This window comes from Camelus bactrianus, chromosome 3 (genome assembly GCF_048773025.1).
Source record: "Camelus bactrianus isolate YW-2024 breed Bactrian camel chromosome 3, ASM4877302v1, whole genome shotgun sequence".
NCBI classification, from domain to species: domain Eukaryota; kingdom Metazoa; phylum Chordata; class Mammalia; order Artiodactyla; family Camelidae; genus Camelus; species Camelus bactrianus.
The window spans coordinates 121,677,924-121,747,840 of NC_133541.1; positions in this window are offsets into that span (position 1 = coordinate 121,677,924).

The following is a 69,917-nucleotide window of genomic DNA, read 5'->3' on the forward strand; positions in this document are numbered from 1 at the left end:
CTAGGAGCCATTCACGTATCTTCACCGAGAGTCCCCTAGTGCGGGCAGCCGGGGAAATGCGGGGAATGGGCTGGAAATGCAGGTAGCATGTAGTGCCACCCCCTGGACAGGGGAGGTATTTAGCGGACTTCCCCCTGCCAGGGCACTCCTGTGACCAGAGGCAGCAGCGAGGAATGCGGCCCCAAACCTCCACCACGCAGTCAGCCGTGTTCCGGAATTCTGAGCGTGGGGAGTTTCCGTCATCTTTCTGCAGCGCCTTGGATCTCCAAGGAGCACTTCGCGTGTCTTCCCCGAGGGTCTCCTAGTGCGGGCTTCAGGGGAAACGCGGGGGATGTGCTGCAAATGCAGGTAGCATGTAGTGCCTCCACCTCGACAGGGGAGGTATTTAGCGGACTTCCCCCTGCCAGGGAAAACCTGTGAAACCAGGTAGCTGTGTGGAGGGCGGCCCCAAACCTCCCCACACAGTCAGCCGTGTTCCGGAATTCTGAGTGTTCGCAGGTTCCGTCTTCTATCTGCTGCGCCTGGGATCTCATATGAGCCATTCACGTGTCTTCCCCGAGTTTCTCATAGTGCGGGTGCCAGGGAAAGGCGGGGGATGGGCTGGAAATTCAGGTAGCTGGTAGTGCGTCCCCCTGGACAGGGGAGGTATTTAGCGGACTTCCCCCTGCCAGGGAACACCTGTGAACCCAGGCAGCTCCGTGGAGGGCGGCACCAAACCTCTCCCACACAGTCAGCCATGTTCCGGAATTCTGAGTATGGGGATGATCCGTCTTCCTTCTGCAGCGCCTGGGATATCCTAGGATCCCTTCGCGCGTCTTCACAGAGAGTCTACTTGTACGGGCTGCCAACATGCGGGGGATGGGCTGGAAATGCAGGTAGCTTGCAGTGCCTCCTCCAGGACAGGGGAGGTATTTAGCGGAATTCACCATGCCAGGGAACACCTGTGACCACACACAGCTGCGTGAAGGGCAGCCTCAAACCTCCCCAACACAGTCAGCCGTTTTCCGGAATTCTGAGTGTGGAGAGGTTCCGTCTTCTGTCTGCAGCGCCTGGGATCTCCTAGGAGCATTTCGCGAGTCTTCCCCGAGAGTCTCCTATTGCGGGCTCCCGGGGAAAGGCGGGGGATGGGCTGGAAATGCAGGTACTATGCAGTTCCACCCCCTGGACAGGGGAGGTATTTAGCGGACTTCCCTCTGCCAGGGAATACCTGTGAAACCATGCAGCTGCGTTTTTGGCGGCCCCAAACCTCCCCCACACAGTCAGCCTTGTTTCGGAATTCTGAGTGTTGGGAAGTTTCGTTCTCTGTCTGCTGCGTTTGGGATCTCCTAGGAGTCCTTCACGCATCTTCCCCGAGAGTCTCATAGTGCGGGCAGCCAGGGAGAAGCGGGGGATGGGCTGGAAATGCAGGTAGCATGTAGTGCCTCCCCCTGGACAGGGGAGGTATTTAGCGGACTTCCCCATGCCAGGGAACTCCTGTGACCACAGTCAGCTACGACGAGGGCGGCCCCAAACCTCCACAACACAGTCAGCCGTGATCCGGAATTCTGAGCGTGGGGAGGATGCGTCTTCTTTCTGCAGTGCCTGGGAACTCCTAGGAGCCATTCGCGTGTCGTCCCCGAGATTCTCCTATTGCGGGCTGCAGGGGAAAGGCGGGGGATATGCTGGAAATGCAGGTAGCATGTAGTGCCTCCCCCTTGACAGGGGAGGTATTTAGCGGACTTCCCCCTGCCAGGGAACACCTCTGACCCCAGGCAGCTGCGTGGAGGCCTGCACCAAAACCCCTCACAGTCAGCCTTGTTCCGGAATTCTAAGCGTGGGGAGGTTCTGTATTCTGTCTGCAGCGCCTGCGATCTCCTAGGAGCCCTTCGCTTGTCTTCCCCGAGTTTCTACTAGTGCGGGTGCCAGGGAAAGGCGGGGGATGGGCTGGAAATGCAGGTAGCATGTAGTGCCACCCCCTGGACAGGGGAGGTATTTAGCGGACTTCCCCCTGCAAGGGAACTCCTGTGACCACAGGCAGCAGCGAGGAGGGCAGCCCCAAACCTCCACCACACAGTCAGCCGTGTTCCGGAATTCTGAGCGTGGGGAGGTTCCGTCATCTGTCTGCAGCGCCTGGGACCTCCTAGGAGCCATTCGCGTGTCTTCCCCGAGAGTCTCCAAGTGCGGGCTGCCGGGGAAAGATGGGGGTTGGGCTGGAAATGCAAGTAGCATATAGTGCCTCCCCCTGGACAGAGGAGGTATTTACCGGACTTCCCCCTTCCACCAAACACCTGCGACCCCAGGCAGCTACGTGGAGGTCGGCCCCAAACCTCCCCCACACAGTCAGATCTGTTCCGTAATTCTGAGAGTGGGAATTTCCGTCTTCTATCTGCAGCACCTGGATTCTCCTAGGAGCATTTCGCATGTCTTCCCCGAGAGTCTCCTAGTGCGGGCAGTAAGGGAAAGGCGGGGGATGGGCTGGAAATGCAGGTAGAATGTACTGCCTCCCCCTGGACAGGGGAGGTATTTAGCGGAATTCCCCCTGACAGGGAACACCAGTGAACCCAGGCAGCTGCGTGGTGGGTGACCCAAACCTCCCACACAAAGTCAGGCGTGTTCCAGATTTCTAAGTGTAGGGAGGTTCCGTCTTCAGTCTGCAGCTCCTGGGATCCCCTAGGATCCCTTCGAATGTCTTCCCCAAGTGTCTCCTAGTGCGGGCTGCCGGTGAAAGGCTGGGGATCGGCTGGACATGCTGGTAGCATGTACTGCCTCCCCCTGGACAGGGGAGGTATTTAGCGGACTTCCCCCTGACAGGGAACACCTGTGACCCCAGGCAGCTGCGTGGTGGGCGGCCCCAAATCTCCCACACACATTCAGCCGTGTTCCGGTATTCTGAGTGTGGGGAGGTTCCGTCTTCGGTCTGCAGCGCCTGGGATCTCCTAGAAGCCATTCGCGTGTCTTCTCCGAGATCTCCTAGTGCGGGCTTCCGGGGAAAGTCGGGGGATAGACTGGAAATGCGGGTAACATGTAGTGCCTCCCCCTGGACAGGGGAGGCATTTAGCGGAATTCCCCCTGCCAGGGAACAGCTGTGACCCAAGGCAGCTGCGTGGAGGGCGGCCCCAAACCTCCAAACACAGTCAGCCGTGTTCCGGATTTCTGAGTGTTGGGACGTTTCGTCTTCTGTCTGCTGCGCTTGGGATATCCTAGGAGCCCTTCACGTATATTCCACGAGAGTATCCAAGTGCGGGCAGCCGGGGAATGGCGGGGGATGGGCTGGAAATGCAGGTAGCAAGTAGTGCCTCCCCATGGACAGGGGAGGTATTTAGCGGACTTTCCCCTGCCAGGGAACACCTGTGTCCCCTGGCAGCTGCGTGGATGTCGGCCCCAAACCACCCCCACACAGTCAGACCTGTTCCGTAATTCTGAGAGTGGGAATTTCCGTCTTCTGTCTGCAGCACCTGGGATCTCCTAGGAGCTTTTCGCATGTCTTCCCCGAGAGTCTCCTAGTGCGGGCAGTTAGGGAAAGGCGGGGGATGGGCTGGAAATGCAGGTAGAATGTACTGCCACCCCCTGGACAGGGGAGGTATTTAGCGGACTTCCCCCTGCCAGGGAACACCTGTGACTCCAAGCAGCTGCGTGGTGGACGGCCCCAAACCACCCCCCAACACACAGACGTGTTCCGGAATTCTGAGCGTGAGGAGGTTCCATCTTATTTCTGCAGCACCTGGGATCTCCTATAGCCATTCGAGTGTCTTCCCCGATAGTTTCCTATTGCGGGCTTCCGTGAAAAGTTGGGGGAAGAACTGGAGATGCATGTAGCATGTAGTGCCTCCCCCTGGACAGGGGAGGTATTTAGCGGACTTCCCCTTGCCAGGGAACACCTGTGAAACCAGGCAGCTTCGTATATGGTGGCCCCAAACCTCCCCCACGCAGTCAGCCTTGTTCCGGAATTCGGAGTTTGGGAAAGTTCCGTCATCTGTCTGCATCGCCTGGGACCTCCTAGGAGCCATTCGCGTGTCTTCCCCGAGAGTCTCCAAATGCAGGCTGCCGGGGAAAGGTGGGGGATGGGCTGGAAATGCAAGTAGCTTGTAGTGCCTCCCCCTGGACAGAGGAGCTATTTAGCGGACTTCCCCCTTTCACCAAACACCTGCGACTCCAGGCAGCTACGTGGAGGTCGGCCCCAAACCTTCCCCACACAGTCAGACTTGTTTCGTAATTCTGAGAGTGGGAATTTCCGTCTTCTGTCTGCAGCACCTGGGATCTCCTAGGAGCATTTCGCATGTCTTCCCCGAGAGTCTCCTAGTGCGGGCAGTAAGGGAAAGGCGGGGGATGGGCTGGAAATGCAGGTAGAATGTACTGCCTCCCCCTGGACAGGGGAGGTATTTAGCGGACTTCCCCCTGACAGGGAACACCAGTGAACCCAGGCAGCTGCGTGGTGGGCGACCCAAACCTCCCACACAAAGTCAGGCGTGTTCCAGAATTCTGAGTGTGGGGAGGTTCCGTCTTCAGTCTGCAGCGCCTGGGATCCCCTAGGAGCCATTCGAATGTCTTCCCAAAGTGTCTCCTAGTGCGGGCTGCCGGTGAAAGGCTGGGGATCGGCTGGACATGCTGGTAGCATGTACTGCCTCCCCCTGGACAGGGGAGGTATTTAGCGGACTTCCCCCTGACAGGGAACACCTGTGACCCCAGGCAGCTGCGTGGTGGGCGACCCCAAATCTCCCACACACATTCAGCCGTGTTCCGGTATTCTGAGTGTGGGGAGGTTCCGTCTTCGGTCTGCAGCGCCTGAAATCTCCTAGAAGCCATTCGCGTGTCTTCCCCGAGATCTAATAGTGCAGGCATCCGGGGAAAGGCGGGGGATAGACTGGAAATGCGGGTAACATGTAGTGCCTCCCCCTGGACAGGGGAGGCATTTAGCCGACTTCCCCCTGCCAGGGAACACCTTTGACCCAAGGCAGCTGCGTGGAGGGCGGCCCCAAATCTCCAAACACAGTCAGCTGTGTTCCGGAATTCTGAGCGGGTGGAGGTTCCGTCATTTGTATGCAGCGCCTGTGATCTCCAAGGAACCATTCGCGTGTCTTTCCCGAGTGTCTCCTAGTGCGGGTGCCGGGGAAAGGCGGGCGATGTGCTGGAAATGCAGGTAGCATGTAGTGATTCCCACTGGAAGGGGGAGGTATTTAGCGGAATTCCCATAGACAGGGAACACCAGTGACCCCAGGCAGCAGCGTGGAGTGCAGCCCGAAACCTCCCACACACAGTCAGCCATGTTCCGGAATTCTGAGTTTTGGGAAGTTTCGTCTTCTGTGTGCTGCGCTTGGGATCTCCTAGGAGCCATTCACGTATCTTCACCGAGAGTCCCCTAGTGCGGGCAGCCGGGGAAATGCGGGGAATGGGCTGGAAATGCAGGTAGCATGTAGTGCCACCCCCTGGACAGGGGAGGTATTTAGCGGACTTCCCCCTGCCAGGGCACTCCTGTGACCAGAGGCAGCAGCGAGGAATGCGGCCCCAAACCTCCACCACGCAGTCAGCCGTGTTCCGGAATTCTGAGCGTGGGGAGTTTCCGTCATCTTTCTGCAGCGCCTTGGATCTCCAAGGAGCACTTCGCGTGTCTTCCCCGAGGGTCTCCTAGTGCGGGCTTCAGGGGAAACGCGGGGGATGTGCTGCAAATGCAGGTAGCATGTAGTGCCTCCACCTCGACAGGGGAGGTATTTAGCGGACTTCCCCCTGCCAGGGAAAACCTGTGAAACCAGGTAGCTGTGTGGAGGGCGGCCCCAAACCTCCCCACACAGTCAGCCGTGTTCCGGAATTCTGAGTGTTCGCAGGTTCCGTCTTCTATCTGCTGCGCCTGGGATCTCATATGAGCCATTCACGTGTCTTCCCCGAGTTTCTCATAGTGCGGGTGCCAGGGAAAGGCGGGGGATGGGCTGGAAATTCAGGTAGCTGGTAGTGCGTCCCCCTGGACAGGGGAGGTATTTAGCGGACTTCCCCCTGCCAGGGAACACCTGTGAACCCAGGCAGCTCCGTGGAGGGCGGCACCAAACCTCTCCCACACAGTCAGCCATGTTCCGGAATTCTGAGTATGGGGATGATCCGTCTTCCTTCTGCAGCGCCTGGGATATCCTAGGATCCCTTCGCGCGTCTTCACAGAGAGTCTACTTGTACGGGCTGCCAACATGCGGGGGATGGGCTGGAAATGCAGGTAGCTTGCAGTGCCTCCCCCAGGACAGGGGATGTATTTAGCGGAATTCACCATGCCAGGGAACACCTGTGACCACACACAGCTGCGTGAAGGGCAGCCTCAAACCTCCCCAACACAGTCAGCCGTTTTCCGGAATTCTGAGTGTGGAGAGGTTCCGTCTTCTGTCTGCAGCGCCTGGGATCTCCTAGGAGCATTTCGCGAGTCTTCCCCGAGAGTCTCCTATTGCGGGCTCCCGGGGAAAGGCGGGGGATGGGCTGGAAATGCAGGTACTATGCAGTTCCACCCCCTGGACAGGGGAGGTATTTAGCGGACTTCCCTCTGCCAGGGAATACCTGTGAAACCATGCAGCTGCGTTTTTGGCGGCCCCAAACCTCCCCCACACAGTCAGCCTTGTTTCGGAATTCTGAGTGTTGGGAAGTTTCGTTCTCTGTCTGCTGCGTTTGGGATCTCCTAGGAGTCCTTCACGCATCTTCCCCGAGAGTCTCATAGTGCGGGCAGCCAGGGAGAAGCGGGGGATGGGCTGGAAATGCAGGTAGCATGTAGTGCCTCCCCCTGGACAGGGGAGGTATTTAGCGGACTTCCCCATGCCAGGGAACTCCTGTGACCACAGTCAGCTACGACGAGGGCGGCCCCAAACCTCCACAACACAGTCAGCCGTGATCCGGAATTCTGAGCGTGGGGAGGATGCGTCTTCTTTCTGCAGTGCCTGGGAACTCCTAGGAGCCATTCGCGTGTCGTCCCCGAGATTCTCCTATTGCGGGCTGCAGGGGAAAGGCGGGGGATATGCTGGAAATGCAGGTAGCATGTAGTGCCTCCCCCTTGACAGGGGAGGTATTTAGCGGACTTCCCCCTGCCAGGGAACACCTCTGACCCCAGGCAGCTGCGTGGAGGCCTGCACCAAAACCCCTCACAGTCAGCCTTGTTCCGGAATTCTAAGCGTGGGGAGGTTCTGTATTCTGTCTGCAGCGCCTGCGATCTCCTAGGAGCCCTTCGCTTGTCTTCCCCGAGTTTCTACTAGTGCGGGTGCCAGGGAAAGGCGGGGGATGGGCTGGAAATGCAGGTAGCATGTAGTGCCACCCCCTGGACAGGGGAGGTATTTAGCGGACTTCCCCCTGCAAGGGAACTCTTGTGACCACAGGCAGCAGCGAGGAGGGCAGCCCCAAACCTCCACCACACAGTCAGCCGTGTTCCGGAATTCTGAGCGTGGGGAGGTTCCGTCATCTGTCTGCAGCGCCTGGGACCTCCTAGGAGCCATTCGCGTGTCTTCCCCGAGAGTCTCCAAGTGCGGGCTGCCGGGGAAAGATGGGGGTTGGGCTGGAAATGCAAGTAGCATATAGTGCCTCCCCCTGGACAGAGGAGGTATTTACCGGACTTCCCCCTTCCACCAAACACCTGCGACCCCAGGCAGCTACGTGGAGGTCGGCCCCAAACCTCCCCCACACAGTCAGATCTGTTCCGTAATTCTGAGAGTGGGAATTTCCGTCTTCTATCTGCAGCACCTGGAATCTCCTAGGAGCATTTCGCATGTCTTCCCCGAGAGTCTCCTAGTGCGGGCAGTAAGGGAAAGGCGGGGGATGGGCTGGAAATGCAGGTAGAATGTACTGCCTCCCCCTGGACAGGGGAGGTATTTAGCGGACTTCCCCCTGACAGGGAACACCAGTGAACCCAGGCAGCTGCGTGGTGGGTGACCCAAACCTCCCACACAAAGTCAGGCGTGTTCCAGATTTCTAAGTGTGGGGAGGTTCCGTCTTCAGTCTGCAGCTCCTGGGATCCCCTAGGATCCCTTCGAATGTCTTCCCCAAGTGTCTCCTAGTGCGGGCTGCCGGTGAAAGGCTGGGGATCGGCTGGACATGCTGGTAGCATGTACTGCCTCCCCCTGGACAGGGGAGGTATTTAGCGGACTTCCCCCTGACAGGGAACACCTGTGACCCCAGGCAGCTGCGTGGTGGGCGGCCCCAAATCTCCCACACACATTCAGCCGTGTTCCGGTATTCTGAGTGTGGGGAGGTTCCGTCTTCGGTCTGCAGCGCCTGGGATCTCCCAGAAGCCATTCGCGTGTCTTCTCCGAGATCTCCTAGTGCGGGCTTCCGGGGAAAGTCGGGGGATAGACTGGAAATGCGGGTAACATGTAGTGCCTCCCCCTGGACAGGGGAGGCATTTAGCGGAATTCCCCCTGCCAGGGAACAGCTGTGACCCAAGGCAGCTGCGTGGAGGGCGGCCCCAAACCTCCAAACACAGTCAGCCGTGTTCCGGATTTCTGAGCGGGTGGAGGTTCCCTCTTCTGTATGCAGCGCCTGTGATCTCCAAAGAACCATTCGCGTGACGTTCCCGAGTGTCTCCTAGTGCGGGTGCCGGGGAATGGCGTGGGATGTGCTGGAAATGCAGGTAGCATGTAGTGCCTCCACCTCGACAGGGGAGGTATTTAGCGGACTTCCCCCTGCCAGGGAAAACCTGTGAAACCAGGTAGCTGTGTGGAGGGCGGCCCCAAACCTCCCCACACAGTCAGCCGTGTTCCGGAATTCTGAGTGTTCGCAGGTTCCGTCTTCTATCTGCTGCGCCTGGGATCTCATATGAGCCATTCACGTGTCTTCCCCGAGTTTCTCATAGTGCGGGTGCCAGGGAAAGGCGGGGGATGGGCTGGAAATTCAGGTAGCTGGTAGTGCGTCCCCCTGGACAGGGGAGGTATTTAGCGGACTTCCCCCTGCCAGGGAACACCTGTGAACCCAGGCAGCTCCGTGGAGGGCGGCACCAAACCTCTCCCACACAGTCAGCCATGTTCCGGAATTCTGAGTATGGGGATGATCCGTCTTCCTTCTGCAGCGCCTGGGATATCCTAGGATCCCTTCGCGCGTCTTCACAGAGAGTCTACTTGTACGGGCTGCCAACATGCGGGGGATGGGCTGGAAATGCAGGTAGCTTGCAGTGCCTCCCCCAGGACAGGGGATGTATTTAGCGGAATTCACCATGCCAGGGAACACCTGTGACCACACACAGCTGCGTGAAGGGCAGCCTCAAACCTCCCCAACACAGTCAGCCGTTTTCCGGAATTCTGAGTGTGGAGAGGTTCCGTCTTCTGTCTGCAGCGCCTGGGATCTCCTAGGAGCATTTCGCGAGTCTTCCCCGAGAGTCTCCTATTGCGGGCTCCCGGGGAAAGGCGGGGGATGGGCTGGAAATGCAGGTACTATGCAGTTCCACCCCCTGGACAGGGGAGGTATTTAGCGGACTTCCCTCTGCCAGGGAATACCTGTGAAACCATGCAGCTGCGTTTTTGGCGGCCCCAAACCTCCCCCACACAGTCAGCCTTGTTTCGGAATTCTGAGTGTTGGGAAGTTTCGTTCTCTGTCTGCTGCGTTTGGGATCTCCTAGGAGTCCTTCACGCATCTTCCCCGAGAGTCTCATAGTGCGGGCAGCCAGGGAGAAGCGGGGGATGGGCTGGAAATGCAGGTAGCATGTAGTGCCTCCCCCTGGACAGGGGAGGTATTTAGCGGACTTCCCCATGCCAGGGAACTCCTGTGACCACAGTCAGCTACGACGAGGGCGGCCCCAAACCTCCACAACACAGTCAGCCGTGATCCGGAATTCTGAGCGTGGGGAGGATGCGTCTTCTTTCTGCAGTGCCTGGGAACTCCTAGGAGCCATTCGCGTGTCGTCCCCGAGATTCTCCTATTGCGGGCTGCAGGGGAAAGGCGGGGGATATGCTGGAAATGCAGGTAGCATGTAGTGCCTCCCCCTTGACAGGGGAGGTATTTAGCGGACTTCCCCCTGCCAGGGAACACCTCTGACCCCAGGCAGCTGCGTGGAGGCCTGCACCAAAACCCCTCACAGTCAGCCTTGTTCCGGAATTCTAAGCGTGGGGAGGTTCTGTATTCTGTCTGCAGCGCCTGCGATCTCCTAGGAGCCCTTCGCTTGTCTTCCCCGAGTTTCTACTAGTGCGGGTGCCAGGGAAAGGCGGGGGATGGGCTGGAAATGCAGGTAGCATGTAGTGCCACCCCCTGGACAGGGGAGGTATTTAGCGGACTTCCCCCTGCAAGGGAACTCCTGTGACCACAGGCAGCAGCGAGGAGGGCAGCCCCAAACCTCCACCACACAGTCAGCCGTGTTCCGGAATTCTGAGCGTGGGGAGGTTCCGTCATCTGTCTGCAGCGCCTGGGACCTCCTAGGAGCCATTCGCGTGTCTTCCCCGAGAGTCTCCAAGTGCGGGCTGCCGGGGAAAGATGGGGGTTGGGCTGGAAATGCAAGTAGCATATAGTGCCTCCCCCTGGACAGAGGAGGTATTTACCGGACTTCCCCCTTCCACCAAACACCTGCGACCCCAGGCAGCTACGTGGAGGTCGGCCCCAAGCCTCCCCCACACAGTCAGATCTGTTCCGTAATTCTGAGAGTGGGAATTTCCGTCTTCTATCTGCAGCACCTGGAATCTCCTAGGAGCATTTCGCATGTCTTCCCCGAGAGTCTCCTAGTGCGGGCAGTAAGGGAAAGGCGGGGGATGGGCTGGAAATGCAGGTAGAATGTACTGCCTCCCCCTGGACAGGGGAGGTATTTAGCGGACTTCCCCCTGACAGGGAACACCAGTGAACCCAGGCAGCTGCGTGGTGGGTGACCCAAACCTCCCACACAAAGTCAGGCGTGTTCCAGATTTCTAAGTGTGGGGAGGTTCCGTCTTCAGTCTGCAGCTCCTGGGATCCCCTAGGATCCCTTCGAATGTCTTCCCCAAGTGTCTCCTAGTGCGGGCTGCCGGTGAAAGGCTGGGGATCGGCTGGACATGCTGGTAGCATGTACTGCCTCCCCCTGGACAGGGGAGGTATTTAGCGGACTTCCCCCTGACAGGGAACACCTGTGACCCCAGGCAGCTGCGTGGTGGGCGGCCCCAAATCTCCCACACACATTCAGCCGTGTTCCGGTATTCTGAGTGTGGGGAGGTTCCGTCTTCGGTCTGCAGCGCCTGGGATCTCCTAGAAGCCATTCGCGTGTCTTCTCTGAGATCTCCTAGTGCGGGCTTCCGGGGAAAGTCGGGGGATAGACTGGAAATGCGGGTAACATGTAGTGCCTCCCCCTGGACAGGGGAGGCATTTAGCGGAATTCCCCCTGCCAGGGAACAGCTGTGACCCAAGGCAGCTGCGTGGAGGGCGGCCCCAAACCTCCAAACACAGTCAGCCGTGTTCCGGATTTCTGAGCGGGTGGAGGTTCCCTCTTCTGTATGCAGCGCCTGTGATCTCCAAAGAACCATTCGCGTGACGTTCCCGAGTGTCTCCTAGTGCGGGTGCCGGGGAAAGGCGTGGGATGTGCTGGAAATGCAGGTAGCATGTAGTGCCTCCCCCTGGACAGGGGAGGTATTTAGCGGAATTCCCCCTGCCAGGGATCACCTGTGACCCCAAGCAGCTGCGTGGAGTGCAGCCCGAAACCTCCCACACACAGTCAGCCGTGTTCCGGAATTCTGAGTGTGGGGAGGTTCCGTCTTCTGTCTGCAGCACCTGGGATCGCCTAGGAGACATTCGCGTGTCTTCCCCGAGAATCTCCTAGTGCAGGCTGCCGGGGAAATGCGGGGGATAGCCTGGAAAAGCAGGTAGCATGTAGTGCCTCCCCCTGGACAGGGGAGGTATTTAGCGGAATTCCCCCTGCCAGGGATCACCTGTGACCCCAAGCAGGTGCGTGGATTGCGGCCTCAAACCTCCCCCTCACAGTCAGCCATCTTCCTGAATTCTGAGTTTTGGGAAGTTTCGTCTTCTGTGTGCTGCGCTTGGGATTTCCTAGGAGCCCTTCACGTATCTTCACCGAGAGTCTCCTAGTGCGGGCAGCCGGGGAAATGCGGGGGATGGGTTGGAAATGCAGGTAGCATGTAGTGCCTCCCCCTGGACTGGGGAGGTATTTAGCGGAATTCCCCCTGCCAGGGAACACCTGTGACACCAGGCAGCTGCGTGGTGGACGGCCCCAAAACTCCCCCACACACACAGACTTGTTCCGGAATTCTGAGCGTGAGGAGGTTCCATCTTATTTCTGCAGCACCTGGGATCTCCTATAGCCATTCGAGTGTCTTCCCCGAGAGTTTCCTATTGCGGGCTGCCGTGAAAAGTTGGGGGAAGAACTGGAAATGCATGTAGCATGTAGTGCCTCCCCCTGGATAGGGAAGGTATTTAGCGGATTTCCCCCTGCCAGGGAACACCTGTGAAACCAGGCAGCTTCGTATATGGTGGCCCCAAACCTCCCCCACACAGTCAGCCGTGTTCCGGAATTCGGTGTTTGGGAAGGTTCCGTCATCTGTCTGCATCGACTGGGACCTCCTAGGATCCATTCGCGTGTCTTTCCCGAGTGTCTCCTAGTGCGTGTGCCGGGGAAAGGCGGGGGATGGGCTGGAAATGCAAGTAGCATATAGTGAGTCCACTGGAAGGGGGAGGTATTTAGCGGAATTCCCATAGACAGGGAACACCAGTGACCCCAGGCAGCTGCGTAGAGTGCAGCCCGAAACCTCCCACACACAGTCAGCCTTGTTCCGGAATTCTGAGTGTGTGGAGGTTCCGTCTTCTGTCTGCAGCGCCTGGGATCGCCTAGGAGACATTCGCGTGTCTTCCCCGAGATCTCCTAGTGCGGGCTTCCGGGGAAAGTCGGGGGATAGACTGGAAATGCGGGTAACATGTAGTGCCTCCCCCTGGACAGGGGAGGCATTTAGCGGAATTCCCCCTGCCAGGGAACACCTGTGACCCAAGGCAGCTGCGTGGAGGGCGGCCCCAAATCTCCAAACACAGTCAGCCGTGTTCCGGAATTCTGAGCGGGTGGAGGTTCCGTCTTCTGAATGCAGCGCCTGTGATCTCCAAGGAACCATTCGCGTGTCTTTCCCGAGTGTCTCCTAGTGCGGGTGCCGGGGAAAGGCGTGGGATGTGCTGGAAATGCAGGTAGCATGTAGTGCCTCCACCTGGACAGGGGAGGCATTTAGCGGAATTCCCCCTGCCAGGGATCACCTGCGACCCCAAGCAGCTGCGTAGAATGCGGCCTCAAACCTCCCCCACACAGTCAGCCGTCTTCCTGAATTCTGAGTTTTGGGAAGTTTCGTCTTCTGTGTGCTGCACTTGGGATCTCCTAGGAGCCCTTCACGTATCTTAACCGAGAGTCTCCTAGTGCGGGCACCCGGGGAAATGCGGGGGATGGGCTGGAAATGCAGGTAGCATGTAGTGCCTCCCCCTGGACAGGGGAGGTATTTAGCGGACTTCCCCCTGCCAGGGAACACCTTTGACTCCAGGCAGCTGCGTGGTGGACGGCCCCAAACCTCCCCACATAGTCAGCCGTGTTCCGGAATTCTGAGTGTTCGGAGGTTCCGTCTTCTATCTGCTGCGCCTGGGATCTCCTAGGAGCCATTCACGTGTCTTCCCCGAGTTTCTCCTAGTGCGGGTGCCAGGGAAAGGCGGGGGATGGGCTGGAATTTCAGGTAGCTGGTAGTGCGTCCCCCTGGACAGGGGAGGTATTTAGCGGACTTCCCCCTGCCAGGGAACACCTGTGAACCCAGGCAGCTCCGTGGAGGGCGGCACCAAACCTCTCCCACACAGTCAGCCATGTTCCGGAATTCTGAGTATGGGGATGATCCGTCTTCCTTCTGCAGCGCCTGGGATATCCTAGGATCCCTTCGCGCGTCTTCACAGAGAGTCTACTTGTACGGGCTGCCAACATGCGGGGGATGGGCTGGAAATGCAGGTAGCTTGCAGTGCCTCCTCCAGGACAGGGGAGGTATTTAGCGGAATTCACCATGCCAGGGAACACCTGTGACCACACACAACTGCGTGGAGGGCAGCCTCAAACCTTCCCAACACAGTCAGCCGTTTTCCGGAATTCTGAGTGTGGAGAGGTTCCGTCTTCTGTCTGCAGCGCCTGGGATCTCCTAGGAGCATTTCGCGTGTCTTCCCCGAGAGTCTCTTATTGCGGGCTGCTGGGGAAACGCGGGGGATGGGCTGGAAATGCAGGTACTATGCAGTTCCACCCCCTGGACAGGGGAGGTATTTAGCGGAATTCCCTCTACCAGGGAACACCTGTGAAACCATGCAGCTGCGTTTTTGGCGGCCCCAAACCTCCCCCATACAGTCAGCCGTGTTTCGGAATTCTGAGTGTTGGGAAGTTTCGTTCTCTGTCTGCTGCACTTGGGATCTCCTAGGAGCCCTTCACGCATCTTCCCCGAGAGTCTCATAGTGCGGGCAGCCAGGGAGAGGCGGGGGATGGGCTGGAAATGCAGGTATCATGTAGTGCCTCCCCCTGGACAGGGGAGGTATTTAGCGGACTTCCCCATGCCAGTGAACTCCTGTGACCACAGGGAGCTGCGAGGGGGACGGCCCCAAACCTCCCCCACCCAGTCAGCCGTTTTTCGGAATTCTGAGTGTTGGGAGGTTCCGTATTCTGTCTGCTGAGACTGGGATCTCCAAGAGCCCTTCACGTGTCTTCCCCGAGTGTCTTCTAGTGCGGGCGGCCGGGGTTAGGTGGGGGATGTGCTGGAAATGCAGGTTCCATGCAGTGCCTCTCCCTGAACAGGGGAGGTATTTAGCGGACTTCCCCCTGCCAGGGAACACTTGTGACCACAGGCAGCTGCGTGGAGGACGGCCCCGAACCTCCCCCAAACACTCAGCCGTGTTCCGGAATTCTGAGCATGGGGATTTTCCGTCTTCTGTCTGCAGCGCATGGGATCTCCTAGGATCCCTTCGCGCGTCTTCACATAGAGTCTACTTGTACGGGCTGCCAGGAAATGCGGGGATGGGCTGTAAATGCAGGTAGCTTGTAGTGCCTCCCCCTGGACAGGGGAGGTAATTAGCGTACTTTCCCCTGCCAGGGAACACCTGTGAACCCAGGCAGCTGCGTGGAAGGCGGCCCCAAAACCCCTCACAGTCAGCCGTGTTCCGGAATTCTAATGGTGGGGAGGTTCTGTCTACTGTCTGCAGTGCCTGGGATCTCCTAGGAGCCTTTCGCTTGTCTTCCCCGAGAGTCTGCTAGTGTGGGCTGACTGGGAAAGGCGGGGGATGGGCTTGAAATGCAGGTTCCATGTAGTGCCTCTCCCTGGACAGGGGAGGAATTTAGCGGAATAACCCCTGCCAGGCAACACCTGTGAAACCAGGCAGCTCCGTGGCGGTCGGCCCCAAACCTCTTCAACACAGTCATCGGTGTTCCGGAATTCTGAGCGTGAGGAGGTTCCGTCTTCCTACTGCAGCGCCTGGGAACTCCTAGGAGCAATTCGAGTGTCTTCCCCAAGAGTCTCCTATTGCGGGCTGCGAGGGAATGGCGGGGGATTGGCTGGAAATGCAGGTAGCATGTACTGCCTCCACCTGGACAGGGGAGGTATTTAGCGGACTTTCCCCTGCCAGGGAACTCCTGTGACCACAGGCAGCTGCGTGGTGGGCGGCCCCAAACCTCCCACACACAGTCAGGCGTGTTCCGGAATTCTGAGTGTTGGGACGTTTCGTCTACTGTCTGCTGTGCTTGGGATATCCTAGGAGCCCTTCAAATATATTCCACGAGAGTATCCAAGTGCGGGCAGACAGGGAATGGCGGGGGATGGGCTGGAAATGCAGGTAGCATGTAGTGCCTCCCCCTGGACAGGGGAGGTATTTAGCGGACTTCCCCCTGCCAGGGAACACCTGTGAGTCCAGGCAGCTGCGTGGTGGACGGCCCCAAACCTCCCCCCCACCCACAGACGTGTTCCGGAATTCTGAGCGTGAGGAGGTTCCGTCTTATTTCTGCAGCACCTGGGATCTCCTATAGCCATTCGAGTGTCTTCCCCGATAGTTTCCTATTGCGGGCTGCCGTGAAAAGTTGGGGGAAGAACTGGAAATGCATGTAGCATGTAGTGCCTCCCCCTGGACACGGGAGGTATTTAGCGGAATTCCCCCTGCCAGGGAACACCTGTGAAACCAGGCAGCTTCGAATATGGTGGCCCCAAAAATCCCCCACACAGTCAGCCGTGTTCCGGAATTCGGAGTTTGGGAAGGTTCCGTCATCTGTCTGCATCGCCTGGGACCTCCTAGGAGCCATTCGCGTGTCATCCCCGAGAGTCTCCAAGTGCAGGCTGCCGGGGAAAGGTGGGGGATGGGCTGGAAATGCAAGTAGCTTGTAGTGCCTCCCCCTGGACAGAGGAGCTATTTAGCGGACTTCCCCCTTTCACCAAACACCTGCGACTCCAGGCAGCTACGTGGAGGTCGGCCCGAAACCTCCCCCACACAGTCAGACCTGTTCCGTAATTCTGAGAGTGGGAATTTCCGTCTTCGGTCTGCAGCGCCTGGGATCTCCTAGAAGCCATTCGCGTGTCTTCTCCGAGATCTCCTAGTGCGGGCTTCCGGGGAAAGTCGGGGGATAGACTGGAAATGCGTGTAACATGTAGTGCCTCCCCCTGGACAGGGGAGGCATTTAGCGGAATTCCCCCTGCCAGGGAACAGCTGTGACCCAAGGCAGCTGCGTGGAGGGCGGCCCCAAACCTCCAAACACAGTCAGCCGTGTTCCGGATTTCTGAGCGGGTGGAGGTTCCCTCTTCTGTATGCAGCGCCTGTGATCTCCAAAGAACCATTCGCGTGACGTTCCCGAGTGTCTCCTAGTGCGGGTGCCGGGGAAAGGCGTGGGATGTGCTGGAAATGCAGGTAGCATGTAGTGCCTCCCCCTGGACAGGGGAGGTATTTAGCGGAATTCCCCCTGCCAGGGATCACCTGTGACCCCAAGCAGCTGCGTGGAGTGCAGCCCGAAACCTCCCACACACAGTCAGCCGTGTTCCGGAATTCTGAGTGTGGGGAGGTTCCGTCTTCTGTCTGCAGCACCTGGGATCGCCTAGGAGACATTCGCGTGTCTTCCCCGAGAATCTCCTAGTGCAGGCTGCCGGGGAAATGCGGGGGATAGCCTGGAAAAGCAGGTAGCATGTAGTGCCTCCCCCTGGACAGGGGAGGTATTTAGCGGAATTCCCCCTGCCAGGGATCACCTGTGACCCCAAGCAGGTGCGTGGATTGCGGCCTCAAACCTCCCCCTCACAGTCAGCCATCTTCCTGAATTCTGAGTTTTGGGAAGTTTCGTCTTCTGTGTGCTGCGCTTGGGATTTCCTAGGAGCCCTTCACGTATCTTCACCGAGAGTCTCCTAGTGCGGGCAGCCGGGGAAATGCGGGGGATGGGTTGGAAATGCAGGTAGCATGTAGTGCCTCCCCCTGGACTGGGGAGGTATTTAGCGGAATTCCCCCTGCCAGGGAACACCTGTGACACCAGGCAGCTGCGTGGTTGACGGCCCCAAAACTCCCCCACACACACAGACTTGTTCCGGAATTCTGAGCGTGAGGAGGTTCCATCTTATTTCTGCAGCACCTGGGATCTCCTATAGCCATTCGAGTGTCTTCCCCGAGAGTTTCCTATTGCGGGCTGCCGTGAAAAGTTGGGGAAGAACTGGAAATGCATGTAGCATGTAGTGCCTCCCCCTGGATAGGGAAGGTATTTAGCGGATTTCCCCCTGCCAGGGAACACCTGTGAAACCAGGCAGCTTCGTATATGGTGGCCCCAAACCTCCCCCACACAGTCAGCCGTGTTCCGGAATTCGGTGTTTGGGAAGGTTCCGTCATCTGTCTGCATCGACTGGGACCTCCTAGGATCCATTCGCGTGTCTTTCCCGAGTGTCTCCTAGTGCGTGTGCCGGGGAAAGGCGGGGGATGGGCTGGAAATGCAAGTAGCATATAGTGAGTCCACTGGAAGGGGGAGGTATTTAGCGGAATTCCCATAGACAGGGAACACCAGTGACCCCAGGCAGCTGCGTAGAGTGCAGCCCGAAACCTCCCACACACAGTCAGCCGTGTTCCGGAATTCTGAGTGTGTGGAGGTTCCGTCTTCTGTCTGCAGCGCCTGGGATCGCCTAGGAGACATTCGCGTGTCTTCCCCGAGATCTCCTAGTGCGGGCTTCCGGGGAAAGTCGGGGGATAGACTGGAAATGCGGGTAACATGTAGTGCCTCCCCCTGGACAGGGGAGGCATTTAGCGGAATTCCCCCTGCCAGGGAACACCTGTGACCCAAGGCAGCTGCGTGGAGGGCGGCCCCAAATCTCCAAACACAGTCAGCCGTGTTCCGGAATTCTGAGCGGGTGGAGGTTCCGTCTTCTGAATGCAGCGCCTGTGATCTCCAAGGAACCATTCGCGTGTCTTTCCCGAGTGTCTCCTAGTGCGGGTGCCGGGGAAAGGCGTGGGATGTGCTGGAAATGCAGGTAGCATGTAGTGCCTCCACCTGGACAGGGGAGGCATTTAGCGGAATTCCCCCTGCCAGGGATCACCTGCGACCCCAAGCAGCTGCGTAGAATGCGGCCTCAAACCTCCCCCACACAGTCAGCCGTCTTCCTGAATTCTGAGTTTTGGGAAGTTTCGTCTTCTGTGTGCTGCACTTGGGATCTCCTAGGAGCCCTTCACGTATCTTAACCGAGAGTCTCCTAGTGCGGGCACCCGGGGAAATGCGGGGGATGGGCTGGAAATGCAGGTAGCATGTAGTGCCTCCCCCTGGACAGGGGAGGTATTTAGCGGACTTCCCCCTGCCAGGGAACACCTGTGACTCCAGGCAGCTGCGTGGTGGACGGCCCCAAACCTCCCCACATAGTCAGCCGTGTTCCGGAATTCTGAGTGTTCGGAGGTTCCGTCTTCTATCTGCTGCGCCTGGGATCTCCTAGGAGCCATTCACGTGTCTTCCCCGAGTTTCTCCTAGTGCGGGTGCCAGGGAAAGGCGGGGGATGGGCTGGAATTTCAGGTAGCTGGTAGTGCGTCCCCCTGGACAGGGGAGGTATTTAGCGGACTTCCCCCTGCCAGGGAACACCTGTGAACCCAGGCAGCTCCGTGGAGGGCGGCACCAAACCTCTCCCACACAGTCAGCCATGTTCCGGAATTCTGAGTATGGGGATGATCCGTCTTCCTTCTGCAGCGCCTGGGATATCCTAGGATCCCTTCGCGCGTCTTCACAGAGAGTCTACTTGTACGGGCTGCCAACATGCGGGGGATGGGCTGGAAATGCAGGTAGCTTGCAGTGCCTCCTCCAGGACAGGGGAGGTATTTAGCGGAATTCACCATGCCAGGGAACACCTGTGACCACACACAACTGCGTGGAGGGCAGCCTCAAACCTTCCCAACACAGTCAGCCGTTTTCCGGAATTCTGAGTGTGGAGAGGTTCCGTCTTCTGTCTGCAGCGCCTGGGATCTCCTAGGAGCATTTCGCGTGTCTTTCCCGAGAGTCTCTTATTGCGGGCTGCTGGGGAAACGCGGGGGATGGGCTGGAAATGCAGGTACTATGCAGTTCCACCCCCTGGACAGGGGAGGTATTTAGCGGAATTCCCTCTACCAGGGAACACCTGTGAAACCATGCAGCTGCGTTTTTGGCGGCCCCAAACCTCCCCCATACAGTCAGCCGTGTTTCGGAATTCTGAGTGTTGGGAAGTTTCGTTCTCTGTCTGCTGCACTTGGGATCTCCTAGGAGCCCTTCACGCATCTTCCCCGAGAGTCTCATAGTGCGGGCAGCCAGGGAGAGGCGGGGGATGGGCTGGAAATGCAGGTATCATGTAGTGCCTCCCCCTGGACAGGGGAGGTATTTAGCGGACTTCCCCATGCCAGTGAACTCCTGTGACCACAGGGAGCTGCGAGGGGGACGGCCCCAAACCTCCCCCACCCAGTCAGCCGTTTTTCGGAATTCTGAGTGTTGGGAGGTTCCGTATTCTGTCTGCTGAGACTGGGATCTCCAAGAGCCCTTCACGTGTCTTCCCCGAGTGTCTTCTAGTGCGGGCGGCCGGGGTTAGGTGGGGGATGTGCTGGAAATGCAGGTTCCATGCAGTGCCTCTCCCTGAACAGGGGAGGTATTTAGCGGACTTCCCCCTGCCAGGGAACACTTGTGACCACAGGCAGCTGCGTGGAGGACGGCCCCGAACCTCCCCCAAACACTCAGCCGTGTTCCGGAATTCTGAGCATGGGGATTTTCCGTCTTCTGTCTGCAGCGCATGGGATCTCCTAGGATCCCTTCGCGCGTCTTCACATAGAGTCTACTTGTACGGGCTGCCAGGAAATGCGGGGATGGGCTGTAAATGCAGGTAGCTTGTAGTGCCTCCCCCTGGACAGGGGAGGTAATTAGCGTACTTTCCCCTGCCAGGGAACACCTGTGAACCCAGGCAGCTGCGTGGAAGGCGGCCCCAAAACCCCTCACAGTCAGCCGTGTTCCGGAATTCTAATGGTGGGGAGGTTCTGTCTACTGTCTGCAGTGCCTGGGATCTCCTAGGAGCCTTTCGCTTGTCTTCCCCGAGAGTCTGCTAGTGTGGGCTGACTGGGAAAGGCGGGGGATGGGCTTGAAATGCAGGTTCCATGTAGTGCCTCTCCCTGGACAGGGGAGGAATTTAGCGGAATAACCCCTGCCAGGCAACACCTGTGAAACCAGGCAGCTCCGTGGCGGTCGGCCCCAAACCTCTTCAACACAGTCATCGGTGTTCCGGAATTCTGAGCGTGAGGAGGTTCCGTCTTCCTACTGCAGCGCCTGGGAACTCCTAGGAGCAATTCGAGTGTCTTCCCCAAGAGTCTCCTATTGCGGGCTGCGAGGGAATGGCGGGGGATTGGCTGGAAATGCAGGTAGCATGTACTGCCTCCACCTGGACAGGGGAGGTATTTAGCGGACTTTCCCCTGCCAGGGAACTCCTGTGACCACAGGCAGCTGCGTGGTGGGCGGCCCCAAACCTCCCACACACAGTCAGGCGTGTTCCGGAATTCTGAGTGTTGGGACGTTTCGTCTACTGTCTGCTGTGCTTGGGATATCCTAGGAGCCCTTCAAATATATTCCACGAGAGTATCCAAGTGCGGGCAGACAGGGAATGGCGGGGGATGGGCTGGAAATGCAGGTAGCATGTAGTGCCTCCCCCTGGACAGGGGAGGTATTTAGCGGACTTCCCCCTGCCAGGGAACACCTGTGAGTCCAGGCAGCTGCGTGGTGGACGGCCCCAAACCTCCCCCCCACCCACAGACGTGTTCCGGAATTCTGAGCGTGAGGAGGTTCCGTCTTATTTCTGCAGCACCTGGGATCTCCTATAGCCATTCGAGTGTCTTCCCCGATAGTTTCCTATTGCGGGCTGCCGTGAAAAGTTGGGGGAAGAACTGGAAATGCATGTAGCATGTAGTGCCTCCCCCTGGACACGGGAGGTATTTAGCGGAATTCCCCCTGCCAGGGAACACCTGTGAAACCAGGCAGCTTCGAATATGGTGGCCCCAAAAATCCCCCACACAGTCAGCCGTGTTCCGGAATTCGGAGTTTGGGAAGGTTCCGTCATCTGTCTGCATCGCCTGGGACCTCCTAGGAGCCATTCGCGTGTCATCCCCGAGAGTCTCCAAGTGCAGGCTACCGGGGAAAGGTGGGGGATGGGCTGGAAATGCAAGTAGCTTGTAGTGCCTCCCCCTGGACAGAGGAGCTATTTAGCGGACTTCCCCCTTTCACCAAACACCTGCGACTCCAGGCAGCTACGTGGAGGTCGGCCCGAAACCTCCCCCACACAGTCAGACCTGTTCCGTAATTCTGAGAGTGGGAATTTCCGTCTTCGGTCTGCAGCGCCTGGGATCTCCTAGAAGCCATTCGCGTGTCTTCTCCGAGATCTCCTAGTGCGGGCTTCCGGGGAAAGTCGGGGGATAGACTGGAAATGCGTGTAACATGTAGTGCCTCCCCCTGGACAGGGGAGGCATTTAGCGGAATTCCCCCTGCCAGGGAACAGCTGTGACCCAAGGCAGCTGCGTGGAGGGCGGCCCCAAACCTCCAAACACAGTCAGCCGTGTTCCGGATTTCTGAGCGGGTGGAGGTTCCCTCTTCTGTATGCAGCGCCTGTGATCTCCAAAGAACCATTCGCGTGACGTTCCCGAGTGTCTCCTAGTGCGGGTGCCGGGGAAAGGCGTGGGATGTGCTGGAAATGCAGGTAGCATGTAGTGCCTCCCCCTGGACAGGGGAGGTATTTAGCGGAATTCCCCCTGCCAGGGATCACCTGTGACCCCAAGCAGCTGCGTGGAGTGCAGCCCGAAACCTCCCACACACAGTCAGCCGTGTTCCGGAATTCTGAGTGTGGGGAGGTTCCGTCTTCTGTCTGCAGCACCTGGGATCGCCTAGGAGACATTCGCGTGTCTTCCCCGAGAATCTCCTAGTGCAGGCTGCCGGGGAAATGCGGGGGATAGCCTGGAAAAGCAGGTAGCATGTAGTGCCTCCCCCTGGACAGGGGAGGTATTTAGCGGAATTCCCCCTGCCAGGGATCACCTGTGACCCCAAGCAGGTGCGTGGATTGCGGCCTCAAACCTCCCCCTCACAGTCAGCCATCTTCCTGAATTCTGAGTTTTGGGAAGTTTCGTCTTCTGTGTGCTGCGCTTGGGATTTCCTAGGAGCCCTTCACGTATCTTCACCGAGAGTCTCCTAGTGCGGGCAGCCGGGGAAATGCGGGGGATGGGTTGGAAATGCAGGTAGCATGTAGTGCCTCCCCCTGGACTGGGGAGGTATTTAGCGGAATTCCCCCTGCCAGGGAACACCTGTGACACCAGGCAGCTGCGTGGTTGACGGCCCCAAAACTCCCCCACACACACAGACTTGTTCCGGAATTCTGAGCGTGAGGAGGTTCCATCTTATTTCTGCAGCACCTGGGATCTCCTATAGCCATTCGAGTGTCTTCCCCGAGAGTTTCCTATTGCGGGCTGCCGTGAAAAGTTGGGGGAAGAACTGGAAATGCATGTAGCATGTAGTGCCTCCCCCTGGATAGGGAAGGTATTTAGCGGATTTCCCCCTGCCAGGGAACACCTGTGAAACCAGGCAGCTTCGTATATGGTGGCCCCAAACCTCCCCCACACAGTCAGCCGTGTTCCGGAATTCGGTGTTTGGGAAGGTTCCGTCATCTGTCTGCATCGACTGGGACCTCCTAGGATCCATTCGCGTGTCTTTCCCGAGTGTCTCCTAGTGCGTGTGCCGGGGAAAGGCGGGGGATGGGCTGGAAATGCAAGTAGCATATAGTGAGTCCACTGGAAGGGGGAGGTATTTAGCGGAATTCCCATAGACAGGGAACACCAGTGACCCCAGGCAGCTGCGTAGAGTGCAGCCCGAAACCTCCCACACACAGTCAGCCGTGTTCCGGAATTCTGAGTGTGTGGAGGTTCCGTCTTCTGTCTGCAGCGCCTGGGATCGCCTAGGAGACATTCGCGTGTCTTCCCCGAGATCTCCTAGTGCGGGCTTCCGGGGAAAGTCGGGGGATAGACTGGAAATGCGGGTAACATGTAGTGCCTCCCCCTGGACAGGGGAGGCATTTAGCGGAATTCCCCCTGCCAGGGAACACCTGTGACCCAAGGCAGCTGCGTGGAGGGCGGCCCCAAATCTCCAAACACAGTCAGCCGTGTTCCGGAATTCTGAGCGGGTGGAGGTTCCGTCTTCTGAATGCAGCGCCTGTGATCTCCAAGGAACCATTCGCGTGTCTTTCCCGAGTGTCTCCTAGTGCGGGTGCCGGGGAAAGGCGTGGGATGTGCTGGAAATGCAGGTAGCATGTAGTGCCTCCACCTGGACAGGGGAGGCATTTAGCGGAATTCCCCCTGCCAGGGATCACCTGCGACCCCAAGCAGCTGCGTAGAATGCGGCCTCAAACCTCCCCCACACAGTCAGCCGTCTTCCTGAATTCTGAGTTTTGGGAAGTTTCGTCTTCTGTGTGCTGCACTTGGGATCTCCTAGGAGCCCTTCACGTATCTTAACCGAGAGTCTCCTAGTGCGGGCACCCGGGGAAATGCGGGGGATGGGCTGGAAATGCAGGTAGCATGTAGTGCCTCCCCCTGGACAGGGGAGGTATTTAGCGGACTTCCCCCTGCCAGGGAACACCTGTGACTCCAGGCAGCTGCGTGGTGGACGGCCCCAAACCTCCCCACATAGTCAGCCGTGTTCCGGAATTCTGAGTGTTCGGAGGTTCCGTCTTCTATCTGCTGCGCCTGGGATCTCCTAGGAGCCATTCACGTGTCTTCCCCGAGTTTCTCCTAGTGCGGGTGCCAGGGAAAGGCGGGGGATGGGCTGGAATTTCAGGTAGCTGGTAGTGCGTCCCCCTGGACAGGGGAGGTATTTAGCGGACTTCCCCCTGCCAGGGAACACCTGTGAACCCAGGCAGCTCCGTGGAGGGCGGCACCAAACCTCTCCCACACAGTCAGCCATGTTCCGGAATTCTGAGTATGGGGATGATCCGTCTTCCTTCTGCAGCGCCTGGGATATCCTAGGATCCCTTCGCGCGTCTTCACAGAGAGTCTACTTGTACGGGCTGCCAACATGCGGGGGATGGGCTGGAAATGCAGGTAGCTTGCAGTGCCTCCTCCAGGACAGGGGAGGTATTTAGCGGAATTCACCATGCCAGGGAACACCTGTGACCACACACAACTGCGTGGAGGGCAGCCTCAAACCTTCCCAACACAGTCAGCCGTTTTCCGGAATTCTGAGTGTGGAGAGGTTCCGTCTTCTGTCTGCAGCGCCTGGGATCTCCTAGGAGCATTTCGCGTGTCTTTCCCGAGAGTCTCTTATTGCGGGCTGCTGGGGAAACGCGGGGGATGGGCTGGAAATGCAGGTACTATGCAGTTCCACCCCCTGGACAGGGGAGGTATTTAGCGGAATTCCCTCTACCAGGGAACACCTGTGAAACCATGCAGCTGCGTTTTTGGCGGCCCCAAACCTCCCCCATACAGTCAGCCGTGTTTCGGAATTCTGAGTGTTGGGAAGTTTCGTTCTCTGTCTGCTGCACTTGGGATCTCCTAGGAGCCCTTCACGCATCTTCCCCGAGAGTCTCATAGTGCGGGCAGCCAGGGAGAGGCGGGGGATGGGCTGGAAATGCAGGTATCATGTAGTGCCTCCCCCTGGACAGGGGAGGTATTTAGCGGACTTCCCCATGCCAGTGAACTCCTGTGACCACAGGGAGCTGCGAGGGGGACGGCCCCAAACCTCCCCCACCCAGTCAGCCGTTTTTCGGAATTCTGAGTGTTGGGAGGTTCCGTATTCTGTCTGCTGAGACTGGGATCTCCAAGAGCCCTTCACGTGTCTTCCCCGAGTGTCTTCTAGTGCGGGCGGCCGGGGTTAGGTGGGGGATGTGCTGGAAATGCAGGTTCCATGCAGTGCCTCTCCCTGAACAGGGGAGGTATTTAGCGGACTTCCCCCTGCCAGGGAACACTTGTGACCACAGGCAGCTGCGTGGAGGACGGCCCCGAACCTCCCCCAAACACTCAGCCGTGTTCCGGAATTCTGAGCATGGGGATTTTCCGTCTTCTGTCTGCAGCGCATGGGATCTCCTAGGATCCCTTCGCGCGTCTTCACATAGAGTCTACTTGTACGGGCTGCCAGGAAATGCGGGGATGGGCTGTAAATGCAGGTAGCTTGTAGTGCCTCCCCCTGGACAGGGGAGGTAATTAGCGTACTTTCCCCTGCCAGGGAACACCTGTGAACCCAGGCAGCTGCGTGGAAGGCGGCCCCAAAACCCCTCACAGTCAGCCGTGTTCCGGAATTCTAATGGTGGGGAGGTTCTGTCTACTGTCTGCAGTGCCTGGGATCTCCTAGGAGCCTTTCGCTTGTCTTCCCCGAGAGTCTGCTAGTGTGGGCTGACTGGGAAAGGCGGGGGATGGGCTTGAAATGCAGGTTCCATGTAGTGCCTCTCCCTGGACAGGGGAGGAATTTAGCGGAATAACCCCTGCCAGGCAACACCTGTGAAACCAGGCAGCTCCGTGGCGGTCGGCCCCAAACCTCTTCAACACAGTCATCGGTGTTCCGGAATTCTGAGCGTGAGGAGGTTCCGTCTTCCTACTGCAGCGCCTGGGAACTCCTAGGAGCAATTCGAGTGTCTTCCCCAAGAGTCTCCTATTGCGGGCTGCGAGGGAATGGCGGGGGATTGGCTGGAAATGCAGGTAGCATGTACTGCCTCCACCTGGACAGGGGAGGTATTTAGCGGACTTTCCCCTGCCAGGGAACTCCTGTGACCACAGGCAGCTGCGTGGTGGGCGGCCCCAAACCTCCCACACACAGTCAGGCGTGTTCCGGAATTCTGAGTGTTGGGACGTTTCGTCTACTGTCTGCTGTGCTTGGGATATCCTAGGAGCCCTTCAAATATATTCCACGAGAGTATCCAAGTGCGGGCAGACAGGGAATGGCGGGGGATGGGCTGGAAATGCAGGTAGCATGTAGTGCCTCCCCCTGGACAGGGGAGGTATTTAGCGGACTTCCCCCTGCCAGGGAACACCTGTGAGTCCAGGCAGCTGCGTGGTGGACGGCCCCAAACCTCCCCCCCACCCACAGACGTGTTCCGGAATTCTGAGCGTGAGGAGGTTCCGTCTTATTTCTGCAGCACCTGGGATCTCCTATAGCCATTCGAGTGTCTTCCCCGATAGTTTCCTATTGCGGGCTGCCGTGAAAAGTTGGGGGAAGAACTGGAAATGCATGTAGCATGTAGTGCCTCCCCCTGGACACGGGAGGTATTTAGCGGAATTCCCCCTGCCAGGGAACACCTGTGAAACCAGGCAGCTTCGAATATGGTGGCCCCAAAAATCCCCCACACAGTCAGCCGTGTTCCGGAATTCGGAGTTTGGGAAGGTTCCGTCATCTGTCTGCATCGCCTGGGACCTCCTAGGAGCCATTCGCGTGTCATCCCCGAGAGTCTCCAAGTGCAGGCTGCCGGGGAAAGGTGGGGGATGGGCTGGAAATGCAAGTAGCTTGTAGTGCCTCCCCCTGGACAGAGGAGCTATTTAGCGGACTTCCCCCTTTCACCAAACACCTGCGACTCCAGGCAGCTACGTGGAGGTCGGCCCGAAACCTCCCCCACACAGTCAGACCTGTTCCGTAATTCTGAGAGTGGGAATTTCCGTCTTCGGTCTGCAGCGCCTGGGATCTCCTAGAAGCCATTCGCGTGTCTTCTCCGAGATCTCCTAGTGCGGGCTTCCGGGGAAAGTCGGGGGATAGACTGGAAATGCGGGTAACATGTAGTGCCTCCCCCTGGACAGGGGAGGCATTTAGCGGAATTCCCCCTGCCAGGGAACAGCTGTGACCCAAGGCAGCTGCGTGGAGGGCGGCCCCAAACCTCCAAACACAGTCAGCCGTGTTCCGGATTTCTGAGCTGGTGGAGGTTCCCTCTTCTGTATGCAGCGCCTGTGATCTCCAAAGAACCATTCGCGTGACGTTCCCGAGTGTCTCCTAGTGCGGGTGCCGGGGAAAGGCGTGGGATGTGCTGGAAATGCAGGTAGCATGTAGTGCCTCCCCCTGGACAGGGGAGGTATTTAGCGGAATTCCCCCTGCCAGGGATCACCTGTGACCCCAAGCAGCTGCGTGGAGTGCAGCCCGAAACCTCCCACACACAGTCAGCCGTGTTCCGGAATTCTGAGTGTGGGGAGGTTCCGTCTTCTGTCTGCAGCACCTGGGATCGCCTAGGAGACATTCGCGTGTCTTCCCCGAGAATCTCCTAGTGCAGGCTGCCGGGGAAATGCGGGGGATAGCCTGGAAAAGCAGGTAGCATGTAGTGACTCCCCCTGGACAGGGGAGGTATTTAGCGGAATTCCCCCTGCCAGGGATCACCTGTGACCCCAAGCAGGTGCGTGGATTGCGGCCTCAAACCTCCCCCTCACAGTCAGCCATCTTTCTGAATTCTGAGTTTTGGGAAGTTTCGTCTTCTGTGTGCTGCGCTTGGGATTTCCTAGGAGCCCTTCACGTATCTTCACCGAGAGTCTCCTAGTGCGGGCAGCCGGGGAAATGCGGGGGATGGGTTGGAAATGCAGGTAGCATGTAGTGCCTCCCCCTGGACTGGGGAGGTATTTAGCGGAATTCCCCCTGCCAGGGAACACCTGTGACACCAGGCAGCTGCGTGGTGGACGGCCCCAAAACTCCCCCACACACACAGACTTGTTCCGGAATTCTGAGCGTGAGGAGGTTCCATCTTATTTCTGCAGCACCTGGGATCTCCTATAGCCATTCGAGTGTCTTCCCCGAGAGTTTCCTATTGCGGGCTGCCGTGAAAAGTTGGGGGAAGAACTGGAAATGCATGTAGCATGTAGTGCCTCCCCCTGGATAGGGAAGGTATTTAGCGGATTTCCCCCTGCCAGGGAACACCTGTGAAACCAGGCAGCTTCGTATATGGTGGCCCCAAACCTCCCCAACACAGTCAGCCGTGTTCCGGAATTCGGTGTTTGGGAAGGTTCCGTCATCTGTCTGCATCGACTGGGACCTCCTAGGATCCATTCGCGTGTCTTTCCCGAGTGTCTCCTAGTGCGTGTGCCGGGGAAAGGCGGGGGATGGGCTGGAAATGCAAGTAGCATATAGTGAGTCCACTGGAAGGGGGAGGTATTTAGCGGAATTCCCATAGACAGGGAACACCAGTGACCCCAGGCAGCTGCGTAGAGTGCAGCCCGAAACCTCCCACACACAGTCAGCCGTGTTCCGGAATTCTGAGTGTGTGGAGGTTCCGTCTTCTGTCTGCAGCGCCTGGGATCGCCTAGGAGACATTCGCGTGTCTTCCCCGAGATCTCCTAGTGCGGGCTTCCGGGGAAAGTCGGGGGATAGACTGGAAATGCGGGTAACATGTAGTGCCTCCCCCTGGACAGGGGAGGCATTTAGCGGAATTCCCCCTGCCAGGGAACACCTGTGACCCAAGGCAGCTGCGTAGAGGGCGGCCCCAAATCTCCAAACACAGTCAGCCGTGTTCCGGAATTCTGAGCGGGTGGAGGTTCCGTCTTCTGAATGCAGCGCCTGTGATCTCCAAGGAACCATTCGCGTGTCTTTCCCGAGTGTCTCCTAGTGCGGGTGCCGGGGAAAGGCGTGGGATGTGCTGGAAATGCAGGTAGCATGTAGTGCCTCCACCTGGACAGGGGAGGCATTTAGCGGAATTCCCCCTGCCAGGGATCACCTGCGACCCCAAGCAGCTGCGTAGAATGCGGCCTCAAACCTCCCCCACACAGTCAGCCGTCTTCCTGAATTCTGAGTTTTGGGAAGTTTCGTCTTCTGTGTGCTGCACTTGGGATCTCCTAGGAGCCCTTCACGTATCTTAACCGAGAGTCTCCTAGTGCGGGCACCCGGGGAAATGCGGGGGATGGGCTGGAAATGCAGGTAGCATGTAGTGCCTCCCCCTGGACAGGGGAGGTATTTAGCGGACTTCCCCCTGCCAGGGAACACCTGTGACTCCAGGCAGCTGCGTGGTGGACGGCCCCAAACCTCCCCACATAGTCAGCCGTGTTCCGGAATTCTGAGTGTTCGGAGGTTCCGTCTTCTATCTGCTGCGCCTGGGATCTCCTAGGAGCCATTCACGTGTCTTCCCCGAGTTTCTCCTAGTGCGGGTGCCAGGGAAAGGCGGGGGATGGGCTGGAATTTCAGGTAGCTGGTAGTGCGTCCCCCTGGACAGGGGAGGTATTTAGCGGACTTCCCCCTGCCAGGGAACACCTGTGAACCCAGGCAGCTCCGTGGAGGGCGGCACCAAACCTCTCCCACACAGTCAGCCATGTTCCGGAATTCTGAGTATGGGGATGATCCGTCTTCCTTCTGCAGCGCCTGGGATATCCTAGGATCCCTTCGCGCGTCTTCACAGAGAGTCTACTTGTACGGGCTGCCAACATGCGGGGGATGGGCTGGAAATGCAGGTAGCTTGCAGTGCCTCCTCCAGGACAGGGGAGGTATTTAGCGGAATTCACCATGCCAGGGAACACCTGTGACCACACACAACTGCGTGGAGGGCAGCCTCAAACCTTCCCAACACAGTCAGCCGTTTTCCGGAATTCTGAGTGTGGAGAGGTTCCGTCTTCTGTCTGCAGCGCCTGGGATCTCCTAGGAGCATTTCGCGTGTCTTCCCCGAGAGTCTCTTATTGCGGGCTGCTGGGGAAACGCGGGGGATGGGCTGGAAATGCAGGTACTATGCAGTTCCACCCCCTGGACAGGGGAGGTATTTAGCGGAATTCCCTCTACCAGGGAACACCTGTGAAACCATGCAGCTGCGTTTTTGGCGGCCCCAAACCTCCCCCATACAGTCAGCCGTGTTTCGGAATTCTGAGTGTTGGGAAGTTTCGTTCTCTGTCTGCTGCACTTGGGATCTCCTAGGAGCCCTTCACGCATCTTCCCCGAGAGTCTCATAGTGCGGGCAGCCAGGGAGAGGCGGGGGATGGGCTGGAAATGCAGGTATCATGTAGTGCCTCCCCCTGGACAGGGGAGGTATTTAGCGGACTTCCCCATGCCAGTGAACTCCTGTGACCACAGGGAGCTGCGAGGGGGACGGCCCCAAACCTCCCCCACCCAGTCAGCCGTTTTTCGGAATTCTGAGTGTTGGGAGGTTCCGTATTCTGTCTGCTGAGACTGGGATCTCCAAGAGCCCTTCACGTGTCTTCCCCGAGTGTCTTCTAGTGCGGGCGGCCGGGGTTAGGTGGGGGATGTGCTGGAAATGCAGGTTCCATGCAGTGCCTCTCCCTGAACAGGGGAGGTATTTAGCGGACTTCCCCCTGCCAGGGAACACTTGTGACCACAGGCAGCTGCGTGGAGGACGGCCCCGAACCTCCCCCAAACACTCAGCCGTGTTCCGGAATTCTGAGCATGGGGATTTTCCGTCTTCTGTCTGCAGCGCATGGGATCTCCTAGGATCCCTTCGCGCGTCTTCACATAGAGTCTACTTGTACGGGCTGCCAGGAAATGCGGGGATGGGCTGTAAATGCAGGTAGCTTGTAGTGCCTCCCCCTGGACAGGGGAGGTAATTAGCGTACTTTCCCCTGCCAGGGAACACCTGTGAACCCAGGCAGCTGCGTGGAAGGCGGCCCCAAAACCCCTCACAGTCAGCCGTGTTCCGGAATTCTAATGGTGGGGAGGTTCTGTCTACTGTCTGCAGTGCCTGGGATCTCCTAGGAGCCTTTCGCTTGTCTTCCCCGAGAGTCTGCTAGTGTGGGCTGACTGGGAAAGGCGGGGGATGGGCTTGAAATGCAGGTTCCATGTAGTGCCTCTCCCTGGACAGGGGAGGAATTTAGCGGAATAACCCCTGCCAGGCAACACCTGTGAAACCAGGCAGCTCCGTGGCGGTCGGCCCCAAACCTCTTCAACACAGTCATCGGTGTTCCGGAATTCTGAGCGTGAGGAGGTTCCGTCTTCCTACTGCAGCGCCTGGGAACTCCTAGGAGCAATTCGAGTGTCTTCCCCAAGAGTCTCCTATTGCGGGCTGCGAGGGAATGGCGGGGGATTGGCTGGAAATGCAGGTAGCATGTACTGCCTCCACCTGGACAGGGGAGGTATTTAGCGGACTTTCCCCTGCCAGGGAACTCCTGTGACCACAGGCAGCTGCGTGGTGGGCGGCCCCAAACCTCCCACACACAGTCAGGCGTGTTCCGGAATTCTGAGTGTTGGGACGTTTCGTCTACTGTCTGCTGTGCTTGGGATATCCTAGGAGCCCTTCAAATATATTCCACGAGAGTATCCAAGTGCGGGCAGACAGGGAATGGCGGGGGATGGGCTGGAAATGCAGGTAGCATGTAGTGCCTCCCCCTGGACAGGGGAGGTATTTAGCGGACTTCCCCCTGCCAGGGAACACCTGTGAGTCCAGGCAGCTGCGTGGTGGACGGCCCCAAACCTCCCCCCCACCCACAGACGTGTTCCGGAATTCTGAGCGTGAGGAGGTTCCGTCTTATTTCTGCAGCACCTGGGATCTCCTATAGCCATTCGAGTGTCTTCCCCGATAGTTTCCTATTGCGGGCTGCCGTGAAAAGTTGGGGGAAGAACTGGAAATGCATGTAGCATGTAGTGCCTCCCCCTGGACACGGGAGGTATTTAGCGGAATTCCCCCTGCCAGGGAACACCTGTGAAACCAGGCAGCTTCGAATATGGTGGCCCCAAAAATCCCCCACACAGTCAGCCGTGTTCCGGAATTCGGAGTTTGGGAAGGTTCCGTCATCTGTCTGCATCGCCTGGGACCTCCTAGGAGCCATTCGCGTGTCATCCCCGAGAGTCTCCAAGTGCAGGCTGCCGGGGAAAGGTGGGGGATGGGCTGGAAATGCAAGTAGCTTGTAGTGCCTCCCCCTGGACAGAGGAGGTATTTAGCGGACTTCCCCCTTTCACCAAACACCTGCGACTCCAGGCAGCTACGTGGAGGTCGGCCCGAAACCTCCCCCACACAGTCAGACCTGTTCCGTAATTCTGAGAGTGGGAATTTCCGTCTTCTGTCTGCAGCACCTGGGATCTCCTAGGAGCCTTTCGCATGTCTTCCCCGAGAGTCTCCTAGTGCGGGCAGTAAGGGAAAGGCGGGGGATGGGCTGGAAATGCAGGTAGAATGTACTGCCTCCCCCTGGACAGGGGAGGTATTTAGCGGACTTCCCCCTGACAGGGAACACCAGTGAACCCAGGTAGCTGCGTGGTGGGCGACCCAAACCTCCCACACAAAGTCAGGCGTGTTCCAGAATTCTGAGTGTGGGGAGGTTCCGTCTTCAGTCTGCAGCGCCTTGGATCCCCGTGGAGCCCTTCGAATGTCTTCCCCAAGTGTCTCCTTGTGCGGGCTGCCGGTGAAAGGCTGGGGATCGGCTGGACATGCTGGTAGCATGTAGTGCCTCCCCCTGAACAGGGGAGGTATTTAGCGGACTTCCCCCTGAAAGGGAACACCTGTGACCCCAGGCAGCTGCGTGGTGGGCGGCCCCAAATCTCCCACACACATTCAGCTGCGTTCCGGTATTCTGAGTGTGGGGAGGTTCCGTCTTCGGTCTGCAGCGCCTGGAATCTCCTAGAAGCCATTCGCGTGTCTTCCCCGATATCTCCTACTGCGGGCTTCCGGGGAAAGTCGGGGGATAGACTGGAAATGCTGGTAGCATGTACTGCCTCTCCCTGGACAGGGGAGGAATTTAGCGGACATCCCCCTACCAGGGAACACTTGTGACTACTGGCAGCTGCGTGGAGGACGGACACAAACCTCCCCAACAAACCCAGCCGTGTTCCGGAATTCTGAGCATGGGGAGGTTCTGTCTTCGGTTTGCAGCGCATGGGATCTCCTAGGATTCCTTTGCGCGTCTTCACAGAGAGTCTACTTGTACGAACAACCAGGAAAGGCGGGGATGGGCTGTAAATGCAGGTAGCATGTAGTGCCTCCCCCTGGACAGGGGAGGTATTTAGCGGACTTCCCCCTGCCACGGAACACCTGTGACCCAAGGCAGCTGCGTGGAGGGCGGCCCCAAACCAACCCCACACAGTCAGCCGTGTTCCGGAATTCTGAGAGGGTGGAGGTTCCGTCTTCTGTCTGCAGCGCCTGGGATCTCCTAGGAGCCCTTCACGTGTCTTCTCCGAGTGTCTCCTAGTGCGGGCGGCCGGGGAAAGGCGGGGGAAGACCTGGAAATGCAGGTTACATGTAGTGCCTCTCCCTGGACAGGGGAGGTATTTAGCGGAATTCCCCCTGCCAGGGAACACCTGTGACCATAGGCAGCTGCGTGGAGGGCGGCCCCAAACCTCCCACACAGTCAGGCGTTTTCCGGAATTCTGAGAGTTGGGAGGTTCCGTATTCTGTCTGCTGCGACTGGGATCTCCTAGGAGCCCTTCACGTGTCTTCTCCGAGTGTCTCCTAATGCGGGCGGCCGGGGAAAGGCGGGGGAAGACCTGGAAATGCAGGTTACATGTAGTGCCTCTCCCTGGACAGGGGAGGTATTTAGCGGAATTCCCCCTGCCAGGGAACACCTGTGACCATAGGCAGCTGCGTGGAGGGCGGCCCCAAACCTCCCCCACACACTCAGCCGTGTTCCGGATTTCTGATCATGGGTAGTTTCCGTCTTCTGTCTGCAGCGCATGGGAACTCCTAGGATCCCTTCCCGCGTCTTCACAGAGATTCTACTTGTACCGGCTGCCAGGAAAGGCGGGGATGGGGTGTAAATGCAGGTAGCATGTAGTGCCTCCCCCTGGACAGGGGAGGTATTTAGCGGACTTCCCCCTGCCAGGGAACACCTGTGACCCCAGGCAGCTGCGTGGAGGCCGGCCCCAATCCTGCCAACACAGTCAGCCATGTTCCGGAATTCTGAGTGTGGGAAGTTTCCGTCATCTGTCTGCAGCACCTGGGATATCCTATGAGAGCTTCGCGTGTCTTCCCCGAGAGTCTCATAGTGCGGGCTGCCGGGGAATGTCGGGGAATAGGCTGGAAATGCAGGTAGTTTGTAGTGCCTCCCCCAGGACAGGGGAGGAATTTAGCGGAATTCACCATGCCAGGGAACACCTGTGACCACACACAGCTTCGTGGATGGTAGCCTCAAACTTCCCCAACACAGTCAGCCGTTTTCCGGAATTCTGAGTGTGGGGAGGTTCCATCTTCTGTATGCAGCGCCTGGGATCTCCTAGGAGAAATTCGCGTGTCTTCCCCGAGAGTCTCCTATTGCGGACTGCCGCGGAAAGACGGGGGATGGGCTGGAAATGCAGGTACTATGCAGTTCCTCCCCCTACACAGGGGAGGTATTTAGCGGACTTCCCCCTGCCAGGGAACACCCGTGAAACCAGGCAGCTGCGTGGATGGCGGCCCCAAACTTCCCCCACACAGTCAGCCGTGTTCCGGAATTCTGAGTGTTGGGAAGTTTCGTTCTCTGTCTGCTGCGCTTGGGATCTCCTAGGAGCCCTTCAAATATCTTCCCCGAGAGTCTCCTAGTGCGGGCTGCCGTGAAAAGGTGGGGGATGTCTGGAAATGTAGGTAGCATGTAGTGCCTCCCCCTGGATAGTGGAGGTATTTAGCGGTATTCCCCCTGCCAGGGAACACCTGTGAAACCAGGCAGCTGCGTATAGGGCGGCCTCAAACCTTCCACACACAGTCAGCCGTTTTCCGGAATTCTGAGTGTTGGGAGGTTCCGTATTCTGTCTGCTGCGACTGAGATCTCCTAGGAGCCCTTCCCGCGTCTTCACAGAGAGTCTACTTGTACGAGCAGCCAGGAAAGGCGGGGATGGGCTGTAAATGCAGGTAGCATGTAGTGCCTCACCCTGGACAGGCGAGGTATTTAGCGGACATCCCCCTGCAAGGGAACACTTGTGACCACAGGCAGCTGCGTGGAGGACGGCCCCAAACCTCCCCAACAAACTCAGCCGTGTTCCGGAATTCTGAGCATGGGGAGGTTCCGTCTTCTGTGTGCAGCGCATGGGATCTCCTAGGATCCCTTCGCGCATCTTCACAGAGAGTCTACTTGTACGAGCATCCAGGAAAGGCGGGGATGGGCTGTAAATGCAGGTAGCATTTAGTGCCTCCCCCTGGACAGGGGAGGTATTTAGCGGTCTTCTCCCTGCCACGGAACACCTGTGACCCCAGGAAGCTGCGTGGAGGGCGGCCCCAAACCTCCCCCACACAGTCAGCCTTGTTCCAGAATTCGGAGTTTGGGAAGGTTCCGTCATCTCTCTGCAGCGCCTGGGACCTCCTAGGAGAAATTCGCGTGTCATCCCCGAGAGTCTCCTAGTGCGGGCTGCCGGGGAAAGGTGGGGGATGGGCTGGAAATGCAAGTAGCTTGTAGTGCCTCCCCCTGGACAGAGGAGCTATTTAGCGGACTTCCCCCTTTCACCAAACACCTGCGACTCCAGGCAGCTACGTGAAGGTCGGCCCCAAACCTCCCCCACACAGTCAGACCTGTTCCGTAATTCTGAGAGTGGGAATTTCCGTCTTCTGTCTGCAGCACCTGGGATCTCCTAGGAGCCTTTCGCATGTCTTCCCCGAGAGTCTCCTAGTGCGGGCAGTAAGGGAAAGGCGGTGGATGGGCTGGAAATGCAGGTAGAATGTACTGCCTCCCCCTGGACAGGGGAGGTATTTAGCGGACTTCCCCCTGACAGGGAACACCAGTGAACCCAGGCAGCTGCGTGGTGGGCGACCCAAACCTCCCACACAAAGTCAGGCGTGTTCCAGAATTCTGAGTGTGGGGAGGTTCCGTCTTCAGTCTGCAGCGCCTTGGATCCCCGTGGAGCCCTTCGAATGTCTTCCCCAAGTGTCTCCTAGTGCGGGCTGCCGGTGAAAGGCTGGGGATCGGCTGGACATGCTGGTAGCATGTACTGCCTCCCCCTGGACAGGGGAGTTATTTAGCGGACTTCCCCCTGAAAGGGAACACCTGTGACCCCAGGCAGATGCGTGGTGGGCGGCCCCAAATCTCCCACACACATTCAGCTGCGTTCCGGTATTCTGAGTGTGGGGAGGTTCCGTCTTCGGTCTGCAGCGCCTGGAATCTCCTAGAAGCCATTCGCGTGTCTTCCCCGAGATCTCCTACTGCGGGCTTCCGGGGAAAGTCGTGGGATAGACTGGAAATGCTGGTAGCATGTACTGCCTCTCCCTGGACAGGGGAGGAATTTAGCGGACATCCCCCTACCAGGGAACACTTGTGACCACAGGCAGCTGGGTGGAGGACGGACACAAACCTCCCCAACAAACCCAGCCGTGTTCCGGAATTCTGAGCATGGGGAGGTTCCGTCTTCGGTTTGCAGCGCATGGGATCTCCTAGGATTCCTTTGCGCGTCTTCACAGAGAGTCTACTTGTACGAACAACCAGGAAAGGCGGGGATGGGCTGTAAATGCAGGTAGCATGTAGTGCCTCCCCCTGGACAGGGGAGGTATTTAGCGGACTTCCCCCTGCCACGGAACACCTGTGACCCAAGGCAGCTGCGTGGAGGGCGGCCCCAAACCTCCCCCACACAGTCAGCCGTGTTCCGGAATTCTGAGAGGGTGGAGGTTCCGTCTTCTGTCTGCAGCGCCTGGGATCTCCTAGGAGCCCTTCACGTGTCTTCTCCGAGTGTCTCCTAGTGCGGGCGGCCGGGGAAAGGCGGGGGAAGACCTGGAAATGCAGGTTACATGTAGTGCCTCTCCCTGGACAGGGGAGGTATTTAGCGGAATTCCCCCTGCCAGGGAACACCTGTGACCATAGGCAGCTGCGTGGAGGGCGGCCCCAAACCTCCCCCACACACTCAGCCGTGTTCCGGATTTCTGAGCATGGGGAGTTTCCGTCTTCTGTCTGCAGCGCATGGGAACTCCTAGGATCCCTTCCCGCGTCTTCACAGAGATTCTACTTGTACCGGCTGCCAGGAAAGGCGGGGATGGCCTGGAAATGCAAATAGCATGTAGTGCCTCCCCCTAGACAGGGGAGGTATTTAGCGGACTTCCCCCTGCCAGGGAACACCTGTGACCCCAGGCAGCTGCGTGGAGGCCGGCCCCAATCCTGCCAACACAGTCAGCCATTTTCCGGAATTCTGAGTGTGGGAAGTTTCCGTTATCTCTCTGCAGCACCTGGGATATCCTATGAGAGCTTCGCGTGTCTTCCCCGAGAGTCTCATAGTGCGGGCTACCGGGGAATGTCGGGGGATAGGCTGGAAATTCAGGTAGTTTGTAGTTCCTCCCCCAGGACAGGGGAGGAATTTAGCGGAATTCACCATGCCAGGGAACACCTGTGACCTCACACAGCTGCGTGGATGGTAGCCTCAAACTTCCCCAACACAGTCAGCCGTTTTCCGGAATTCTGAGTGTGGGGAGGTTCCATCTTCTGTATGCAGCGCCTGGGATCTCCTAGGAGAAATTCGCGTGTCTTCCCCGAGAGTCTCATATTGCGGACTGCCGGGGAAAGGCGGGGGATGGGCTGGAAATGCAGGTACTATGCAGTTCCTCCCCCTACACAGGGGAGGTATTTAGCGGACTTCCCCCTGCCAGGGAACACCCGTGAAACCAGGCAGCTGCGTGGATGGCGGCCCCAAACTTCCCCCACACAGTCAGCCGTGTTCCGGAATTCTGAGTGTTGGGAAGTTTCGTTCTCTGTCTGCTGCGCTTGGGATCTCCTAGGAGCCCTTCAAATATCTTCCCCGAGAGTCTCCTAGTGCGGGCTGCCGTGAAAAGGTGGGGGATGTCTGGAAATGTAGGTAGCATGTAGTGCCTCCCCCTGGATAGTGGAGGTATTTAGCGGTATTCCCCCTGCCAGGGAACACCTGTGAAACCAGGCAGCTGCGTATAGGGCGGCCCCAAACCTAGCACACACAGTCAGCCGTTTTCCGGAATTCTGAGTGTTGGGAGGTTCCGTATTCTGTCTGCTGCGACTGAGATCTCCTAGGAGCCCTTCCCGCGTCTTCACAGAGAGTCTACTTGTACGAGCAGCCAGGAAAGGCGGGGATGGGCTGTAAATGCAGGTAGCATGTAGTGCCTCACCCTGGACAGGCGAGGTATTTAGCGGACATCCCCCTGCAAGGGAACACTTGTGACCACAGGCAGCTGCGTGGAGGACGGCCCCAAACCTCCCCCACAAACTCAGCCGTGTTCCGGAATTCTGAGCATGGGGAGGTTCCGTCTTCTGTGTGCAGCGCATGGGATCTCCTAGGATCCCTTCGCGCGTCTTCACAGAGAGTCTACTTGTACGAGCAGCCAGGAAAGGCGGGGATGGGCTGTAAATGCAGGTAGCATTTAGTGCCTCCCCCTGGACAGGGGAGGTATTTAGCGGACTTCCCCCTGCGAGGGAACACCTCTGACCCCTGGCAGCTTCGTGGAGGGCTGCCCCAAAACCCCTCACAGTCAGCCGTGTTCCGGAATTCTGAGTGTGGGGAGCTTCCGTCTTCTGTCTGCAGCGTCTGGAATCTCCTAAGAGCCATTCGCGTGTCTTCCCCGAGGATTTCTTAGTGCGTGATGCCGGGGAAAGGCGGGGCATAGGCTGGAAATGCAGGTAGCATGTAGTGACTCCACCTGGACAGGGGAGGTATTTAGCGGCCTTCCCCCTGCCACGGAACACCTGTGACGCAAGGCAGCTTCGTGGAGGGCGGCCCCAAACCTCCCCCACACAGTCAGCCGTGTTCCGGACTTCTGAGCGGGTGGAGGTTCCGTCTTCTGTCTGCAGCGCCTGGGATCTCCAAGGAACCATTCGCGTGTCTTCCCCAAGTTTCTCCTATTGCGGGCTGCCGGGGAAAGGCGGGGGATGGGCTGGAAATGCAGGTACTATGCAGTTCCACCCCCTGGACAGGGGAGGTATTCAGCGGACTTCCCTCTGCCAGGGAATACCTGTGAAACCATGCAGCTGCGTTTTTGGCGGCCCCAAACCTCCCCCACACAGTCAGCGTTGTTTCGGAATTCTGAGTGTTGGGAAGTTTCGTTCTCTGTCTGCTGCGTTTGGGATCTCCTAGGAGCCTTTCACGCATCTTCCCCGAGAGTCTCATAGTGCGGGCAGCCAGGGAAAGGCGGGGGATGGGCTGGAAATGCAGGTAGCATGTAGTGCCTCCCCCTGGACAGGGGAGGTATTTAGCGGACTTCCCCATGCCAGGGAACTCCTGTGACCACAGTCAGCTACGACGAGGTCGGCCCCAAACCTCCACAACACAGTCAGCCGTGTTCCGGAATTCTGAGCTTGGGGAGGATGCGTCTTCTTTCTGCAGTGCCTGGGAACTCCTAGGAGCCATTCGCGTGTCGTCCCAAGATTCTCCTATTGCGGACTGCAGGGGAAAGCGGGGGATGTGCTGGAAATGCAGGTAGCATGTAGTGCCTCCCCCTGGACAGGGGAGGTATTTAGCGGACTTCCCCCTGCCAGGGAACACCTCTGACCCCAGGCAGCTGCGTGGAGGCCTGCACCAAAACCCCTCACAGTCAGCCTTGTTCCGGAATTCTAAGCGTGGGGAGGTTCTGTATTCTGTCTGCAGCGCCTGCGATCTCCTAGGAGCCCTTCGCTTGTCTTCCCCGAGTTTCTACTAGTGCGGGTGCCAGGGAAAGGCGGGGGATGGGCTGGAAATGCAGGTAGCATGTAGTGCCACCCCCTGGACAGGGGAGGTATTTAGCGGACTTCCCCCTGCCAGGGAACTCCTGTGACCACAGGCAGCAGCGAGGAGGGCAGCCCCAAACCTCCACCACACAGTCAGCCGTGTTCCGGAATTCTGAGCGTGGGGAGGTTCCGTCATCTTTCTGCAGCGCCTGGGATCTCCTAGGAGCCCTTCGCGTGTCTTCCCCGAGGGTTTCCTATTGCGGGCTGCCGGGGAAAGGCGGGGGATATGCTGGAAATGCAGGTAGCATGTAGTGCCTCCCAATGGACAGGGGAGGTATTTAGCGGACTTCCCCCTGCCGGGAAAACCTGTGAAACCTAATAGCTGCGTGGAGGATGGCCCCAAACCTCCCCACACAGTCAGCAGTGTTCCGGAATTCTGAGGGTTTGGAGGTTCCGTCTTCTGTCTGCTGCGCCTGGGATCTCCTAGGAGCCCTTCACGTGCCTTCCCCGAGGGTCTCATAATGCGGGCTGCCGGGGAAAGGCTGGGGATGGGCTGGAAATGCAGGTAGCATGTAGTGCCTCCCCCTGGACTGGGGAGGTATTTAGCGGACTTCCCCCTGCCAGGGAACACCTGTGACTCCAGGCAGCTGCGTGGTGGACGGCCCCAAACCTCCCCCACACACACAGGCGTGTTCCGGAATTCTGAGCGTGAGGAGGTTCCGTCTTATTTCTGCAGCACCTGGGATCTCCTATAGCCATTCGAGTGTCTTCCAAGAGAGTTTCCTATTGCGGGCTGCCGTGAAAAGTTGTGGGAAGTACTGGAAATGCATGTAGCATGTAGTGCCTCCCCCTGGATAGGGGAGGTATTTAGCGGAATTCCCCCTGCCAGGGAACACCTGTGAAACCAGGCAGCTTCGTATATGGTGGCCCCAAACCTCCCCCACACAGTCAGCCGTGTTCCGGAATTCGGAGTTTGGGAAGGTTCCGTCATCTGTCTGCAGCGCCTGGGACCTCTTAGGAGCCATTCGCGTGTCTTCCCCGAGAGTCTCCAAGTGCGGGCTGCCGGGGAAAGGTGGGGGTTGGGCTGGAAATGCAAGTAGCTTGTAGTGCCTCCCCCTGGACAGAGGAGGTATTTAGCGGACTTCCCCCTTCCACCAAACACCTGCGACCCCAGGCAGCTACGTGGAGGTCGGCCCCAAACCACCCCCACACTGTCAGATCTGTTCCGTAATTCTGAGAGTGGGAATTTCCGTCTTCTGTCTGCAGCACCTGGGATCTCCTAGGAGCCTTTCGCATGACTTCCCCGAGAGTCTCCTAGTGCGGGCAGTAAGGGAAAGGCGGGGGATGGGCTGGAAATGCAGGTAGAATGTACTGCCTCCCCCTGGACAGGGGAGGTATTTAGCGGACTTCCCCCTGACAGGGAACACCTGTGAAACCAGGTAGCTGCGTGGTGGGCGACCCAAACCTCCCACACAAAGTCAGGCGTGTTCCAGAATTCTGAGTGTGGGGAGGTTCCGTCTTCAGTCTGCAGCGCCTGGGATCCCCGTGGAGCCCTTCGAATGTCTTCCCCAAGTGTCTCCTAGTGCGGGCTGCCGGTGAAAGGCTGGGGATCGGCTGGACATGCTGGTAGCATGTACTGCCTCCCACTGGACAGGGGAGGTATTTAGCGGACTTCCCCCTGACAGGGAACACCTGTGAAACCAGGTAGCTGCGTGAAGGGCGGCCCCAAACCTCCCCACACAGTCAGCCGTGTTCCGGATTTCTGAGTGTTCGGAGGTTACGTCTTATGTCTGCTGCGCCTGGGAACTCATATGAGCCATTCACGTGTCTTCTCCGAGTTTCTCCTAGTGCGGGTGCCAGGGAAAGTCGGGGGATGGGCTGGAAATTCAGGTAGCTGGTAGTGCGTCCCCCTGGACAGGGGAGGTATTTAGCGGACTTCCCCCTGCCAGGGAACACTTGTGACCACAGGCAGCTGCGTGGAGGACGGCCCCAAACCTCCCCCAAACACTCAGCCGTGTTCCGGAATTCTGAGCATGGGGATTTTCCGTCTCCTGTCTGCAGCGCATGGGATCTCCTAGGATCCCTTCGCGCGTCTTCACAGAGAGTCTACTTGTACGGGCTGCCAGGAAAGGCGGGGATGGGCTTTAAATGCAGGTAGCTTGTAGTGCCTCCCCCTGGACAGTTGAGGTAATTAGCGGAATTCCCCCTGCCAGGGAACACCTGTGAACCCAGGCAGCTGCGTGGAGGGCGGCCCCAAAACCCCTCACAATCAGCCGTGTTCCGGAATTCTAAGCGTGGGGAAGTTCTGTCTACTGTCTGCAGCGCCTGGGATCTCCTAGGAGCCCTTCGCGTGTCTTACCCGGGTTTTTCCTAGTGCGGGTGCCAGGGAAAGTCGGTGGATGGGCTGGAAATTCAGGTAGCAGGTAGTGCCTCCCCCTGGACAGGGGAGGTATTTAGCGGAATTCCCCATGCCAGGGAACACCTGTGACACCAGGCAGCTCCGTGGAGGGCGGCACAAAATATCTCCCACACAGTCAGCCGTGTTCCGGAATTCTGAGCATGGGGATGTTCCGTCTTCCTTCTGCAGCGCCTGAGATCTCCGAGGAGCCTTTCGAATGTCTTCCCCAATTGTCTCCTAGTGCGGGCTGCAGGTGAAAGACGGGGAATTGGCTGGAAATTCTTCTAGCTTTTAATGCCTCCCCCTGGACAGGGGAGGTATTTAGCGGACTTCTCCCTGCCAGGGAATACCTGTGACCCAAGGCAGCTCCGTGGAGGGCGGCCCCAAACCTCCCCAACACAGTCAGCCGTGTTCCGAAATTCGGAGTGTGGGAAGGTTCCGTCATCTGTCTGCAGCGTATTGGGACCTCCTATGAGCCATTCGCGTGTCTTCCCCGAGAGTCTCCTAGTGCGGGCTACCGGGGAAAGGCGGGGGATGGGCTGGAAATGCAGGTAGCATGTAGTGCCTGCCCCAGGACAGGTGAGGTATTTAGCGGACTTCCCCCTTGCACCTAACACCTGCGACCCCAGGCAGCTTCGTGGAGGTCGGCCCCAAACCTCCCACACACAGTCAGACGTGTTCCGTAATTTTGAGAGTGGGGAATGTCCGTCTTCTGTCTGCAGGACCTGGGATCTCCTAGGAGCCTTTCGCTTGTCTTCCCCGAGAGTCTGCTAGTGTGGGCTGACTGGGAAAGGCGGGGGATGGGCTGGAATTGCAGGTTCCATGTAGTGCCTCTCCCTGGACAGGGGAGGAATTTAGCGGAATAACCCCTGCCAGGCAACACCTGTGAAAACAGGCAGCTCCGTGGCGGTCGGCCCCAAACATCTTCAACACAGTCATCGGTTTTCCGGAATTCTGAGCGTGGCGAGGTTCCGTCTTCCTTCTGCAGCGCCTGGGAACTCCTAGGAGCCATTCGAGTGTCTTCCCCAAGAGTCTCCTATTGCGGGCTGCCAGGGAATGGCGGGGGATTGGCTGGAAATGCAGGTAGCTTGTACTGCCTCCCCCTGGACAGGGGAGGTATTTAGCGGACCTTCCCCTGCCAGGGAACTCCTGTGACCACAGGCAGCTGCGTGGTGGGCGGCCCCAAACCTCCCACACACAGTCAGCCGTGTTCCGGAATTCTGAGTGTTGGGACGTTTCGTCTTCTGTCTGCTGCGCTTGAGATATCCTAGGAGCCCTTCACGTATATTCCACGAGAGTATCCAAGTGCGGGCAGCCGGGGAATGGCGGGGGATGGGCTGGAAATGCAGGTAGCATGTAGTGCCTCCCCCTGGACAGGGGAGGTATTTAGCGGACTTCCCCCTGACAGGGAACACCTGTGTCCCCTGGCAGCTGCGTGGATGGCGGCCCCAAACCTCCCCCACACAGTCAGACCTGTTCCGTAATTCTGAGAGTGGGAATTTCCGTCTTCTGTCTGCAGCACCTGGGATCTCCTAGGAGCCTTTCGCATGTCTTCCCCGAGAGTCTCCTAGTGCGGGCAGTAAGGGAAAGGCGGGGGATGGGCTGGAAATGCAGGTAGCATGTAGTGCCTCCCCCTGGACAGGGGAGGTATTTAGCGGACCTTCCCCTGCCAGGGAACTCCTGTGACCCCAGGCAGCTGCATGGAGGGCGGCCACAAACCTCCAAACACAGTCAGCCGTGTTCCGGAATTCTGAGCGGGTGGAGGTTCCGTCTTCTGTATGCAGCGCCTGTGATCTCCAAGGAACCATTCGCGTGTCTTTCCCGAATGTCTCCAAGTGCGGGTGCCGGGGAAAGGCGTGGGATGTGCTGGAAATGCAGGTAGAATGTACTGCCTCCCCCTGGACAGGGGAGGTATTTAGCGGAATTCCCCCTGCCAGGGAACACCTGTGAAACCAGGCAGCTTCGTATATGGTGGCCCCAAACCTCCCCCACACAGTCAGCCGTGTTCCGGAATTCGGAGTTTGGGAAGGTTCCGTCATCTGTCTGCATCGCCTGGGACCTCCTAGGAGCCATTCGCGTGTCTTCCCCGAGAGTCTCCAAGTGCAGGCTGCCGGGGAAATGTGGGGGATGGGCTGGAAATGCAAGTAGCTTGTAGTGCCTCCCCCTGGACAGAGGAGCTATTTAGCGGACTTCCCCCTTTCACCAAACACCTGCGACTCCAGGCAGCTACGTGGAGGTCGGCCACAAACCTCCCCCACACAGTCAGACCTCTTCCGTAATTCTGAGAGTGGGAATTTCCGTCTTCTGTCTGCAGCACCTGGGATCTCCTAGGAGCCATTCGCGTGTCTTTCCCGAGTGTCTCCTAGTGCGGGTGCCGGGGAAAGGCGGGGGATGTGCTGGAAATGCAGGTAGCATGTAGTGAGTCCCACTGGAAGGGGGAGGTATTTAGCGGAATTCCCATAGACAGGGAACACCAGTGACCCCAGGCAGCTGCGTGGAGTGCAGCCCGAAACCTCCCCCACACAGTCAGACTTGTTTCGGAATTCTGAGTGTTGGGAAGTTTCGTTCTCTGTCTGCTGCGTTTGGGAACTCCTAGGAGCCCTTCACGCATCTTCCCCGAGAGTCTCATAGTGCGGGCAGCCAGGGAAAGGCGGGTGATGGGCTGGAAATGCAGGTAGAATGTACTGCCTCCCCCTGGACAGGGGAGGTATTTAGCGGACTTCCCCATGCCAGGGAACTCCTGTGACCACAGTCAGCTACGACGAGGGCGGCCCCAAACCTCCACAACACAGTCAGCCGTGTTCCGGAATTCTGAGCGTGGGGAGGATGCGTCTTCTTTCTGCAGTGCCTGGGAACTCCTAGGAGCCATTCGCGTGTCGTCCCCGAGATTCTCCTATTGCGGGCTGCAGGGGAAAGCGGGGGATGTGCTGGAAATGCAGGTAGCATGTAGTGCCTCCCCCTGGGCAGGGGAGGTATTTAGCGGACTTCCCCCTGCCAGGGAACACCTCTGACCCCAGGCAGCTGCGTGGAGGGCGGCCCCAAACCTCCTAACACAGTCAGCCGTGTTCCGGAATTGTGAGCGGGTGGAGGTTCCGTGTTCTGTATGCAGCGCCTGTGATCTCCAAGGAACAATTCGCGTGTCTTTCCCGAGTGTCTCCTAGTGCGGGTGCCGGGGAAAGGCGGGGGATGTGCTGGAAATGCAGGTAGCATGTAGTGCCTCCCCCTGGACAGGGGAGGTATTTAGCGGAATTCCCCCTGCCAGGGATCACCTGTGACCCCAAGCAGCTGCGTGGAGTGCAGCCCGAAACCTCCCACACACAGTCAGCCGTGTTCCGGAATTCTGAGTGTAGGGAGGTTCCGTCTTCTGTCTGCCGCGCCTGGGATCGCCTAGGAGACATTCGCGTGTCTTCCCCGAGAATCTCCTAGTGCAGGCTGCCGGGGAAAGGCGGGGGATAGCCTGGAAATGCAGGTAGCATGTAGTTCCTCCCCCTGGACAGGGGAGGTATTTAGCGGAATTCCCCCGGCCAGGGATCACCTGTGACCCAAAGCAGCTGCGTGGATTGCGGCCTCAAACCTCCCCCACACAGTCAGCCGTCTTCCTGAATTCTGAGTTTTGGGAAGTTTCGTCTTCTGTGTGCTGCGCTTGGGATCTCCTAGGAGCCCTTCACGTATCTTCACCGAGAGTCTCCTAGTGCGGGCAGCCGGGGAAATGTGGGGGATGAGTTGGAAATGCAGGTAGCATGTATTGCCTCCCCCTGGACTGGGGAGGTATTTAGCGGACTTCCCCCTGCCAGGGAACACCTGTGACTCCAGGGAGCTGCGTGGTGGACGGCCCCAAACCTCCCCCACACACACAGACGTGTTCCGGAATTCTGAGCGTGAGTAGGTTCCGTCTTATTTCTGCAGCACCTGGGATCTCCTATAGCCATTCGAGTGTCTTCCCCGAGAGTTTCCTATTGCGGGCTGCCGTGAAAAGTTGGGGGAAGAACTGGAAATGCATGTAGCATGTAGTGCCTCCCCCTGGACATGGGAGGTATTTAGCGGAATTCCCCCTGCCAGGGAACACCTGTGAAACCAGGCAGCTTCGTATATGGTGGCCCCAAACCTCCCCCACACAGTCAGCCGTGTTCCGGAATTCGGAGTTTGGGAAGGTTCCGTCATCTGTCTGCATCGCCTGGGACTTCCTAGGAGCCATTCGCGTGTCTTCCCCGAGAGTCTCCAAGTGCAGGCTGCCGGGGAAAGGCGGGGGATGGGCTGGAAATGCAAGTAGCTTGTAGTGCCTCCCCCTGGACAGAGGAGCTATTTAGCGGACTTCCCCCTTTCACCAAACACCTGCGACTCCAGGCAGCTACGTGGAGGTCGGCCACAAACCTCCCCCACACAGTCAGACCTGTTCCGTAATTCTGAGAGTGGGAATTTCCGTCTTCTGTCTGCAGCACCTGGGATCTCCTAGGAGCCTTTCGCATGTCTTCCCCGAGAGTCTCCTAGTGCGGGCAGTAAGGGAAAGGCGGGGGATGGGCTGGAAATGCAGGTAGCAGGTAGTGCCTCCCCCTGGACAGGGGAGGTATTTAGCGGACCTTCCCCTGCCAGGGAACTCCTGTGACCCCAGGCAGCTGCATGGAGGGCGGCCACAAACCTCCAAACACAGTCAGCCGTGTTCCGGAATTCTGAGCGGGTGGAGGTTCCGTCTTCTGTATGCAGCGCCTGTGATCTCCAAGGAACCATTCGCGTGTCTTTCCCGAATGTCTCCAAGTGCGGGTGCCGGGGAAAGGCGTGGGATGTGCTGGAAATGCAGGTAGAATGTACTGCCTCCCCCTGGACAGGGGAGGTATTTAGCGGAATTCCCCCTGCCAGGGAACACCTGTGAAACCAGGCAGCTTCGTATATGGTGGCCCCAAACCTCCCCCAAACACTCAGCCGTGTTCCGGAATTCTGAGCATGGGGATATTCCGTCTTCTGTTTGCAGCGCATGGGATCTCCTAGGATCCCTTCGCGCGTCTTCACAGAGAGTCCACTTGTACGGGCTGCCAGGAAAGGCGGGGATGGGCTTTAAATGCAGGTAGCTTGTAGTGCCTCCCCCTGGACAGTGGAGGTAATTAGCGGACTTCCCCCTGCCAGGGAACACCTGTGAAACCAGGCAGATGCGTGGAGGGCGGCCCCAAATCCCCTCACAATCCGCCGTGTTCCGGAATTCTAAGCGTGGGGAGGTTCTGTCTACTGTCTGCAGCGTATTGGGTCCTCCTATGAACCATTCGCGTGTCTTCCCCGAGAGTCTCCTAGTGCGGGCTACCGGGGAAAGGCGGGGGATGGGCTGGAAATGCAGGTAGCATGTAGTGCCTGGCCCAGGACAGGGGAGGTATTTAGCGGACTTCCCCCTTGCACCTAACACCTGCGACCCCAGGCAGCTTCGTGGAGGTCTGCCCCAAACCTACCCCACACAGTCAGACGTGTTCCGTAATTTTGAGAGTGGGGAAGGTCCGTCTTCTGTCTGCAGCACCTGGGATCTCCTAGGAGCCTTTCGCTTGTCTTCCCCGAGAGTCTGCTAGTGTGGGCTGACTGGGAAAGGCGGGGGATGGGCTGGAATTGCAGGTTCCATGTAGTGCCTCTACCTGGACAGGGGAGGAATTTATCGGAATAAGCCCTGCCAGGCAACACCTGTGAAAACAGGCAGCTCCGTGGCGGTCGGCCCCAAACTTCTTCAACACAGTCATCGGTGTTCCGGAATTCTGAGCGTGGCGAGGTTCCGTCTTCCTTCTGCAGCGCCTGGGAACTCCTAGTAGCCATTCGAGTGTCTTCCCCAAGAGTCTCCTATTGCGGGCTGCCAGGGAATGGCGGGGGATTGGCTGGACATGCTGGTAGCATGTACTGCCTCCCACTGGACAGGGGAGGTATTTAGCGGACTTCCCCCTGACAGGGAACACCTGTGACCCCAGGCAGCTGCGTGGTGGGCGGCCCCAAATCTCCCACACACATTCAGCTGTGTTCCAGTATTCTGAGTGTGGGGAGGTTCCGTCTTCGGTCTGCAGCGCCTGGGATCTCCTAGAAGCCATTCGCGTGTCTTCCCATAGATCTCCTAGTGCGGGCTTCCGGGGAATTCGGGGGATAGACTGGAAATGCGGGTAACATGTAGTGCCTCCCGCAGGACAGGGGAGGCATTTAGCGCACTTCCCCCTGCCAGGGAACACCTGTGACCCAAGGCAGCTGCGTGGAGGGCGGCCCCAAATCTCCAAACACAGTCAGCCGTGTTCCGGAATTCTGAGCGGGTGGAGGTTCCGTCATTTGTATGCAGCGCCTGTGACCTCCAAGGAACCATTCGCGTGTCTTTCCCGAGTGTCTCCTAGTGCGGGTGCCGGGGAAAGGCGGGGGATGTGCTGGAAATGCAGGTAGCATGTAGTGCCTCCCCCTGGACAGGGGAAGTATTTAGCGGAATTCCCCCTGCCAGGGATCACCTGTGACCCCAAGCGGCTGCGTGGAGTGCAGCCCGAAACCTCCCACACACAGTCAGCCGTGTTCCGGAATTCTGAGTGTGGGGAGGTTCCGTCTTCTGTCTGCAGCGCCTGGGATCGCCTAGGAGATATTCGCGTGTCTTCCCCGAGAATCTCTTAGTGCAGGCTGACGGGGAAAGGCGGGGGATATCCTGGAAATGCAGGTAGTATGTAGTGCCTCCCCCTGGACAGGGGAGGTATTTAGCGGAATTCCCCCTGCCAGGGATCACCTGTGACCCCAAGCAGCTGCGTGGATTGCGGCCCCAAACCTCCCCACACAGTCAGCCGTGTTCCGGAATTCTGAGTGTTCGGAGGTTCCGTCTTCTGTCTGCTGCGCCTGGGATCTCATATGAGCCATTCACGTGTCTTCCCCGAGTTTCTCCTAGTGCGGGTGCCAGGGAAAGACGGGGGAAGGGCTGGAAATTCAGGTAGCTGGTAGTGCGTCCCCCTGGACAGGGGAGGTATTTAGCGGACTTCCCCATGCCAGGGAACTCCTGTGACCACAGGCAGCTGCGAGGAGGACGGCCCCAAACCTCCCCCACCCAGTCAGCCGTTTTACGGAATTCTGAGTGTTGGGACGTTCCGTATTCTGTCTGCTGAGAGTGGGATCTCCAAGAGCCTTTCATGTGTCTTCCCTGAGTGTCTCCTAGTGCGGGCGGCCGGGTTAAGTTGGGGGATGGGCTGGAAATTCAGGTTCCATGCAGTGCCTCTCCCTGGACAGGGGAGGTATTTAGCGGACTTCCCCCTGCCAGGGAACATTTGTGACCACAGGCAGCTGCGTGTCGGACGGCCCCAAACCTCCCCCAAACACTCAGCCGTGTTCCGGAATTCTGAGCATGGGGATTTTCCGTCTTCTGTCTGCAGCGCATGGGATCTCCTAGGATCCTTTCGCGCATCTTCACAGAGAGTCTACTTGTACGGGCTGCCAGGAAAGGCGGGGATGGGCTGTAAATGCAGGTAGCTTGTAGTGCCTCCCCCTGGACAGGGGAGGTAATTAGCGGAATTCCCCCTGCCAGGGAACACCTGTGAACACAGGCAGCTGTGTGGAGGGCGGCCCCAAAACCCCTCACAGTCAGCCGTGTTCCGGAATTCTAAGCGTGGGGAGGTTCTGTCTACTGTCTGCAGCGCCTGGGATCTCCTAGGAGCCCTTCGCGTGTCTTACCTGAGTTTTTCCTAGTGCGGGTGCCAGGGAAAGTCGGTGGATGGGCTGGAAATGCAGGTAGCAGGTAGTGCCTCCCCCTGGACAGGGGAAGTATTTAGCGGACTTCCCCATGCCAGGGAACACCTGTGACACCAGGGCGCTCCGTGGAGGGCGGCACAAAATATCTCCCACACAGTCAGCCGTGTTCCTGAATTCTGAGCATGGGGATGTTCCGTCTTCCTTCTGCAGCGTCTGAGATCTCCGAGGAGCCTTTCGAAAGTCTTCCCCAATTGTCTCCTAGTGCGGGCTGCAGGTGAAAGACGGGGAATGGGCTGGAAATTTTTCTAGCTTTTAATGCCTCCCCCCGGACAGGGGAGGTATTTAGCGGACTTCTCCCTGCCAGGAAATACCTGTGACCCAAGGCAGCTCCGTGGAGGGCGGCCACAAACCTCCAAACACAGTCAGCCGTGTTCCGGAATTCTGAGCGGGTGGAGGTTCCGTCTTCTGTCTGCAGCGCCTGGGATCGCGTAGGAGACATTCGCGTGTCTTCCCCGAGAATCTCCTAGTGCAGGCTGCCGGGGAAAGGCGGGGGATAGCCTGGAAATGCAGGTAGCATGTAGTGCCTCCCCCTGGACAGGGGCGGTATTTAGCGGAATTCCCCCGGCCAGGGATCACCTGTGACCCCAAGCAGCTGCGTGGATTGCGGCCTCAAACCTCCCCCACACAGTCAGCCGTCTTCCTGAATTCTGAGTTTTGGGAAGTTTCGTCTTCTGTGTGCTGCGCTTGGTATCTCCTAGGAGCCCTTCACGTATCTTCACCGAGAGTCTCCTAATGCGGGCAGCCGAGGAAATGCGGGGGATGGGTTAGAAATGCAGGTAGCATATAGTGCCTCCCCCTGGACTGGGGAGGTATTTAGCGGACTTCCCCCTGCCAGGGAACACCTGTGACTCCAGGCAGCTGCGTGGTGGACGGCCCCAAACCTCCCCCCCACACACAGACGTGTTCCGGAATTCTGAGCGTGAGGAGGTTCCGTCTTATTTCTGCAGCACCTGGGATCTCCTATAGCCATTCGAGTGTCTTCCCCGAGAGTTTCCTATTGCGGGCTGCCGTGAAAAGTTGGGGGAAGAACTGGAAATGCATGTAGCATGTAGTGCCTCCCCCTGGACAAGGGAGGTATTTAGCGGAATTCCCCCTGCTAGGGAACACCTGTGAAACCAGGCAGCTTCGTATATGGTGGCCCCAAACCTCCCCCACACAGTCATCCGTGTTCCGGAATTCGGAGTTTGGGAAGGTTCCGTCATCTGTCTGCATCGCCTGGGACCTCCTAGGAGCCATTCGCGTGTCTTCCCCGAGAGTCTCCAAGTGCAGGCTGCCGGGGAAAGGTGGGGGATGTGCTGGAAATGCAAGTAGCTTGTAGTGCCTCCCCCTGGACAGAGGAGTTATTTAGCGTACTTCCCCCTTTCACCAAACACCTGCGACTCCAGGCAGCTACGTGGAGGTCGGCCCCAAACCTCCCCCACACAGTCAGACCTGTTCCGTAATTCTGAGAGTGGGAATTTCCGTCTTCTGTCTGCAGCACCTGGGATCTCCTAGGAGCCTTTCGCATGTCTTCCCCGAGAGTCTCCTAGTGCGGGCAGTAAGGGAAAGGCGGGGGATGGGCTGGAAATGCAGGTAGAATGTACTGCCTCCCCCTGGACAGGGGAGGTATTTAGCGGACTTCCCCCTGACAGGGAACACCAGTGAACCCAGGCAGCTGCGTGGTGGGCGACCCAAACCTCCCACACAAAGTCAGGCGTGTTCCAGAATTCTGAGTGTGGGGAGGTTCCGTCTTCAGTCTGCAGCGCCTGGGATCCCCTAGGAGCCCTTCGAATGTCTTCCCCAAGTGTCTCCTAGTGCGGGCTGCCGGTGAAAGGCTGGGGATCGGCTGGACATGCTGGTAGCATGTACTGCCTCTCCCAGGACAGGGGAGGTATTTAGCGGACTTCCCCCTGACAGGGAACACCTGTGTCCCCAGGCAGCTGCGTGGTGGGCGGCCCCAAAACTCCCACACACATTCAGCCATGTTCCGGTATTCTGAGTGTGGGGAGGTTCCGTCTTCAGTCTGCAGCGCCTGGAATCTCCTAGAAGCCAATTCGCGTGTCTTCCCCGAGATCTCCTAGTGCGGGCTTCCGGGGAAAGGCGGGGGATAGCCTGGAAATGTGGGTAACATGTAGTGCCTCCCCCTGGAAAGGGGAGGCATTTAGCGGACTTCCCCCTGCTAGGGAACACCTGTGACCCAAGGCAGCTGCGTGGAGGGCGGCCCCAAACCTCCAAACACAGTCAGCCGTGTTCCGGAATTCTGAGCGGGTGGAGGTTCCGTCATTTGTATGCAGCGCCTGTGATCTCCAAGGAACCATTCGCGTGTCTTTCCCGAGTGTCTCCTAGTGCGGGTGCCGGGGAAAGTCGGGGGATGTCCTGGAAATGCAGGTAGCATGTAGTGAGTCCCACTGGAAGGGGGAGGTATTTAGCGGAATTCCCATAGACAGGGAACACCAGTGACCACAGGCAGCTGCGTGGAGTGCAGCCCGAAACCTCCCACACACAGTCAGCCGTGTTCCTGAATTCTGAGTGTGGGGAGGTTCCGTCTTCTGTCTGCAGCGCCTGGGATAGCCTAGGAGACATTCGCGTGTCTTCCCCTAGAAACTCCTAGTGCGGGCTGCCGGGGAAAGGCTAGGGATAGCCTGGAAATTCAGGTAGCATGTAGTGCCTCCCCCTGGACAGGGGAGGTATTTAGCGGAATTCCCCCGGCCAGGGATCACCTGTGACCCAAGGCAGCTCCGTGGAGGACGGCCCCAATCCTCCCCCACCCAGTCAGCCGTTTTCCGGAATTCTGAGTGTTGGGAGGTTCCGTATTCTGTCTGCTGAGACTGGGATCTCCAAGAGCACTTCACGTGTCTTCCCCGAGTGTCTCCTAGTGCGGGCGGCCGGGTTAAGTTGGGGGATGGGCTTGAAATGCACGTTCCATGCAGTGCCTCTCCCTGGACAGGGGAGGTATTTAGCGGACTTCCCCCTGACTGGGAACACTTGTGACCCCAGGCAGCTGCGTGGTGGGCGGCCCCAAATCTCCCACACACATTCAGCCGTGTTCCGGTATTCTGAGTGTGGGGAGGTTCCGTCTTCGGTCTGCAGCGCCTGGAATTTCCTAGAAGCCATTCGCGTGTCTTCCCCGAGGGTCTCCTATTGCGGGCTTCCGGGGAAAGGCGGGGGATAGACTGGAAATGCGGGTAACATGTAGTGCCTCCACCTCGACAGGGGACGTATTTAGCGGACTTCCCACTGCCAGGGAAAACCTGTGAAACCAGGTAGCTGCGTGGAGTGCGGCCCCAAACCTCCCCACACAGTCAGCCGTGTTCCGGAATTCTGAGTGTTCGGAGGTTCCGTCTTCTGTCTGCTGCGCCTGGGATCTCATATGAGCCATTCACCTGTCTTCCCCGAGTTTCTCCTAGTGCGGGTGCCAGGGAAAGGCGGGGGATGGGCTGGAAATTCAGGTAGCTGATAGTGCGTCCCCCTGGACAGGGGAGGTATTTAGCGGACTTCCCCCTGCCAGGGAACACCTGTGAACCCAGGCAGCTCCGTGGAGGGCGGCACCAAACCTCTCCCACACAGTCAGCCATGTTCCGGAATTCTGAGTATGGGGATGATCCGTCTTCCTTCTGCAGCGCCTGGGATATCCTAGGATCCCTTCGCGCGTCTTCACAGAGAGTCTACTTGTATGGGCTGCCAACATGCGGGGGATGGGCTGGAAATGCAGGTAGCTTGCAGTGCCTCCCCCAGGACAGGGGAGGTATTTAGCGGAATTCACCATGCCAGGGAACACCTGTGACCACACACAGCTGCGTGGAGGGCAGCCTCAAACCTCCCCAACAAAGTCAGCCGTTTTCCGGAATTCGGAGTGTGGAGAGGTTCCGTCTTCTGTCTGCAACGCCTGGGATCTCCTAGGAGCATTTCGCGTGTGTTCCCCGAGAGTCTCCTAATGCGGGCTGCCGGGAAAAGGCGGGGGATGGGCTGGAAATGCAGGTACTATGCAGTTCCACCCCCTGGACAGGGGAGGTATTTAGCGGACTTCCCTCTACCAGGGAACACCTGTGAAACCATGCAGCTGCGTTTTTGGCGGCCCCAAAGCTCCCCCATACAGTCAGCCGTGTTTCGGAATTCTGAGTGTTGGGAAGTTTCGTTCTCTGTCTGCTGCACTTGGGATCTCCTAGGAGCCCTTCACGCATCTTCCCCGAGAGTCTCATAGTGCGGGCAGCCAGGGAGAGGCGGGGGATGGGCTGGAAATGCAGGTAGCATGTAGTGCCTCCCCCTGGACAGGGGAGGTATTTAGCGGACTTCCCCCTGACAGGGAACTCCTGTGACCACAGGCAGCTGCGAGGAGGACGGCCCCAAACCTCCCCCACCCAGTCAGCCGTTTACCGGAATTCTGAGTGTTGGGAGGTTCCGTATTCTGTCTGCTGAGACTGGGATCTCCAAGAGCCCTTCACGTGTCTTCCCCGAGTGTCTCCTAGTGCGGGCGGCCGGGTTAAGGTGGGGGATGGGCTGGAAATGCACGTTCCATGCAGTGCCTCTCCCTGGACAGGGGAGGTATTTAGCGGACTTCCCCCTGACAGGGAACACCTGTGACCCCAGGCAGCTGCGTGGTGGGCGGCCCCAAATCTCCCACACACATTCAGCCGTGTTCCGGTATTCTGAGTGTGGGGAGGTTCCGTCTTCGGTCTGCAGCGCCTGGAATTTCCTAGAAGCCATTCGCGTGTCTTCCCCGAGATCTCCTATTGCGGGCTTCCGGGGAAAGGCGGGGGATAGACTGGAAATGCGGGTAACATATAGTGCCTCCCCCTGGACAGGGGAGGCATTTAGCGGACTTCCCCCTGCCAGGGAACACCTGTGACCCAAGGCAGCTGCGTGGAGGGCGGCCCCAAACCTCCAAACACAGTCAGCCGTGTTCCGGAATTCTGAGCGGGTGGGGGTTCCATCATTTGTATGCAGCGCCTGTGATCTCCAAGGAACCATTCGCGTGTCTTTCCCGAGTGTCTCCTAGTGCGGGTGCCGGGGAAAGGCGGGGGATGTGCTGGAAATGCAGGTAGCATGTAGTGAGTCCCACTGGAAGGGGGAGGTATTTAGCGGAATTCCCATAGACAGGGAACACCAGTGACCACAGGCAGCTGCGTGGAGTGCAGCCCGAAACCTCCCACACACAGTCAGCCGTGTTCCTGAATTCTGAGTGTAGGGAGGTTCCGTCTTCTGTCTGCAGCGCCTGGGATCGCCTAGGAGACATTCGCGTGTCTTCCCCTAGAATCTCCTAGTGCGGGCTGCCGGTGAAAGGCTGGGGATAGCCTGGAAATTCAGGTAGCATGTAGTGCCTCCCCCTGGACAGGGGAGGTATTTAGCGGAATTCCCCCGGCCAGGGATCACCTGTGAACACAGGCAGCTGCGTGGAGGACGGCCCCAAACCTCCCCCACCCAGTCAGCCGTTTTCCGGAATTCTGAGTGTTGGGAGGTTCCGTATTCTGTCTGCTGAGACTGAGATCTCCAAGAGCCCTTCGCGTGTCTTCCCCTAGAGTCTCATAGTTCGGGCTGCCAGGAAAGGCGGGGATGTGCTGTAAATGTAGGTAGCTTGTAGTGCCTCCCGCTGGACAGGGGAGGTAATTAGCGGACTTCCCCCTGCCAGGGAACACCTGTGAACCCAGGCAGCTGCGTGGAGGGAGGCCCCAAAACCCCTCACAGTCAGCCGTGTTCCGGAATTCTAAGCGTGGGGAGGTTCTGTCTACTGTCTGCAGCGCCTGGGATCTCCTAGGAGCCCTTCGCGTGTCTTACCCGAGTTTTTCCTAGTGCGGGTGCCAGGGAAAGTCGGTGGATGGGCTGGAAATGCAGGTAGCAGGTAGTGCCTCCCCCTGGACAGGGGAGGTATTTAGCGGACTTTACCATGCTAGGGAACACCTGTGACACCAGGCAGCTCCGTGGAGGGCGGCACAAAACATCTCCCACACAGTCAGCCGTGTTCCGTATTCTCAGCATGGGGATGTTCCGTCTTCATTATGCAGCGCCTGAGATCTCCGAGGAGCCTTTCGAATGTCTTCCCCAATTTTCTCCTAGTGCGGGCAGCAGGTGAAAGACGGGGAATGGGCTGGAAATTCTTCTAGTTTTTAATGCCTCCCCCTGGTCAGGGGAGGTATTTAGCGGACTTCTCCCTGCCAGGAAATACCTGTGACCCAAGGCAGCTCCGTGGAGGGCGGCCCCAAACCTCCCCAACACAGTCAGCCGTGTTCCGGAATTCGGAGTGTTGGTAGGTTCCGTCATCCGTCTGCAGCGTATTGGGACCACCTATGAGCCATTCGTGTGTCTTCCCCGAGAGTCTCCTAGTGCGGGCTGCCGGGGAAAGGTGGGGGATGGGCTGGAAATGCAGGTAGCATGAAGTGACTGCCCCAGGACAGGGGAGGTATTTAGCGGACTTCCCCCTTGTACCTAACACCTGCGACCCCAGGCAGCTTCGTGGAGGTCGGCCCCAAACCTCCCCCACACAGTCAGACGTGTTCAGTAATTTTGAGAGTGGGGAAGGTCCGTCTTCTGTCTGCAGCACCTGGGATCTCCTAGGAGCCTTTCGCTTGTGTTCCCCGAGAGTCTGCTAGTGTGGGCTCACTGGGAAAGGCGGGGGATGGGCTGGAAATGCAGGTTCCATGTAGTGCCTCTCCCTGTAAAGGGGAGGAATTTAGCGGAATACCCCCTGCCAGGCAACACCTGTGAAACCAGGCAGCTCCGTGGCGGTTGGCCCCAAACCTCATCAACACAGTCATCGGTGTTCTGGAATTCTGAGCATTGGGAGGTTCCGTCTTCCTTCTGCAGCGCCTGGGAACTCCTAGGAGCCATTCGAGTGTCTTCCCCAAGAGTCTCTTATTGCGGGCTGCCAGGGAATGGCGGGGGATTGGCTGGAAATGCAGGTAGCATGTACTGCCTCCCCCTGGACAGGGGAGGTATTTAGCGGACTTCCCCCTGCCAGGGAACTCCTGTGACCACAGGCAGCTGCGTGGTGGGCGGCCCCAAACCTCCCACACACAGTCAGCCGTGTTCCGGAATTCTGAGTGTTGGGACGTTTCGTCTTCTGTCTGCTGCGCTTGGGATATCCTAGGAGCCCTTCACGTATATTCCACGAGATTATCCAAGTGCGGGCAGCCGGGGAATGGTGGGGGATGGGCTGGAAATGCAGGTAGCATGTAGTGCCTCCCCCTGGACAGGGGAGGTATTTAGCGGAATTCCCCCTGCAAGGGAACACCTGTGACCCCAGGCAGCTGCGTGGAGAGCGGCCCCAAAACCCCTCACAGTAAGCCGAGTTCCGGAATTCTGAGTGTTCGGAGGTTCCGTCTTCAGTCTGCTGCGCCTGGGATCTCCTATGAGCCCTTCACGTGTCTTCCCCGTGTGTCTCCTAGTGCTAGGTGCCGGGGAAACGCGGGGGATGGGCTGGAAATGCAGGTAGCATGTAGTGCCTCCCCCTGGACAGGGGAGGTATTTAGCGGACTTCCCCATGCCCGGGAACACCTGTGATTCCATGCAGCTGCGTGGAGGACGGCCCCAAACCTCCCCCACACAGTCAGCCCTGTTCCGGAATTCGGAGTGTGGGAAGGTTCCGTCATCTGTCTGCAGCGCCTGGGACCTCCTATGAGCCATTCGCGTGTCTTCCCCGAGAGTCTCGTAGTGTGGGCTGCCGGGGAAATGCGGGGGATGGGTTGGAAATGCAGGTAGCATGTAGTGCCTCACCCTGGACAGGGGAGGTATTTAGGGGACTTCCCACTTGCACTTAACACCTGCGACCCCAGGCAGCAACGTGGAGGTCGGCCCCAAACCTCCCCAACACAATCAGACGTGTTCCGTAATTATGAGAGTGGGGAAGGTCCGTTTTCTGTCTGCAGCACCTGGGATCTCCTAGGAGCCTTTCGATTTCCTTCCCCGAGAGTCTCCTAGTGTGGGCTGCCGGGGAAAGGCAGGGGATGTGCTGGAAATGCAGGTTCCATGTAGTGCCTCTCCCTGGACAGGGGAGATATTTAGCGGTCTTCCCCCTGCCAGGGAACTCCTGTGACCACAGGCAGCTGCGAGGTGGGCGGCCCAAATCCTCCACCACACAGTCAGCCGTGTTCCGGAATTCTGAGTGTTCGGAGGTTCTGTCTTCAGTCTGCTGCGCCTGGGATCTCCTATAAGCCCTTCACGTGTATTCCCCGAGTGTCTCCTAGTGCTAGGTGTCGGGGAAACGCGGGGGATGGGATGGAAATGCAGGTAGCATGTAGTGCCTCCACCTGGACGGGGGAGGTATTTAGCGGACTTCCCCCTGCCAGGGAACACCTGTGATTCCAGGCATCTGCGTGGAGGACGGCCCCAAACCTCCCCCACACACTCAGACTATTTCCGGAATTCTGAGCGTGCCGAGGTTCCGTCTTCTTTCTGCAGAACCTGGGATCTCCAAGGAACCATTCGCGTGTCTTCCCCGTGGGTCTCCTAGTGCGGGTGCCGGGGAAAGGCGCGGGATGTGCTGGAAATGCATGTAGCATGTAGTAAGTCCCCCTGGACAGGGGAGGTATTTAGCGTAATTCCCCTGCCAGAGAACACTTGTGACACCAGGCAGCTGCGTGGATGGCGGCCCCAAATTTCCCGTACACAGTCAGTCATGTTCCGGCGTTCTGAGTGTGGGGAGGTTCCGTCCTCTGTCTGCAGCGCCTGGGATCTCCAAGGAGCCATTCGAGTGTCTTCCCCAAAATTCTCCTAGTGTGGGCTGCCGGGGAAAGGCGGGGGATGGGCTGGAAATTCAGGTAGCATGTAGTGCCTCCCCCAGGACAGGGGAGGTATTTAGCGGACATCCCCCTGCCAGGGAACTCTTGTGACCCCAGGCAGCTCCGTGGAGGGCGGCCCCAAACCTCCCAGACACAGTCAGCCCTGTTCTGGAATTCTGAGAATGGGGAAGTTCCGTCTTCCTTCGGCAGCGCCTGGGATCTCCTAGGAGCCATTCGTATGTCTTCCCCAAGTTTCTCCTAGTGCGGGCTGCCTGGGAAATGCGGGGGATGGGCTCTAAATGCTGGTAGGATTTAGTGCTTCCCCCTGGACAGGGGAGGTATTTAGCGGACTTCTCCCTGCCAGTGAACACCTGTGACCCCAGGCAGCAACATGTAGGGCGGCCCCAAACCTCCCCCACACAGTCAGCCGTGTTCCGGAATTCGGAGTGTGGGAAGGTTCCGTCATCTGTCTGCAGCGCGTGGGACTACCTATGAGCCATTCCCGTGTCTTCCCCGAGAGTCTCCTAGTGTGGGATGCCGGGGAAATACGGGGGATGGGCTGGAAATGCACGTAGCATGTACTGCCTTCCCCTGGACAGGGGAGGTATTTAGCGGACTTCCCCCTTGCACCTAACACCTGCGACCCTAGGCAGCTACGTGGAGGTCGGCCCCAAACCTCCCGCACACAGTCAGACATGTTCCGTAATTCTGAGAGTGGGGAAGGTCCGTCTTCTGTCTGCAGCACCTGGGATCTCCTTGGAGCCTTCCGCGTGTCTTCCCCGAGAGTCTCCTATTGCGGGCTGCCGGGGAAAGGCGGGGGATGGGCTGGAAATGAGGTCCCATGAAGTGCCTCTCCCTGGACAGGGGAGGTATTTAGCGGACTTCCCCCTGCCAGGGAATACCTGTGAAACCAGGCAGCTCCGTGGATTTCGGCCCAAAAAATCCCCCACAAAGTCAGCCATGTTCCGGAATTCTGAGTGTGGGGAGGTTCCGTATTCAGTCAGCAGCGCAGGGATCTCCTAGGAGCCATTCGCGTGTCTTCCCCGAGAATCTCCTAGTGCGGGCTGCCGGGGAATTGCGGGGGATAGGCTGGAAATGCAGGTAGCATGTAGTGCCTCCCCCTGGATATGGGAGGTATTTAGCAGACTTCCCCCTGCCAGGGAATACTTGAGACCCCAGGCAGCTGCTTGGATGGCGGCCTCAAAACTCCCCCACACAGTCAGCCGTGTTCCGGAATTGTGAGTGTTGGGAGTTTTCGTCTTCAGTCTGCTGCGCTTGGGATCTCCTAAGAGCCCTTCACGTATCTTCCCCTAGAGACTCATAGTGCTGGCAGCCAGGAAAAGGCGGGGGATGGGATGGAAATGCAGGTAGCATGTAGTGCCTCCCCCTGGACAGGGGAGGTATTTAGCAGAATTTCCCGTGCCAGGGAAAACCTGTGAAACCAGGTAGCTGCGTGGAGGGCGGCCCCAAACCTCTCCCACACAGTCAAACGTGTTCCGGATTTCTGAGTGTTGGGAAGTTCCGTATTCAGTCTGCTGCGCCTAGGATCTCCTAGGAGCCCTTCACGTGTCTTCCCCGAGTGTCTCCTATTGCGGGCGGTCGGGGAAAGGCGGGGGATGGTTTGGAAATGCAGGTTCCATGTAGTGCCTATCCCTGGACAGGGGAGGTAATTAGCGGACTTCCCCCTGCCAGGGGACACCTGTGACCCCAGGCAACTGCGAGGAGATCAGCCCCAAACCTCCCACACACAGTCAGCCGTGTTCCGGAATTCTGAGTGTTGGGAGGTTCTGTTTTCGGTCTGCAGCGCCTGGGATCTCCTAGGAGCCCTTCGCGTGACTTCCCCTAGAGTCTCATTGTTCGGTCTGCTGGGGAAAGGTGGGGGATGTGCTGGAAGTGCAGGTAGCATGTAGTGCCTCCACCTGGACAGGGGAGGTATTTAGCGGACTTCCCCATGCCAGGGAACACCTGTGATTCCATGCAGCTGCGTGGAGGACGGCCCCAAACCTCCCCCACACAGTCAGCCCTGTTCCGGAATTCGGAGTGTGGGAAGGTTCCGTCATCTGTCTGCAGCGCCTGGGACCTCCTATGAGCCATTCGCGTGTCTTCCCCGAGAGTCTCGTAGTGTGGGCTGCCGGGGAAATGCGGGGGATGGGTTGGAAATGCAGGTAGCATGTAGTGCCTCACCCTGGACAGGGGAGGTATTTAGGGGACTTCCCACTTGCACTTAACACCTGCGACCCCAGGCAGCAACGTGGAGGTCGGCCCCAAACCTCCCCAACACAATCAGACGTGTTCCGTAATTATGAGAGTGGGGAAGGTCCGTTTTCTGTCTGCAGCACCTGGGATCTCCTAGGAGCCTTTCGATTTCCTTCCCCGAGAGTCTCCTAGTGTGGGCTGCCGGGGAAAGGCAGGGGATGTGCTGGAAATGCAGGTTCCATGTAGTGCCTCTCCCTGGACAGGGGAGATATTTAGCGGTCTTCCCCCTGCCAGGGAACTCCTGTGACCACAGGCAGCTGCGAGGTGGGCGGCCCAAATCCTCCACCACACAGTCAGCCGTGTTCCGGAATTCTGAGTGTTCGGAGGTTCTGTCTTCAGTCTGCTGCGCCTGGGATCTCCTATAAGCCCTTCACGTGTATTCCCCGAGTGTCTCCTAGTGCTAGGTGTCGGGGAAACGCGGGGGATGGGATGGAAATGCAGGTAGCATGTAGTGCCTCCACCTGGACGGGGGAGGTATTTAGCGGACTTCCCCCTGCCAGGGAACACCTGTGATTCCAGGCATCTGCGTGGAGGACGGCCCCAAACCTCCCCCACACACTCAGACTATTTCCGGAATTCTGAGCGTGCCGAGGTTCCGTCTTCTTTCTGCAGAACCTGGGATCTCCAAGGAACCATTCGCGTGTCTTCCCCGTGGGTCTCCTAGTGCGGGTGCCGGGGAAAGGCGCGGGATGTGCTGGAAATGCATGTAGCATGTAGTAAGTCCCCCTGGACAGGGGAGGTATTTAGCATAATTCCCCTGCCAGAGAACACTTGTGACACCAGGCAGCTGCGTGGAAGGCGGCCCCAAATTTCCCGTACACAGTCAGTCATGTTCCGGCGTTCTGAGTGTGGGGAGGTTCCGTCCTCTGTCTGCAGCGCCTGGGATCTCCAAGGAGCCATTCGAGTGTCTTCCCCAAAATTCTCCTAGTGTGGGCTGCCGGGGAAAGGCGGGGGATGGGCTGGAAAATCAGGTAGCATGTAGTGCCTCCCCCAGGACAGGGGAGGTATTTAGCGGACTTCTCCCTGCCAGTGAACACCTGTGACCCCAGGCAGCTCCGTGGAGGGCGGCCCCAAACCTCCCCGACACAGTCAGCCCTGTTCTGGAATTCTGAGAATGGGGAAGTTCCGTCTTCATTCGGCAGCGCCTGGGATCTCCTAGGAGCCATTCGTATGCCTTCCCCAAGTTTCTCCTAGTGCGGGCTGCCTGGGAAATGCGGGGGATGGGCTCTAAATGCTGGTAGGATTTAGTGCTTCCCCCTGGACAGGGGAGGTATTTAGCGGACTTCTCCCTGCCAGTGAACACCTGTGACCCCAGGCAGCAACATGTAGGGCGGCCCCAAACCTCCCCCACACAGTCAGCCGTGTTCCGGAATTCGGAGTGTGGGAAGGTTCCGTCATCTGTCTGCAGCGCGTGGGACTACCTATGAGCCATTCCCGTGTCTTCCCCGAGAGTCTCCTAGTGTGGGATGCCGGGGAAATACGGGGGATGGGCTGGAAATGCACGTAGCATGTACTGCCTTCCCCTGGACAGGGGAGGTATTTAGCGGACTTCCCCCTTGCACCTAACACCTGCGACCCTAGGCAGCTACGTGGAGGTCGGCCCCAAACCTCCCGCACACAGTCAGACATGTTCCGTAATTCTGAGAGTGGGGAAGGTCCGTCTTCTGTCTGCAGCACCTGGGATCTCCTTGGAGCCTTCCGCGTGTCTTCCCCGAGAGTCTCCTATTGCGGGCTGCCGGGGAAAGGCGGGGGATGGGCTGGAAATGAGGTCCCATGAAGTGCCTCTCCCTGGACAGGGGAGGTATTTAGCGGACTTCCCCCTGACAGGGAATACCTGTGAAACCAGGCAGCTCCGTGGATTTCGGCCCAAAAAATCCCCCACAAAGTCAGCCATGTTCCGGAATTCTGAGTGTGGGGAGGTTCCGTATTCAGTCAGCAGCGCAGGGATCTCCTAGGAGCCATTCGCGTGTCTTCCCCGAGAATCTCCTAGTGCGGGCTGCCGGGGAATTGCGGGGGATAGGCTGGAAATGCAGGTAGCATGTAGTGCCTCCCCCTGGATATGGGAGGTATTTAGCAGACTTCCCCCTGCCAGGGAATACTTGAGACCCCAGGCAGCTGCTTGGATGGCGGCCTCAAAACTCCCCCACACAGTCAGCCGTGTTCCGGAATTGTGAGTGTTGGGAGTTTTCGTCTTCAGTCTGCTGCGCTTGGGATCTCCTAAGAGCCCTTCACGTATCTTCCCCTAGAGACTCATAGTGCTGGCAGCCAGGAAAAGGCGGGGGATGGGATGGAAATGCAGGTAGCATGTAGTGCCTCCCCCTGGACAGGGGAGGTATTTAGTAGAATTTCCCGTGCCAGGGAAAACCTGTGAAACCAGGTAGCTGCGTGGAGGGCGGCCCCAAACCTCTCCCACACAGTCAAACGTGTTCCGGATTTCTGAGTGTTGGGAAGTTCCGTATTCAGTCTGCTGCGCCTAGGATCTCCTAGGAGCCCTTCACGTGTCTTCCCCGAGTGTCTCCTATTGCGGGCGGTCGGGGAAAGGCGGGGGATGGTTTGGAAATGCAGGTTCCATGTAGTGCCTCTCCCTGGACAGGGGAGGTAATTAGCGGACTTCCCCCTGCCAGGGGACACCTGTGACCCCAGGCAACTGCGAGGAGATCAGCCCCAAACCTCCCACACACAGTCAGCCGTGTTCCGGAATTCTGAGTGTTGGGAGGTTCCGTTTTCGGTCTGCAGCGCCTGGGATCTCCTAGGAGCCCTTCGCGTGACTTCCCCTAGAGTCTCATAGTTCGGTCTGCTGGGGAAAGGTGGGGGATGTGCTGGAAATGCAGGTAGCATGTAGTGCCTCCACCTGGACAGGGGAGGTATTTAGCGGACTTCCCCATGCCAGGGAAAAACTGTGAAACCAGGTAGCTGCGTGGAGGGCGGCCCCAAAACTCAACCACCCATTCAGCCCTGTTCCAGAATTCTGAGTGTTCGGAGGTTCCGTCTTCTGTCTGCTGCGCCTGGGATCTCCTATGAGCCCTTTACGTGTCTTCCCCGAGTGTCTCCTAGTGCGGGCTGCTGTGAAAATGTAGGGGATGTGTTGGAAATGCAGGTAGCATGTAGTGCATCCCCCTGGACAGGGGAGGTATTTAGCGGACTTCCCCCTGCCAGGGAACACCTGTGACTCCAGGCAGCTGCGTGGAAGTCGGGCACAAACCTCCCGCACACACTCAGACGCGTTCGGAAATCTGAGCGTTTGGAGGTTCAGTCTTCTTTCTGCAGCACATGGGATCTCCTAGGAGCCATTCGAGTGACTTCCCCGAGAATTTCCTAGTGCGGTCTGCTGTGAAAAGGTAGGGGATGTGCTGGAAACGCAGGTAGCATGTAGTGCCTCCCCCTGGACAGAGGTGATATTTAGCGGACTTCCCCCTGCCAGGGAACACCTGTGACACAATGCAGCTGCGTGGAGAGCGGCCCCAAAACCCCTCAGAGTCAGCCGTGTTTCGGAATTCTAAGCTTGGGTAGGTTCCGTCTTCTGACTGCAGCGCCTGGGAACTCCTAGGAGCCCTTCGAGTGTCTTCACCAAGAGTCTCCTAGTGCGGGCTGCCGGTGAAATGCGGGGGATGGGCTGGAAATTCAGGTAGCATATACTGCCTCCCCCTGGTCATGGGAGGTATTTAGCGGACTTCCCCCTGACAGGGAACACCTGTGACCCCAGGCAGCTGCGTGGAGGGCGGCCCCAAACCTCCCCCACACAGTCAGCCCTGTTCCGGAATTCGGAGTGTGGGAAGGTTCCGTCATCTGTCTGCAGCGCCTGGGATATCCTATGAGCAATTCTCGTGTCTTCCCCGAGAGTCACTTTGTGCGGGCTACTGGGGAAATGCGGGGATGGGCTGGAAATGCAGGTAGCATGTAGTGCCTCCCCCAGGACAGGGGAGGTATTTAGCGGACTTCCCCCTGCCAGGGAACACTAGTGACCCCAGGCAGATGCGTGGAAGGCAGCCCCATACCTCCCCCACACAGTCAGCCGTGTTCCAGATTTCTCAGTGTGGGGAGGTTCCATCTTCTGTACGCAGCGCCTGGGATCTCCTAGGAGCCATTCGCGTGTCTTCCCAGAAGGTATCCTAGTGCGGGCTGCCAGGAAATGCGAGGATGGTCTGGAAATGCACGTAGCGTGTAAAGCCTCCCCTTGGACAGGGGAGGTATTTAGCGGAATTCACCCTGCCAGGGAACACCTGTGAAACCAGGCAGTTGCGTTGATGGCGGCCCAAAACCTATCCCACACAATCAGCAGTGTTCCGGAATTCTGACCATAGGGAGTTTCCGTCTTCTATCTGCAGTGCCTGGGATCTCCTAGGAGTCCTTCGCATGTCTTCCCCGAGAGTTTCTTACTGCGGGCTGCCATGAAAATGTGGGGGATGGGCTGGAAATGCAGGTAGCATGTAGTGCCTCCCCCTGGACCGGGGAGGTATTTAGCGGACTTCCCCCTGCCAGGGAACACCTGTGACCCCAGGCAGCTTCGTGGAGGGCGGCACCAAACCTCCCGCACACAGTCAGACGTGTTCCGGAATTCTGAGTGTGGGGAGGTTCCGTCTTCTGTCTGCTGCGCCTGGGATTTCCTAGGAGCCCTCCGCTTATCTTCCCTGAGAGTCTCCTTGTGTGGGCTGCAGGGGAAAGGCGGGGGATGGGCTGGAAATGCAGGTAGCATGTAGTGCCACCCCCTGGACAGGGGAGGTATTTAGCGGAATTCCACCTGCCAGGGAACACCTGAGACCCCTGGCAGCTGCGTGGAGGGCGGCCCCAAACATCCACCACACAGTCAGCCGTGTTCCGGATTTCTCAGTGTTGGGAGTCTCCATCTTCTGTACGCAGCGCCTGGGATCTCCTAGGAGCCATTCGCGTGTCTTTCCAGAAGTTTTCCTAGTGCGGGCTGCCAGGAAATGCGGGGATGGGCTGGAAATGCAGGTAGAATGTAGTGCCTCCACCTGGACAGGCGAGGTATTTAGCGGACTTCCCTCTGCCTGGGAACACCTGTGAAACCAGGCAGCTGCGTGGAGGGCGGCCCCAATCCTCCCCCACACAGTCAGCCGTGTTTCGGATTTCTGAGTGTTGGGAGGTTCCGTCATCTGTCTCCTGCGCCTGGGATCTCCTAGGAGCCCTTCGCGTGTCTTCCCCGAGAGTCTCTTAATGCGGGATGCAGGGGAAAAGCGGGGGATGGGCTGGAAATGCAGGTAGCATGTAGTGCCTCCCCCTGGACAGGGGAGGAATTTAGCGGACTTCCTCCTGCCAGGGAACACCTGTGTCCCCAGGCAGGTGCGTGGATTGCGGCCCCAAACCTATCCCACACAATCAGCCGTGTTTCGGAATTCTGACCATAGAGAGTTTCCGTCTTCTGTCTGCAGCGCCTGGGATCTCCTAGGAGTCCTTCGCATGTCTTCCCCGAGAGTTTCCTAGTGGGGGCTGCCATGAAAATTGGGGGATAGTCTGGAAATGCAGGTAGCATGTAGTGCCTCCCCCTGGACAGGGGAGGTATTTAGCGGAATTCCCCCTGCAAGGGAACACCTGTGACCCCAGGCAGCTGCGTGGAGGACGGCCCCAAATATCCACCACACAGTCAGCCGTGTTCCGGATTTCTCAGTGTGGGGAGGTTCCATCTTCTCTACGCAGCGCCTGGGACCCCTAGGAGGCATTCGCGTGTCTTCCCAGAAGGTTTCCTAGTGCGGGCTGCCAGGAAATGCGGGGATGGGCTGGAAATGCAGGTAGCATATAGTGCATCCACCTGGACAGGGGAGATATTTAGCGGAATTCCCCCTTCCAGGGAACACCTGTGAAATCAGGCAGCAGAATGGAGAGCGTCCACAAAACTCCCCCAAAGAGTCAGACGTGTTACGGAATTCTGAGTGTTGGGAGGTTCCGTCTTCTCTCTGCTGCGCCTGGGATTCCCCAGGAGCCCTCCGCTTGTCTTCCCTGAGAGTCTCCTATTGCGGGCTGCAGGGGAAAGCGGGGGATGGGCTGGAAATGCAGGTAGCATATAGTGCCTCCGCCTGGACAGGGGAGGTATTTAGCGGACTTCCCCCTGCCAGTGAACACCTGTGTCCCCAGGCAGCTGCGTGGATGTCGGCCCCAAACGACCCCCACACAATCAGCCCTGTTTCGGAATTCTGAGCATGGGGAGATTCCATCTTTTGTCTGCAGCGCCTGGGATCTCCTAGGAGCCTTTCGCCTGTCTTCCCCGAGAGTCTCCTAGTGCGGGCTGCAAGGGAAAGGCGGGGGATGTGCTGAAAAGCAAGTAGAATGAAGTGCCTCCGCCTGGACAGGGGAGGTATTTAGCGGAATTCCCCCTGCCAGGGATCACCTGTGACCCAAGGCAGCTGCGTGGAGGGCGGCCCCAAAACTCCCACACACATTCAGCCGTGTTCCGGTATTCTGAGTGTGGGGAGGTTCCGTCTTCGGTCTGCAGCGCCTGAAATCTCCTAGAAGCCATTCGCGTGTCTTCCCCGAGATCTCCTAGTGCAGGCATCCGGGGAAAGGCGGGGGATAGACTGGAAATGCGGGTAACATGTAGTGCCTCCCCCTGGACAGGGGAGGCATTTAGCCGACTTCCCCCTGCAAGGGAACACCTTTGACCCAAGGCAGCTGCGTGGAGGGCGGCCCCAAAACTCCAAACACAGTCAGCCGTGTTCCGGAATTCTGAGCGGGTGGAGGTTCCGTCATTTGTATGCAGCGCCTGTGATCTCCAAGTAACCATTCGCGTGTCTTTCCCGAGTGTCTCCTTGTGCGGGTGCCGGGGAAAGGCGGGGGATGTGCTGGAAATGCAGGTAGCATGTAGTGAGTCCCACTGGAAGGGGGAGGTATTTAGCGGAATTCCCATAGACAGGGAACACCAGTGACCCCAGGCAGCTGCGTGGAGTGCAGCCCGAAACCTCCCACACACAGTCAGCCATGTTCCGGAATTCTGAGTGTGGGGAGGTTCCGTCTTCTGTCTGCAGCGCCTGGGATCCCCTAGGAGACATTCGCGTGTCTTCCCCGAGAATCTCCTAGTGCGTGCTGCCGGGGAAAGGCTGGGGATAGCCTGGAAATTCAGGTAGCATGTAGTGCCTCCCCCTGGACAGGGGAGGTATTTAGCGGAATTCCCCCTGCCAGGGATCACCTGTGACCCAAAGCAGCTGCGTGGATTGCGGCCTCAAACCTCCCCCACATAGTCAGCCGTCTTCCTGAATTCTGAGTTTTGGGAAGTTTCGTCTTCTGTGTGCTGCGCTTGGGATCTCCTAGGAGCCATTCACGTATCTTCACCGAGAGTCCCCTAGTGCGGGCAGCCGGGGAAATGCGGGGAATGGGCTGGAAATGCAGGTAGCATGTAGTGCCACCCCCTGGACAGGGGAGGTATTTAGCGGACTTCCCCCTGCCAGGGCACTCCTGTGACCAGAGGCAGCAGCGAGGAATGCGGCCCCAAACCTCCACCACGCAGTCAGCCGTGTTCCGGAATTCTGAGCGTGGGGAGTTTCCGTCATCTTTCTGCAGCGCCTTGGATCTCCAAGGAGCACTTCGCGTGTCTTCCCCGAGTGTCTCCTAGTGCGGGCGGCCGGGTTAAGGTGGGGGATGGGCTGGAAATGCACGTTCCATGCAGTGCCTCTCCCTGGACAGGGGAGGTATTTAGCGGACTTCCCCCTGACAGGGAACACCTGTGACCCCAGGCAGCTGCGTGGTGGGCGGCCCCAAATCTCCCACACACATTCAGCCGTGTTCCGGTATTCTGAGTGTGGGGAGGTTCCGTCTTCGGTCTGCAGCGCCTGGAATTTCCTAGAAGCCATTCGCGTGTCTTCCCCGAGATCTCCTATTGCGGGCTTCCGGGGAAAGGCGGGGGATAGACTGGAAATGCGGGTAACATATAGTGCCTCCCCCTGGACAGGGGAGGCATTTAGCGGACTTCCCCCTGCCAGGGAACACCTGTGACCCAAGGCAGCTGCGTGGAGGGCGGCCCCAAACCTCCAAACACAGTCAGCCGTGTTCCGGAATTCTGAGCGGGTGGGGGTTCCATCATTTGTATGCAGCGCCTGTGATCTCCAAGGAACCATTCGCGTGTCTTTCCCGAGTGTCTCCTAGTGCGGGTGCCGGGGAAAGGCGGGGGATGTGCTGGAAATGCAGGTAGCATGTAGTGAGTCCCACTGGAAGGGGGAGGTATTTAGCGGAATTCCCATAGACAGGGAACACCAGTGACCACAGGCAGCTGCGTGGAGTGCAGCCCGAAACCTCCCACACACAGTCAGCCGTGTTCCTGAATTCTGAGTGTAGGGAGGTTCCGTCTTCTGTCTGCAGCGCCTGGGATCGCCTAGGAGACATTCGCGTGTCTTCCCCTAGAATCTCCTAGTGCGGGCTGCCGGTGAAAGGCTGGGGATAGCCTGGAAATTCAGGTAGCATGTAGTGCCTCCCCCTGGACAGGGGAGGTATTTAGCGGAATTCCCCCGGCCAGGGATCACCTGTGAACACAGGCAGCTGCGTGGAGGACGGCCCCAAACCTCCCCCACCCAGTCAGCCGTTTTCCGGAATTCTGAGTGTTGGGAGGTTCCGTATTCTGTCTGCTGAGACTGAGATCTCCAAGAGCCCTTCGCGTGTCTTCCCCTAGAGTCTCATAGTTCGGGCTGCCAGGAAAGGCGGGGATGTGCTGTAAATGTAGGTAGCTTGTAGTGCCTCCCGCTGGACAGGGGAGGTAATTAGCGGACTTCCCCCTGCCAGGGAACACCTGTGAACCCAGGCAGCTGCGTGGAGGGAGGCCCCAAAACCCCTCACAGTCAGCCGTGTTCCGGAATTCTAAGCGTGGGGAGGTTCTGTCTACTGTCTGCAGCGCCTGGGATCTCCTAGGAGCCCTTCGCGTGTCTTACCCGAGTTTTTCCTAGTGCGGGTGCCAGGGAAAGTCGGTGGATGGGCTGGAAATGCAGGTAGCAGGTAGTGCCTCCCCCTGGACAGGGGAGGTATTTAGCGGACTTTACCATGCTAGGGAACACCTGTGACACCAGGCAGCTCCGTGGAGGGCGGCACAAAACATCTCCCACACAGTCAGCCGTGTTCCGTATTCTCAGCATGGGGAT